This window comes from Platichthys flesus, chromosome 2, assembly GCF_949316205.1.
Source record: "Platichthys flesus chromosome 2, fPlaFle2.1, whole genome shotgun sequence".
NCBI classification, from domain to species: domain Eukaryota; kingdom Metazoa; phylum Chordata; class Actinopteri; order Pleuronectiformes; family Pleuronectidae; genus Platichthys; species Platichthys flesus.
Window position 1 is genome coordinate 14756471 of NC_084946.1, and position 51630 is coordinate 14808100.

At 41.4% G+C, this 51630-nt stretch overlaps 6 protein-coding genes across 7 annotated transcripts in view; 4 read left to right on the top strand and 2 right to left on the bottom strand.

The window, feature by feature from the left end:
- Positions 1–5221, top strand: part of c1ql4b (complement component 1, q subcomponent-like 4b) — a 17541-nt gene extending 12320 nt beyond the window's left edge. Inside the window, exon 2 of the mRNA XM_062400266.1 lies at positions 2282–5221. Coding sequence (XP_062256250.1) covers positions 2282–2461 — 180 coding nt within the window. The 3' untranslated portion in view covers positions 2462–5221. The remainder of the gene's footprint in view (positions 1–2281) is intronic.
- Positions 5222–9206: 3985 nt separating this feature from the next.
- On the top strand, positions 9207–21754 carry smarcc2 (SWI/SNF related, matrix associated, actin dependent regulator of chromatin, subfamily c, member 2). The gene is made up of 26 exons (XM_062400278.1): positions 9207–9323; positions 9995–10114; positions 10496–10581; positions 10722–10803; positions 12832–12924; positions 13072–13141; positions 13242–13311; positions 13562–13637; positions 14754–15001; positions 15100–15224; positions 15341–15394; positions 15744–15781; positions 15871–16001; positions 16085–16156; positions 16291–16404; positions 16501–16654; positions 16750–16869; positions 16955–17017; positions 17134–17392; positions 17745–17906; positions 17987–18048; positions 18243–18363; positions 18441–18604; positions 18687–18821; positions 18916–19279; positions 19676–21754. The coding sequence occupies exons 1-26, from the start codon at positions 9213–9215 to the stop codon at positions 19738–19740; spliced, it is 3159 nt and encodes a 1052-aa protein (XP_062256262.1). The 5' UTR covers positions 9207–9212; the 3' UTR covers positions 19741–21754.
- A 670-nt stretch (positions 21755–22424) lies between these two features.
- myl6 (myosin, light chain 6, alkali, smooth muscle and non-muscle) lies at positions 22425–27053 on the bottom strand. Its single transcript, XM_062400286.1, has 6 exons — positions 26924–27053; positions 26638–26665; positions 24737–24880; positions 24018–24191; positions 23774–23851; positions 22425–22813 (listed from the first exon to the last, which is right to left on the bottom strand). Exons 1-6 carry the CDS (start codon positions 26924–26926, stop codon positions 22785–22787), a joined length of 456 nt encoding a protein of 151 aa, XP_062256270.1. The 5' UTR covers positions 26927–27053; the 3' UTR covers positions 22425–22784.
- A 3913-nt stretch (positions 27054–30966) lies between these two features.
- On the bottom strand, positions 30967–34599 carry tsfm (Ts translation elongation factor, mitochondrial). Its single transcript, XM_062400299.1, has 6 exons — positions 34450–34599; positions 33994–34146; positions 33733–33861; positions 33512–33634; positions 32632–32713; positions 30967–31904 (listed from the first exon to the last, which is right to left on the bottom strand). The coding sequence occupies exons 1-6, from the start codon at positions 34498–34500 to the stop codon at positions 31501–31503; spliced, it is 942 nt and encodes a 313-aa protein (XP_062256283.1). The 5' UTR covers positions 34501–34599; the 3' UTR covers positions 30967–31500.
- Positions 34600–35737: 1138 nt separating this feature from the next.
- endou (endonuclease, polyU-specific) lies at positions 35738–40153 on the top strand. The gene is made up of 9 exons (XM_062400311.1): positions 35738–35846; positions 35971–36093; positions 36219–36341; positions 37554–37725; positions 37838–38040; positions 39198–39311; positions 39399–39505; positions 39593–39735; positions 39816–40153. Exons 1-9 carry the CDS (start codon positions 35789–35791, stop codon positions 39928–39930), a joined length of 1158 nt encoding a protein of 385 aa, XP_062256295.1. The 5' UTR covers positions 35738–35788; the 3' UTR covers positions 39931–40153.
- A 5056-nt stretch (positions 40154–45209) lies between these two features.
- On the top strand, positions 45210–48346 carry LOC133973603 (neurogenic differentiation factor 4-like). Of its 2 annotated transcripts, XM_062411570.1 has the most exons (3): positions 45228–45299; positions 46310–46373; positions 46642–48346. In XM_062411570.1, exons 2-3 carry the CDS (start codon positions 46371–46373, stop codon positions 47644–47646), a joined length of 1008 nt encoding a protein of 335 aa, XP_062267554.1. In that variant the 5' UTR covers positions 45228–45299; positions 46310–46370; the 3' UTR covers positions 47647–48346. The 2 variants fall into 2 exon arrangements, with proteins under 2 accessions (XP_062267563.1, XP_062267554.1); XM_062411579.1 differs by lacking the exon at positions 46310–46373 and having other exon boundaries at positions 45210–45299.
- The last annotated feature ends 3284 nt before the right edge of the window (positions 48347–51630 follow it).

Genomic DNA, 51630 nt, shown 5'->3' on the forward strand with positions numbered 1-51630 from the left:
TAATCACTGTTGCATATTCAGTTGTGTAATATATTTGGATTAAGTTTAGTATATATGTATACATTGTTTCTTTATTAGCTATAACAGTTATATATACATTGAGGGAAAATGCATGGTGACTCTGATGGTTAACATGTGGGGTTGGGTGTTAACTGTCCTGCCGTGTCTGTGATAATTAATTAGACTGTGTTAGAGTAACTGCAACACGTGTGTTACCCACAGCCCCGATTACAAGATCAGACCAGAAAACCACTTATACCAGTTTGCAAAACTCAATATCAGTGAAATACTATCCCAAAACAATAAAAACTTATTACATTATTAACTTAAACTTAAAATATTTGTCGGAGACTATGAATACCCACCGATGACTATGACAAGGAGTAGCAGCTCAGTTGCACCAACAAATATCAGGAGCTAACTTTAACTTACATTGATCGTATTTCTTGTTACTGCTTGACAAATTAACTGATGTCCTCCCTGATAACACCCCTGTAATACCTAGACTATTTTTTTCCCCTTTACAACAGGTGGATCAGGTGTGAGGGCAATTGATAGTGACTCAGAAAGGTTGTGCTCTCTGATGGAGGCTTAAGGCCAAAGGTCACTGCACATCTCATATATCTGCCCAGTGGACAGGAAGGCATCTGCACTGATGACATTACACCAAGATCAAAGATCCAGACAGGAAGTGAAATAGCGCCGGTTACCTCCAGATAAAGTGGACCAACTGGTTGTGCGTTGAAGGTTGTGACTAGATGTAAAAAGATTAATCTTATTAAAAGCATCAGCCTATATGTATGAACATCAGTTATCCACTTTTATTAGGATTATTCTGATTGATTCAGTTTGAACATATTTGGGATTAAATAACATTGGATTACATTCTTCTTCTCATGGAACATGGATGTCTGCTGTATTTGCAGCTTTAACCCCAGGAGAACATTTCGTCTCCACTTGTGGGAAGAATGTTTTAAAGAGGCCCACATACATATGATTCTTCAACAAAGAGATCATAAAGCAGAAGGGAATAAAATTAAATCACACGGTAATATAAATTGAAATTATAGTGATGTAATAAAACCTCAAAACCTATTAGACATTCAAAGAGGCTTTGCCATGAAATAATGTTTTAAGAAGTGTTTTAGAAGATGCTGAAGATGTTGCCTGTCTGATGTCGATTGGGCTCAAACAGCATCGGTCACTACCCAGAGGAGCTTCATCCACAGACATATGAACATCCAGGCACGTCATTATAATGATAATAAAACTCTTTATTTGTATAAAACTTTTAAAAACAAAGTTACAATGTGCTTAACAAGTTTTAAACAGGATAAAAACAAATTAACTCAATAAAATAATGATGGTTAATGTTGGTCAAGCAGTGATTTGTTGAAGTCAGAGCTCAAACTGATGCATGAAGTGAATTTCATTCATCAAGACGACAATGATAATTGCATATATGACTTTGAATCAGAAGGAGAAATAAGTTAAAAGATGTTTGCGATCAAATGAACAAGAAGGTGCCATATTTGCCAAGACAAGCAGTGTGAGTGGCAGGTGCAAGTTTGAGTTGCAGCCATGTTGGAGGATAACTCACCACCACTGTCTCTTATTTCTCCTCTCACCAACCTCAACCTCCTTCTCGGCCTCTCATTATTGTTAAATAAGCAGAAGCTCTAACTTTGCTACAAAAGTTCAAAAACCTACAACGTGTAGACTCATAATTCAAGAGTTACATTTTCCAATCAAACTCTGCTCTGCCGAAAAAGAGTTTCTCTTGGTCTGTACGTCGGATCGATTGCTTGTCTTATGTGGTATGAAGTCGTCAGACCTTTGGCTTTGGTATCAAGATGCCTGTTTAATACTAAACGCCACAGTACCTCCTCAACTTCAACACAAGCCACAAACCTCTGGCAAAAAAACACAGGACAGCCATGATTTCCTTTTCCACTGCTGTGTCTCAGGCTCTGCTAACCAGAAGGTCAAAGGTTCAATCCCAGTCTTCCACGTTCCCAAATGTCCTTCGGGCAAGACACCAAACCGCAAATTGCCTCTGACAGCGGAGCCAGCAGTGTGTGCGATGTGCGATAGAGAAAGGGCTGCACATAGATGCACTGGATGAATTTGTGTGTGTGAATGGAGGAATCGCAAAAAATGTAGTGTAAAATGCTTTGAGTGGACTGGAAAATCGTTTTCTAAATACAGACCATTTTACCATGACTTAGATGTTTCTCTCCATCTTTGCTGCTCATAAACATCTCTCTTGTCTGTGTCCCAGGTGAGGGCCAGTGCGATCGCTCAAGACGCAGATCAGAACTACGACTACGCCTCCAACAGTGTCATCCTGCACCTGGATGTGGGGGACGAAGTGTGTGTGCAGCTGGACGGTGGCAAAGTTCACGGGGGAAACACCAACAAATACAGCACCTTCTCTGGCTTCCTCATCTACCCCGACTGACAGTGTACTCATGTTTATATACTCTCTCTCTCCTGTAATCAAGCAGAAAGTCTCCTCTCCATCCTACATCTAACGCACCAAGCTTCCATTACGTCATTCGTCGTTTCAACGCTCTTCACCACGCGAGACATGAAATAACATGATCACAGTTAATAACAAGAGTTTGAATATTATATTGTATATACTACCACTTAACATTTAGCTCTGATACACACGCTTGTGTAACCTGTGCCATGTACAGTATGTGTAAGCATGGCTAAAATACATTTAACTTTAACATCTGCTCCACATGCACAATTTTGTTCGTACACACACACACACACACACAGGCATGAAAACACACACCTACTGAACTTCTCAGTTTTTACACTGACCCAAGATGGCTGTTTCAGCCACCGGTCGGAAATCGACTGAGATGATCTCTGAATGGAGACTGTAAATCGAAGTGTGTGTATCTGGCTGCAGCCTCTCACCTTCACTGGGAGATGGATTTTCAATATGGCCGTTGTCACAGAACGAAAAGAGTCATGAATACATTGATCGCAGCCGATTACACAGCCGACACCACAATCATATCAGTGTGCTGTATGTCTGTGTTCATGCCCAGTGTGCGTGTATATGGGTGTGTGTGTGTGTGTGTGTGTGTGTGTGTGTGTGTTTGTGTGTGTGTTGGCTCTTAAAAGCATCACGTTTGCTCTCAGTTTGACTCGCACAGTCTCTGACTCCTGTTTAGGGAGTTGGTGTCGAGTTGTCGGTAACAGTCCCTTAACACACACAGTATATCAATATTGAGGTTTAAGCGTTGAGATTTTCCCTGAGCCGAAGCTTATGACAGCGCTTCATTACGTCCCGCTAATGAGCTGAGGCTTCTTCTCTTGCCTCACCTGTTCAGTCAATCCATACTGGCATCCATAGTGGGCAGTATGATAAGGACGTGTTGTCTGATCATGTTGACGGCCACAGTAGAGGGAGGATCAAAATCAGAGCATACACAAGTTGAATCTGTTTTTTTTTTCCCAGTGAGTCATTTTCAACACCACGAAAGCACTGGAAACTAAGAAGCTCTCTCAACTCGCCGGCCTGCCAGTGTTGCATAATTCTTCTTCACTAAATGAAGAAGAAAAAAATAAATCGCAGTTGCATGTTGATCCCAAAATTTCGCAATCGATAAGTGAAAAAACCTTGGTGCCCCAAAACTTCAATTTGAGTTAAAATGGCGTAAAAAAAAAAAACTGTGCCTAGACAAGATGTGCGTCTTCCCCCGGGTGTCATGTCTCCGTCACTGCTAATCTGAGCTGCAGCGGATTCAAACCTGTGTCATTTGACCTGGGAGTCAATGTTACTTGTATACATTCTCAATGCAGACATTACCCAGTGGGAAAGGGGCTATAGAGAGTGAGGATATCTATTTTTTAATGTTGGGTTAACAAAACACATTGTCAGACCGTCTCTAGATGGCATTCGTAGAGTTGTAGTGTGTGAATGCAAAAAAAAGAAAACGACAGAGAGAAGTTCAATCCTTGGATCTGAACAGTTCTAATCATGAGATAAAGTTAACGTGATTGTCGGATTGACAGTTTTGAGAAGTTATGGCCCAAGGGAAACCTGGCTCTGGTATAATCTGCCATACAGTACTCACTAGTCAGCATTTATACCTCATTTGCACAGCCTGGTTTCGCTGCCTACTGACTGAGCCAGGCTAGCCGTTTCCCCCTGTTTTTAGTCTTTATGCTAAGCTAACCTAGCCGGCTGCTGGTTCCAGCTTCATATTTACAGACATGAGAGTGATTTCAATCTTACCATCTGACTCTGCAAGAAAATGATGAATCATATTTCCCAAAATGTCAAACTACTTTATCTAATTTCATGGTGAATGTACCCACATGCAGATGTTAATGTTTTACTGCCATACATATAGATTTTCTGTGCCTTACACTTTCTACTTGATTTAGATTTGTTATGCATGAGACAGGATTCCAAGTGGACAAGGACATTCCATGTAATAATTGTTAACTCACACAATGACAATGCAGATACTAATTGTGGACACAGACTTTGATTGTTTCTGTGTAACTGGAGGTGAAAGTCGCTGCTATAAATAGAAAATAAAAAACCTAAATGGAGGTCAGGGTTCACTCTGTATGCATTTTACTTTGTAATTAAAAATTTGTATCAAGGGAAATTGTAAAAAAAATTAAAAGTATATTGATGTAGCCAAAATATTATATTTACAAATTCTATTCTTTTTTCTTTTATTACATTATATTTAAATGGGATGTATGTCAAACTAATTGGAACACACCTATTGTAGTTTTAGAAGAAGAGAGCTTTGTATCGGCCCAGTATCATACGTGCTCATCTGTGTGACAGTGACACAGATCCAGCCCTGAGGCCTGATAGCATGACATTACCCCGATGAGACTTGGATGTGAACTGTCTGATTGACTTGTGTTGTGATTTAAAAAACAAAAAACACCCTGACATCTTGTGTAGTATACACAGCCATTACTGCTGAGTGGCTTTACATAACCCCTTTGCCATGCTGCATCCCTACTGTGTGTGTTTTCTGGAGCTGTTACCTTTGTTCATGAGTGTGGATGTGGACTCATTGTTGTCACTGTACCAGCAGAGTTGTGTGTATTTGTTATGTATGAAATCAGCAAAGATTTTTCTCTGGCCACAAACCATAATAAAGAAGAAAAGCCAGGATTATTTTTGCTGTGAGAAAACTCCCCAGCAGTTTCTCTATTCTTCATTCATTTTGTCCTCTCTAATTGTACATTACAATAAAATCAAGGACTCAGAAGGTGTTTGCATCTGTTGTGAGAGAAGTTTTCACTGCTCAAGGTTTTTCTTGGTTGCAAAGATCTTTTTTTATCAGCAATTATGTAAAATTAAGATAATTTTACAATGAACTATATTACGTTTGTTTATTATACCACCCCTTGTAGACGTACCTTTAACAATGACCTCACTAAAAATTAAAAATGTATTCATTGACACATTTCTGACAATGTCACCAAAAGCTAAAAGTGAAAGCTGTCATCTTAAAACACAACAGACAGAAGAAAAAGAAAGGAGAAAAGCAACGCCAACCAATTCTCCTTAAATGTCTCCTCGATAAAATGATCCTGACAGATAAGAGAACACAAAGTGAAATTAGTCAGAAAGTCAGATTTCTGGTTTCTCTATGTGTATTAAAGACAAACTGAGAGCGACAGTAAAAATTAATCTAGTAAAATAAAAATAAACTGAATTCAAACATTTTCTAAAAATATTGAGTATTGATAATATATCAATCAGAGTTAATGTGCTCTGTGAAGCTACTGCGGTCACTGCCCAGGCTTACATTGAACCAAATGCTAAGCAGTTAAGCAGTAATGATGTTTACCATATTCATCTTTGTTTAGGGGAGAGCATGATAATATTGATTGGCACTAAATGTTTTGCAGGTATTTGTTCATAAACAGTTTGGATTATTAGAAGATGGGTTTATTAGCTGCAGTAGATTTGGGTTGAGAAGTAGAGCCCTGCACTGATGTGGACTCAAGGTACTTTCCAGAAATGTAAGTATGTTGGATACATTTAAAGATTATCTTTACAGAAATGGAGCATGTGCATAATCTAAATGACATCAAACAACAAATTGAGGTTTTGTGAACACAGTCACACAGGTTCATATTCAGTCTTATACTCCATAATTAAAGGATTTGTCTAAATTCAGCTTCAGGAGAGTTGAACACACACTTCTTTGGAGGAATAACAAACTGAAACATATTTGAGAAGGAAGCAGTGACAGAGACCTGCGTGAAGGTACTGTTCCAACAATAGGACTTGTTTCTGCGCCTGATGCTTTTCCTACCCTCTGCGAGGCGTCCATGTGAAAATGAAACACTGGCTGAAGGAATTAATCACCTCAACGGAATGTAACAAGGAGCTCGATCTTTAAATAGAGGTGAGAGGTGATGCTATTCTGGATGAGGAGGTCTTTGCTGAATGTGCTGCAAAAGAGTGTTTTTGGGGAAATGCTGGACCTGGGAGGAGGTAGGGTGTATCCCAGCACCCCCCCCCCCACACACACACACACTCCATGAATCCCAGTGCACCCTCCTCTCAGATTCCAGCGTTAAGTTAATTGGACAGGGAGAGAGGTCTGAGGAGGGAAGCGTTCAGCCCCATTAGCAATCTCCCTGTGGAAGGCCGAGCCGAGAGGATCACAGACTCACAAATAGGAGGATTAAAATAATCAATAGGCTTCTCTCCGTCAGCGCAGACGGATGCACCACACAAACAGGGGTACTCCGGTATGCACACACAGTCTCGTGAGCAAACACAAACCCACAGCATGAGGAATACCAGTTCAAGCAGTACGACTCTCTTCAATGTTGTCTCTGGACTTACACAAATTAGCCTGGGTCATGTAAGATTCAAACACACACGCACACATGCATCCACACGTCTGTCTCGCTCTCTCCCACACACTCACTCACACACACACACGCACACACATGCTCTATAAATGAAGTTTAATTTGAGCCCCAGACTAAATGAGGACCAGTAAAGGTCACTATCATGAAACAGTCTCATGTATCAGTTATTTCTGTTCTTTTATTTCATAATTTTTTACAAGCAAAGTCGTTTATCTTGATTGTCTTTGTCAAATGTATGATATGCTGAATCAGTGGGGGTGGGTTCAATACAACACATTTAACTGTTGTTATTGTTCAACAATTCATTAACTGGAACAATAATTGAATGATTTAGAAAATAATAAGAACTAAGCAGATTTTTCCATCTCAGATTGTATCATTAGGCCTTCAGAGAATACGTAATTCATAAAAATCATAGAAAATCACTATTTCTGTTGCAGTTCTATTATATGTAGCTTTATTGTTTCTTTTCCCATTACCCATTTCATGTTCCCAAAGACTTAGACAGTTCATTGATCATCGCCTTCTATAAATACACTTTCCTTTAGTAGGATAGTTTGCCCAGTGGAGGTTGCTTATAGGGGCTTTGTTGCAACATCCACCATCAGGTTGCTCAAAGAGCCGGGAATCCACAGACAAGCCCAGTGCCAGCCCATAAAAGAAACACCAGGGAATCCAGAACACTGCAGCCAATGGCTCTGGGTCTGTAGGAGAGACACCCACCGGGCCAAAAGATGTTCGGGACACATACATATTATCGGCCTGTGGTGGGTGTCCTGTGACTGACATCCTCTGGTGATCCCTGATGTCTGCTGTTGACAAGCGAGTTACTGTCAAACTAGTGCGGAAGACCTTCAAACCTGCACAGGATATTCACCATCTGGTTCTATATTTTAATATGATTTGAAAGGGCGAAATAACATTTAGCCAGAAATCCACAAACAACTTTAAGAGCTGATGTTGAATTCGGATTATTAAAGGCATGATTTTCTTAGTGTTCTCTCGCTGTAACAATCTGACTCTCCATACAGAGTAGCAGACATTTCATAATAAGGGATGAAATAATTAATTGGCAGTTAATTGATAGTCGGCACAATAGACACTGAGAAAATTCACAGGAACGCATCTCACCACTCCAAAAACACGGTTTAGAAGATAGATTTGACAAAATCTCAATGTCGTAAAATTACAACTTGCACAAAACATGCATCAATCATGTCAAATGTTATAAACATGAATTCAAAGAGAATAGAAAAAGAAACCAAAGCAATGTTTTATGATTCATTGCAAGTAACAGTTACAAATTTGTAAAAAAAAAAAGGCCTTGTTTCCATGAAATTTATAAATAATTTCACATCCCATGGTTATAAAGAAACAATTGTTGTCATTGTTGAAGATCAACATGTATAAGCACGTTATTTGTGGGACTGTTAGAGCGCCTGGGATCCAAGGTGATGTGAGCTTTTCTCTTCTCTTTACAACAAGCAGAGGATGCTGCTGTTTCTTCAGATGAGACAGAGGTTTAAAAGAGCATTGATATCATTACTGGAATAAATAAGTATATTCTAATATAAAAGGAGAAGAGATATCAATTTGTGATTTCAGGTCAAAGGGGTGCGCCACCGGCAGCTCATTCACAAATCTCCCTCCTCCTGTGTTGGTCTCCACCTTCTCACCTAATGGAGTCTCTTTACTACAACATGGCTCAACATCTGTAATCAGACGAAGCTAACATGGAATTTCAAATAAAGTAAACCGAGGACATTCACACTTATATGACAAATGTGTTGTTGTTATTTTGTTTTGCAACTAACAAACAATCAACCAATCAGACAAAACAAAAATGCAGAGGAAAACAACCTCTTATGTACAGGTTGCTCAAGTACTTTCACCTACTTAAGTAAAATTCTGAAGTTCTTGTACGTTTCTGCAATTTTGTTTTGCTGGTTTTAATGTTATAGACTTGCATTGCAATGGTTTTGTTCCATTAATACTTAAAGTACTGATTGATTATGATACGTTTAACACCACTAAAGGATGCAAGTACTTTTGTCCATGACCTGGTAGGAGTCAAGGAGTATTTTTACATTTGAGAGTCTAGTGTATAAAGTACATTTACTTTAAAACCTGGTATTTACAATAGCCTGTCACTTTGGTTTCAAAGTGCATAAACAGTCGCCGCCTGTTGCAGCATTATCGACACCACTCTGCCCCCTGCTGCTCAGTCAGAGTCATTGCAGCCCTGTGGTGACCGGTCGTTGTGGTACCACCTTGCGACCACTGGGTGGCAGGCAACGTCGACTGGTCGTCTGTGAGCAAAGATGGCGGTGCGAAAGAAAGACGGCGGCCCGAATGTAAAACATTTCGAAGCGTCTGACACCGTCTCTCAGTTTGATAATGTCCGCGTCTGGCTGGGGAAGAATTACAAAAAGGTACCGAGCGCATGTTTCATAACCGCACACACGCACGCAGACATCGCGAGTGTGTGCTCTCTCCCGCCGGGCACTGACAAAGAGGAGGGAGGGTGCTGCTGCTGAGTCCAGCTGTTTGATTCAGGCGAGCCGGGGATACAAAAGGATGCTGAGCAAACAGCTGCGCCAGACGCTGCAGAGGACGGCGGCGTCCCCGGGCGGTAGCGCGGCTAAAGCGAGCATGGGGCGGCGCACAGTCCGACCTGGGCGGGCGTCATTCTGCTCGACAAGTGGGTGACTTTAGCCGGGCAGCCTGCTAGCGAGCTAGTTAGCAATGTGGGCTAACGGCGCTGCAGCTCGGATCCAGATGTTGGCGGTGTGGCGCGCCGCGCTCACTGGAGCCGCGGAGCGTCTGCATCAGCCCCGAGCGCTGCCCCGCGGTTCAAACACACTGATGCTTCTCAATACAGCATTTATTCCAAAAACACACCACCATACTAATAATATAAAAATAATGCTGATGATAGAATGGACGATATCCCCCAAATCACATCAGATCACGTATTGCATTACAGCACTAGCTCGTCCTCTCAGTGGCAGATCTGAAAGCTGCTCAGATAACAACACACTGTAGTTTATGTCTGTGTAGGTGTGTGTGTTGACTGCTCCTCTGTGTTACCCCCCCCTCTCAGTACATCCAGGCAGAGCCCCCCACCAATAAGTCCCTGTCCAGCCTGGTGGTCCAGCTGCTCCAGTTCCAGGAGGAGGTGTTTGGGCGACATGTCAGCAACCCTCCACTCACCAAACTGCCTGTATGTACATGTTACCACTTCACACTCTCTCTCACACACAAATACAAAGACACACACACACCTATACAGCCACTCAGGTCACGCTAAGCTCTTACTTATAGTTGCATCATTACCAGGGTTTGAATAAACCAATAGTTTTCTTTGCACTGACAGTCAGTGCATTGCTGTCTGTAAAATGGTGTCTGCTACCGCGTGAGCGATTTAAACAGAGTTTGAATTCACTGCTGCAGGGGAATATCTGGCTGCTGAATTATCATCACATGAATCTATCCCCAGTGAGGAAGCATGAGTTACTATAAAGTGTAAAGCAGAGAGGGAGGGAGGCTCTGTGGCATTTCACTTCACTCCGGTGGGAAACTCTGTTGTGTTCCGTGTCTGCAGATGAAGTGTTTCCTGGACTTCAAGTCAGGGGGGGCTCTCTGCCACATTCTGGCAGCTGCCTACAAGTTCAAGAGTGACCAAGGATGGTAAGACTTTCTTTCCAGCTGGTTTTAGATGCTTGAGAAATAGACACAGATGAAAGTGATCATTTTGGTAGTCACCAAAGCGCTTCCGATTTTAGCTATGTGGGCGTTTCGTGTGTAACTCCAGTCTAATTTCCTGGTAGGCGCAGGTTTGACTTCCAGAATCCGTCAAGGATGGACCGAAATGTGGAGATGTTCATGACCATTGAGAAGTCGTTGGTGCAGGTGAGTTTTCCAGAGCTTTTATTTATATGTCAAATATTTGAACAACGAGCACATCCAGTATATCCTTCGATGGCGCTGGATCATCAAAACAATATAAACCTTTCAAAAAAATTAACGATCTGCACGTCTTAAGCTCATGTTACACATTTATTTATACAAAATGATTTATATTATATATATATATATATATATATAACACTCATATTAGAGAGAGTTCTCTCAACTCTGACTTTGAAAAATTAAACAGAAGTAATAATATTTGTATACATATTCCAATAAATGAACATACATTCAGACCGTGCTTCACTCCACAAAACAATATTTCAACATGTCCAAATATTTACTGGTATCTGTAATTTTTTTGTGCGATCTACTTTCAGTCAGCTACATGTTTCCATGTCTTCTCTCGTTATGTCAGAAAAACTGTTTCTTCCCCCTCGCTGTCTCACTTCTGAACAGACAACCCACTGTGGCACTGTGCAATAACTCTGGATCCTTATAATTACCACTGTACATTTAGTCCCGAAATTATATTATATTATATATAATATATATTATAATTATATTTAATTATGTTTAGTTATTTCACCCTCACTGGATAATTGTAATATGCACACATGCACTTCTTTTCTTAAGCCTGAAACATGCTTCTGCGTTTTCACGGGCCCGTAAGCGCAAGAGCCCTTCCGGGTCCCTTACGTGCTTATGTATCCCTCCTTACGTGCTGACGGGTGTCGACCCCCTTTTCTAAAATTTACGGCAAAGCTCCGCAAGCTCACTCAGCCCGCAAGGCTGTGATTGGTCTGCTCTACATCCCTTCTTGAGCTGCATTTCCGGTTTCAAGCCCCATAATACCGGCAGAAATCACGGAAGATTTAGAAGAACGAATATAGACCAAATAGAAGAGCACTTGGCAGAAGATATCCGATAGTATGATCACTTGAATAACCTGTCACTGACTGGCGGATTTGTCCGCCAGAAAAAGGCTACGAGGAGCCGCAGTGGATATGTAAATAAACAATCGACGAAGAAGAAAGAAGGCGTCTCTAAGGTCGTCTTGACAAAAAGCATTGCTCCGCCTAGTGTTCTGGCAGGGAATTGCTTTGTAAGACGCGCAACGGTTGGGGAAGCATGAATGAAAACGAGTCTTGCGCCACAGCGGCGTGAAAAGACGCAGACGCAGTCGCAGAAGCATGTTTCAGGCTTTAGACCGTAGCACTGTTTGGACTGTTGTATTGTTTTGTTTTGTTATGTTTGTTTTGTGATGTGTATTCTTTGTAAGCAACTGAGAGCCACTTTACCGAGTCAAATTCCCTTTTTGTGCAAACTTACTTGGCCAATAAACCTGATTCTGATTCTGAATAGTCTGAGAATCAGACTGCTTGAGCTTTTACAGATGGAAATAATGTAGGACCCCTAGTCATGTGACTTGACCAGTAATCCTACTTGATCAGTCCTGCTCTTACAGCACGAGATCCTCCAGCTCTCCTGATCTGAAGAGCTGAACAGCACTTAGCACTAACAAGATTTGTTGCAGAATATATGAGCATGTATTCATATTTTACTGCATATGGCAGACACAGGTCAGTTTTTTAAGGCATTTGTCTTCGAAAGTCCTTTGGAAATCATTTAAGTCAGTTAACAGGTTCTTTGAATTCTGTCAAACTTGTGGATGAATGGAGCTGAACGTGAACCACATGAACACTCTACTCGTCCCTTGTGCACCGCCTAAATAAGCTGGAGCGGCACCACAGGTGCAAAAGTTCCAGCCAAACATTGAACAACATTTTCAGTCACAATTGTTGTTTATGAAAAACAATTACCCTAATGTACAATTCGTTTAAATTACAAGTTTGCATTTTGATGTTTTTTTAATCAATTAAATTATTTATCTTCACATGAAGTTAAACTCAAATAGGAGGTAATCTATATTTAGAATGAGCATTTATGCAACGTCAGTTACATATGAGTTTAAGATTGTGAATATATTTAATTTATTCATACAAGTGCTGTGTTTCTTCATTTCAGAACAACTGCCTGACTCGACCTGTCATCTATCTGAGTGCGGACATAGAACCAAAACTGCTCGGGAAACTGAAAGACATTATCAAAAGACATCAGGTGGGGTTTCTGTTTTTTGACAAACGCATTGGAGTCTCTTAATTAGTTAAAAATATATCTTTGTGTTGTTAAACGCGACTTGATTTATCAAAGCTGTTAAGTTTTCTTCTTCAAAGATCATATCAGTCATATGAACATGTGTTGCAGGGCTCGGTGACTGAGGACAAGGCCTCTAGCTCCCATGTTGTTGTGCCTATTCCGACCAGTCTGGAGGAAGGTGAGCCTTCACATGTTGTCTTCAAGAACAGCTAATTTGTTGTTTGTTGTAATTCAGCTAATCCACGTTGTGCTTTGTAATTTTTGTCTTTGTGATCCAGAGGAGTGGGTGCGTCCCGTGATGAAGAGAGATAAACAAGTGCTGCTTCACTGGGGATATTTTCCTGACAGGTTTGTTCTGAGCAGCCATAAAACAATATGACCAACAAATGATATTATTCAACCAACTGACAACTGTGGCCCGATCTTAGTGTAGAAGCATTTAACAGTTCCCACTCAGTAGTGTGTTTGTGGTACTTTCGTTTTCTCCCTCCACCATCCTGGTGTTCTTCACATTGCTCTCCCTGTGGTGGTTTTACAAGCTCAAACATGTAGTCATTCCCCTGGTTTGACATTTGACCTGGACCCTCTCACATTATAGTTACGACACCTGGATCCCAGCCAGTGAGGTTGAGGCTGCGGTGGAGGATGCTCCGAGCCCGGAGAAACCCAGGAAGGTACTTGATTTCCTTTCACACAGTCCACATCTTTTATATTATTATGCACCTTATGTTCTCTCTTAAATGCAATAATCATTATCAATTCTACGATATTTTTCATCACAAAATCTGCCACGATTCAATTCAAATACGATTCAGCAGCGTGCAGTCGATATTAAATGATAATATGTTCCCATATTACACAATCAGGTACATTCATATCAACTCCCAAAAAGCAACAAAAATATGATTCAGCCAATTTATTTAAGTTCAGTCTTGACTTTCACTCTGTCTCTGCTCTACCTCTCCTTCTCTTTTCCTGCATGGCTTTTCCCATTTCAGGGTGTCACATCTAAAATGATTAGTACAGAGAAGCAGGAACAATCTTCTCGTTTGTTACAATTAAAGTTACAAGTCTTGTGTTTTTCTGGACAAAAGGAATCAATGAACTTAATTTCATGCAGTTCAGCTTTCTGAATGAAAAAAACCTGTGAGGGGATTGTGTACTTTCAGCGATTTGGTTAATTGTTAATCAAATTTTCTCTGTTTGCAAAACAACCAAGAATGAAGAGCTTATAGCATGTTGGCGCTTGAGGCATCAAAGAAAATTCAAAGCAGCATCAGAAGCTCTTATCGTGTATTCAGAGAGTCACTCGCTCGAGGCGCTCGGTGCTCACTAGGACATGATAGTGAAGGCAGTGAAGCATTGAAATAGTTAGAGCAGTATTTACACAACAATGAACACACTGGGTTAGTTCACTATCAATCTTCCTGTCACTAAGTTTGCTCACATTGAAAACGTCTCTTCCCTCAGACCAGAACTTTAGACACATCAAATCCTTAATCCACTGAACTCTTTTCTTCCTTCAATGACTTTTTCTCTGTGGGTTTTATTCAAACCAGAAATCTTTTCTTGTAAATAACTGTTAAATGGCTGTCGGCTATATAGTTTCATTTTGATTTTCGAGCAGGGCCTCTGAATCCACTTTTTTTTAAAGCATGTATGATCTAGTTTGTGTGATGTCTGTCAGTGAAGCTCTGCTAAACAGTGTTAGAAGTTGGTGACATTTCACTCAAGCAATTATAGCAATAGTTTAAATATTTTGGGCTGCAATATGTGGTCTTTGTTCACAGGTCCATGCCAAGTGGATTTTAGACCTGGACCAGTATAACGAGTGGATGACTGAAGAGGACTATGAAGTGGGCGAGGGCTGCCCCAAGAGGAAGAGGATCTCTGCCAAGACCCTGACGGATGAAGTGACCACACCCGACGAGCGGCGAGACAAGAAGCCCGGCAGTGCCAAGAAGAGGAAGCGTTCGCCGTCGCCCTCCCCCACCCCTCCACCCCAGGAGAGCAGCAAGAAGAAGAACACTAAGAAAGGGTTGGTGACCACACCCGTCTCAGCACACAGATGTTTAACAATGATGTGATGCCTCAGGTGTTTGTTTTGGAATCTTCTAATATATATTGTCCTGACAGACCAACGACCCCGTACACCAAGTCTAAACGTGGCCAGAGGGAGGAAGAACAGGAGGACCTGAGTAAGGACTTGGATGAAGCGTCGCCTGTTCCAGCATCTGAAGAGGCAAACGCAGCTAAGACAAGTACACAAGTCCACATATGTGCAAAATATAAACCAAGATCACATCGAATCACCATTTAATCCTATTCTGTAAACTAGTTGTCTGTCACTCGCTGATATTATACTTTACTTTTGCAGATAACACAAAAAAAGATTCAGATTCAACTCCAGTCAAGGGAGGAACGGATATGGGTGAGCAGAGTTTCTTTTGTGTCACCGACAATATGTTCACCAGTAACTGCTATTTAAAGGAAATGCTCCAATTTTTCGCAGCTAGCAAGAAAATCTATGACCTGTTCATAATATTAGGTTTTAAGGCCTCAGTTTCGTTGGTTTTTCCGTCCAAGAGCACTGTTTTTTTGACATGAAGATAGGAAGAGAGTGCATGATAGATACTAGGGCTAAATTATTTGTATGCACTAACATACTTGGCTATTAAAACTGAGTTTGGCCCTCAGAACTCAGAATAAATCCTCTGGCGTCAAGTTGACAGTTCATTTTCTGTTTTATTTCGGTTTTACTTCTTTTGTGGCTTTAACAGACGAGCAGGAGGATGAGTCCATGGAAACAACAGGGAAGGTAAGAGACTTTTTAAATGTACAAAAAAACATTACAGTGTGGACAGTCAATCTATATATTATCTCAACTATGTGTGTTGGTTTAAACAGGAAGAGGAGGAAGGCTCCCCGGGTGTCAAGGGAGAACCGGTAAAAGGCTCTGACCTTCATGAGGACAACGTGACTGAGCAAACCCACCACATCATCATCCCAAGCTACGCTGCCTGGTTTGACTACAACAGGTAGATCATCATTATTCGAACATGCTAAACAAGAAATGAGTCGTCAGCTGTGAGTCCTCACACTGTCATCGTTTTCCCTCCAGTGTTCACGCCATCGAGCGCAGAGCCCTCCCAGAGTTTTTCAATGGAAAGAACAAATCCAAGACCCCTGAGATGTAAGTATGTGGTATCTTTGATGTTTTTTAATCACAGCTATTTGTCTGAAAGTTTTTGTCTATCTTACAAAAGCAACCACAGAACCTACATGTTTTTATATCTAATTTTTGTATCTACCTCTATCCTGTGGCAGTTATCTGGCGTACAGGAACTTCATGATTGACACCTATCGACTGAATCCTCAGGAGTACCTCACCTCCACCGCCTGCCGCAGGAACTTGGCAGGAGATGTTTGTGCAATCATGAGGTAAGTGATGATAATCTGAATGTGACAAACCGGATATGTTAATGGAGTTTCATCAGTTCAGTTTCTGTGAGGAGCACTGTGTCCCTATTCCTGCAGAGTTCACGCCTTCCTGGAGCAATGGGGTCTGATCAACTACCAGGTGGACTCAGAGAGCCGGCCCACACCCATGGGTCCTCCGCCCACCTCTCACTTCCATGTCCTGGCAGACACTCCATCCAGTCTGGTTCCCCTGCAGCCTAAGACCACCCAGGTCAATATACAGTCATACACACACGCACAAATACACACATGCACACTGATGTCAGGATATTTTACATTTGTGGCTCTGTCGCTTTCTACCTTTAGACTCCTGCTACCCAGCCGCCAATGATGTCGTTCCCAGATAAAGTGAAAGAAAAACCAGCAGATCTGCAAAACTTTGGGCTACGGACTGACATGTACAGCAAGAAGAGTGGCTCAGTAAAGGTACAAGTCCAACATGATGGATGGCAGAATGATTCTAGTTTTTGTTTTCATATGAATAAAGCAGCGGTGATGATTTTGTGTGCAGATCAAGAGTACAGCAAGCTCCATGAGGGACTGGACAGAGCAAGAAACACTACTACTACTTGAGGTACAAACATTTCTTCCAATCAACAGTATTTCAATTAAACTACAGGGCATGAATACCTAAGTCAAAATTGAACAACATGAAAATGCAGAGTTAAATCTAGTATTTATTTCCCTCAGGGTTTGGAAATGTACAAGGACGACTGGAACAAAGTGTCAGAACACGTGGGCAGCCGTACACAGGATGAGTGTATCCTGCACTTCCTGCGGCTGCCCATCGAAGACCCCTACTTGGAGGACAGCTCCTCGACTCTGGGACCACTCGCCTTTCAGCCGGTACCTTTCAGCCAGGCAGGAAACCCCGTCATGAGCACAGTGGCCTTCCTCGCCTCGGTCGTTGACCCACGCGTGGCCTCGGCTGCAGCTAAATCTGCTCTGGGTGAGAAGCTGCCTTTGATGCTGTATAGATGGCTTCTGAAAAAATGTCTTCTACAGAACATCAAAAACGAACTCATGGCTTGTACTTTGTTTTGAATGAACATGTTTGAAGTTGCTTCAATAGTCAATCAGAGAGTGGTTATGAAACACGAAATGCATGTCTTTCCATTATGAAAGCTTTATTTAAACTTAAAACAATTTAGGGGTAATAATGGAAATTGTGTAGATTGCATTATTATGTAGTACACAAATAAACACTAAACATCTGAGGCACGTAACATTACTCAATACATGAGGTTGATTAATTAACGATTGTTATATTTAAACCGGAAAAATCTGTCTTTGCCTCTCAGAGGAGTTTTCTCGTATGAAAGAGGAAGTTCCTGCAGCGCTGGTCGAAGCTCACGTGCGACGAGTGGAGGAGGCAGCGAGAGTCAGTGGTCGCCAGGACCCCCTGTATGGTCTGGAAGGGAGTGGGATTGCAGGAACTGGCCTGGAGGAGGGCGAAAGACCTGGTATGATGGACACATACACACACATGCACACGTACAATTCATAGATACAACTTGTGACCCGTCTTCTCTCTCGACCCCAGACGAAAACACTGATGAAAACAAGAATGACACCCAATCAAGTGAAGAGAAGAGAGAGCCCAAGGTATGACACATGTTCTTAAAACACAGAATCTGTTTTCCCATGGCTCGTTCAAATCTGTGAAAGTTTGTGAATTTTGGTCATTGAAGTGCTTGAATTTATATATTGTTGTGCAAAAATAATGTTTTCTTAATGGTTTTAATTCAACTGAGGTATCACTACGAAGCTCATTGTGCTGTGTTCACTTCCCCACACAGGACAGCAAAGATGGAGCGATTGAAGAAGAGGAAAAACAGGCAGAAAATGGGAAGAAGGAAGAGGAGAGAGGAAGAGAACCTGAAGCAGAGAGGGAGGCAGACAAGACAGAATCAGATATGGGTATGAAAGTGCATATTGTGTCGCTCAGACACAGGAAATACTGTGTTCCTGTCAAATACCTTTTTTTCTTCTATTAGGAGATGGAGAGAAGGAGAAAGAGGGAAAAGAGGGAACAGAGGAAGGACAAAGAGAAGGAGAGAGTGAGATAGAGAGGAAGGCCAAGGTAGAGCGTGATGTTGGAGAGGGGAACCTTGCCACTGCTGCTGCATCGGCTCTCGCTGCAGCTGCTGTTAAAGCCAAGGTAAAGTCATTGATCACGAGATGCCTGCTGCCTGTGTCCTTCATCATCAACGTTGGTTTCAACTCATCCGCTCTCTCCACAGCACCTGGCTGCAGTGGAAGAGAGGAAGATCAAGTCTCTCGTGGCTTTGTTGGTGGAAACTCAGATGAAGAAGCTGGAGATAAAGCTGCGACACTTTGAAGAACTGGAAACCATCATGGACAGAGAGAGGGAGGCTGTGAGTGAACACTTCTGGGATATGAATCCTCAGTAGTCAGCTTTTTTAAAGTCAATAGCCTTTAACATATGTCTGTGTGTGTACGTGTGTGTAGCTGGAGTACCAGCGGCAGCAGCTCCTTGCCGACCGTCAGTCCTTCCACATGGAGCAGTTGAAATACGCTGAGATGAGAGCTCGCCAGCAGCACTTCCAGCAGATTCAGCACCAGCAGCAAAGCCAGGCCGGGGGCCCTCATTCCAGCCAGCCGGCCTCAGGTGTGCAGCCTCAGGCCCTGGCAGCCAGTCAGCAAGCTCCCAGCACACCAGCACCGCAGCCAGCCGCCAGCCCCGCACCTCCAACGTCTTCTGCCCCAGCTGCAGAGTCCCAACCGCCTCAGGGTGCTCACACCTCGCCCCCATGTCCCCCAAGCCAGGCCCCGGCTTCCCACTCCAGCTCCAGCACTACACCTGTACTTCATGGTGAGTAAAGCCTCACTGTCCTGACACGGTTCTACATATAATCACAGTGTTGCAGCGTTAATGGTAAAGACATACTTTCTTTAATTTATACATTCACAGCTACTCTCGTAACTGCAATATTCACTCTGCTATATTCATTCATATTCAATAGTCATTCGAAAACAATTTGTCTAAGGTTGCACTGATAATTGTGAAATGTGCACAATATCACAACTTCAATTGTTTATTGCATTTTAAACTAAGCAACTATCCATTATTTTCTCACTAAATAAATCTGCTGGTTTTCTTTTGTTAATTGTTAATTAACACAATATACTTTGAATCTTATCCTGAAGTTATAAAAAAACTATTTTAGAGCTATTGTTGAGATAGTGTCTCCTTGTCCCCTCCTCACAGAGCCTACCGCCCCCCTCTCCGGGGAAACACTCCAGCCTGCAGCTCCAGTCCCTCCACCACAGTGAGGGATCCACACAGGTCCTGAGAATCCGAATGACTCTGACCACATTGAATCCTGCCTGTATAATCCGAAATGAAGAAGTCGTAAAACCGAAGGAAGAGACACATTTTCCAGCCTTTGTTTCTTTGTTTGTTTTTCCAACAAGACAATTGAAACCACCTCTACTAAAAAAGACCTTTTTAAATTGAATGGCCCAATGAAGAGAATCCAATCATCAAACATGCAGAAGCTGTTCATCACGCGGTCGACAGGACAGCACCATCTCACTTCATCATGTTTTTGTCCGACACCAGAGATCCGGTGAGGGTCTCGCCAACATGCTGGCACTCAAGGAGAAGAAGAGAAAAGACTCATCTTGTGTTTTCAGTGTTTTGGAAGTTGTTGCATTTATTTCCCTGCAACGTTTTATCACAGCTTATGAAGTCTGACGCTTCATAACGTCTCCAGAGCCCCTCTCCCTTATATTCTCGGTATTAATTCAAATATATGTAATAAGAAAATGCACTTTTAATATGTTTCCCTAGGTCTCGCTGAAAGACTTGAAGCATCCATGAAATTGAACTTTAGCACTTACAACAACAAAATCCTTCTGTTGTCTTAAAATAGTTTTTCATACCGAAGGATTTGGAAAGTTGATTTGGAATGTTACTTTTTCCTTTTTATTTTCAATTTGTATTACATGGACAACGGTCACTCTTCAAGTTCCGGCCTGAAGGTCACATGTCTAAAAATATCAAATATGTAATGAATGGAAAATGTTGAAGTCACATAGCCAGTTTGAAATTATCTGTTTGGATGCAGTTAGAGAATATGTACTGTAAATTGGAGTCTCTGTTACAAACACATCTTTTGTTGCCCTGTAATGAAAAATGTGGAAACTATTTTAACAGTATTAGGTCTTGAAAAGACCTTATTTTAGTGAATAATGTCCCTTTTCCAGAGCACTTATCCATGTGTCAGTTGAGGTGTTGCAAACCTAGATGAACTTAAAGCATCCAGGTTGTAGTATTGTGAGGAATGTAGGGAACAAATGACTGAAGGGGACGGTCCGGGAATAATAAGGATTCTGTCTTCGACCACAAATATGTTATGAATAATTTGATTTTGTCTTAATTGCTAAACCAAAATGTTTTTTATAATCATGAGATTTTATTGTGGCTGCTCTGGAATTGAAGTCGTTTTTTTTCCCGCAGCAATTTTTTTTGTCGCTGGTGCATCTTTGAAGAAATGTCAATGCTGTCAAAGAAATATCAAGGGAGCTCGCACCTTAAACGGCTGACAATGGAGAACTGTGTCCTTAATATTTGCAACAATATCCTCACTTTTTATCCTATCGATTTTTATATTTCTTAACTGTCCATTTTCCATCTTCTTTCTTTGATACGTCAACAGTGTAACTTGTATTATTACCTTTGTAGCCGATATTTACCCTCTCCGCTGTTGTGTATGATTTAGACAGGTCAGTCTGAGATGTGACTGTGAGCATGTGTGTATGTGAACGCATGCCATCGAGACCTGTACCATGTTACCATTCAGTTTTATTTCTAGTGCCATCCATCGTTTGTACCGGGGTTTGAAGAATTAGAAAAAAGAAGAAAAGAAACATGCTTCATTGTAGACGTTGCACATCATGTCAGCGCCATGAGATATAATTCAGTCAGGTGGTGAAACTTTACAGTTAACGTCCATCCAGCCAGTATTGCAGTCCTCACCACAGTCGTGACCAGACATGCACTTCTTTTATCTGTGTTATTACTACATTGTGTGGATTTTGTGATATGAAATACGTGTCTGTTCAGTTTCTGTATGTTTTTCACTATGCTGAAGGTAGCAGCAATTGCATTGATTATTATATAGTAGAAATGGATTTTTTTTTTCCTCAGTAAATCATTACATTAGTGCTGACAGTTACTCTGACAGTTTGTATGGGAAGAAGAAAAAGAAAAAAAGACAGAACAAAAGCGGTTCAGGTTTTAATTACAAAATGTTGGGGGGAAAAAATAAAGATGTGAAGAGGAGTTGCTGTGCAGAGTGGTTTGTGCTTTGGGCCGCTGCTTCCATCACAAATAAAAATCACACAGTAGTTCCGCAGTTTGTCAGGATGTTTGTATATTTGTTAGTTCATTTTACAAGGATTTGCTTCTGAAATGTTTCCTGTAGCTGCATTAGATCAACCAGAAACATCCTGACATGAGAGCAGGAAAAGCAGTTATGTTAATAACATTAACGAAGGCAACATGTGCTTTTTCTACTCAGAGAATAATACATTGGTTTTAATCCTCAACTATGACGTCTGCAATTCAAAAATTGAAGACAATTTTCTAGCTGGTGAAGATCGTACATTTAAAATGAAAATTCTCAAAAGAAGAACTCAATTTACTCAATATACTAGCACAATTTGTTCATCTGTGATTTTTTTTCTCAGTAATCTCACTGTATTTACTGAGTCTTTTATTTACCTGCATATATATATAAATAAATTCTTGACCATTCCTCTTTCAGCAAAGTTGCTATTGGGGACCAGTCCCTCACAAACTCCTAAATGTTCCCTCTTGTCTCTCCAGTGGGAAGTTGGAAATAAGTTCTTCAGGAAACTAACAATGTATAATCTTAAGCCCGTAAGTCCACATAAGATGATATCTATAACCTATGAAAAGATATTTTAACACAGACTTTCAGACTCAGAGACACTTAGTAGACTTTTTATTTAACACTGTTAAATGTAAGATGTCACATTATAATATCCTTCCAAGAAAATATCGACAAGACTGACAGTGGCTGATTGACAAAGATGACAGAGGTGAACTCATCGAGGGATCATCTCTACCGATGGAGCCTGCAACACTGAATGATGTTTGGAAAATGGGATGAAAGGGTCTCGTCACACTGGACAAAAAAGGCACTTTTGAAATAAAATGTCATCTAAGAAATAAAAAAAAAATAGACACAGACTTTTGGAGGTAGGAATGACGTGGAATGGGGGTCAAGACCAACAATAGAAAAACATTTAGGAATAAAATTAAAGCTGGACTTGTGTTTCTGAAGTCCTCAACCGCTCATCACCATCCGCACAAGTTCTGTCAGGAGAGAGAAACACAGAATCTGAATTTAACCCCAAGGCAACACAAGCTCAACATAAATCATCTGTAAGAGAGGAGACCAGTTCTCTCCTCACCAGCCACAGTCAGCACATCTACTGAGTATTTGGCCCGATTCTGACTTTAAAATTGCAAAACTAGAGAAAAAAAATGAAGAGCGGGAGGTCAAGCTAAACACAACAAAATAGAATCAATATGAAGGTGTAGAAGGAAAGCTGGCAGCAGTAGAACTGCCAAACATGTTAAGATTCGATTTTTCACCGGTGATCGTCAGTAACATGCAGGGACTCGCAAGCTCCAGCTAGGGGAGGCCGAGGGGCGCTGCAGTTCTCTGTATCTGCTGCAGTGAGTTTTCTTTAAATGAACATTGCATTTGACTGTCACTGATGATTAGAATGTAGTAATGTTGGTAGTCATGAATATGTTGATGGAATGTTGATGGGTACCTTGCTGCTACGCTTTTCACTACTTCCCTCACCATGAGACCTGTATGATTTTTTGTTGTCTGTCCTGTACCATTCACTTTCCCTCTTGAGGGCTTAATAAAGCATGTTCTATTATTGTTTTCTTCTCTTCATTTGACTGTAGATTTTAGTATGACACGTTTGGTAAGTGACTGAAGCCGACTGCTGGAGCCAAACCTGACATTCTTGGGGTCAAAGAATGAAGTTACTGATCTGCTTCACTTCAACACCACTACGAGCTGAGACATGTGGTGAGTTCCTGAGCTGGTTCTACCTCAGATTCTGGAGATACACAGTGAGGAGAGCTCTCAGGGGTTTGTTCATACCCACTGTTCAGCCGACAGAGAGACTACTGCCATTGAGACAAAAACTTCCGTTGTTTGTTGTCAAGTATCTCTATCAACCCATAGCACAGTACTACACTTGATGCAGTCTAGAGCTGTTGTTAGCCGTTAGATATTTGCATTGATTTTACCTTCATAGTTAATGCAGCCATTGGCGTCTTCATGTCCTGCTAAAAGAGTCTCCACCTCCTCTTCTGTCATTTTTTCACCTGGTGCACAAACAAGAATTGAATTAAGGCAAAATAAAGACAAGAAGGAGTCTCTACCGGAGGAGACGGCAGGCTGGACTTTTGTTATGATCAGAAGCATGACATTAAAACAGACCTGGGTCAGCTTTATTCACTTCTACTGTCTTCCAGAGGTTTGAGGTCTTACCTAGTGTGGTGAGGACATGACGTAGCTCTGCTCCCATCACTGTTCCATTTCCCTCTTTGTCAAACACTCGCAGACCCTCCACAATGTCCTCGTACGAACCTTGGTCCTTGTTCTTAGAAATGGCCTGAAGCATGGGCAGGAACTGTTCGAAATCCAGCATCTTGTGGTTCATCTCTGCAGGTGAGTTAAGAACCAAGGGGGAAATGAGAGTGAGGTAAATTCTAGTAAGCTACAAAGCTGTAACAAATCACAGCAGATGTGTTTGATGCTTTTTTTCACAGAATTCAGACAGAAACTGTTCATTCTAAGGAAAAGCAGTGAATCCTCCCTTCATACACTTTTATGCTCCCAATAAAAAAAAAAACATAAATGCCATAACTTTTGGGGGTTGAAAGAATCTCCCACACATTGGCTCCAATCCTTATAGATTTTCACTTTAACTTTATTAATAGTAGCAATTATGCATCATATACACACCTGAGTTACAGTCAATATTAGAGCCACATCTCACTTGTCCCCTCAGTGTTTGTTAAGGATAGAATTAGGTTTTTTTGGGCAGTGGATATTCGCAGGGCTAATACTTATTTATATGGAAAAATAATACAGCTCAAAGCTGTACCTTTTAACTTGTATTATAACAAACCACTGCAAAAACCTAACTCTAAACCAAAGCCATGATAATATAATAGTGGTTTGAAAAGAATGTCCGAGATATTTACCTTCTAGTTTGGGGTTTCCCAGGATTTTGAGCACCTCTGCATTGACAGGGTTCTGTCCGAGGGCGCGCATGACATCACCACACTGGTTGTAGGTGATCTTCCCCTCACCAGTCCGGTCAAACAAGAGGAAGGCCTCCTTGAACTCTGACACGGGGACACAAAAGGTTGAGAATATTACAGGAGACACTTCCAACAGATGTTATGTGTCGTGGAGCAGCTGATCTCCCAGTTCATATATTGTTTTGACAGCACACACATGCAGGTAACAGTGCTGATGGTAGGCAGGTATAATAACAGCTCATACTGTTTTGGTAATAATGAACTGATTCATTCACCAACACAAAACTAGCTGTGTGTAATGATGTAAGTGACATTTCATTATCAGAACTATTTATATTTAGACCACATCCCACAGCCTGCAGTTGATTGAATTACCTCCAGATGTTTATACCCTGGAAGCAGGGAGGTGGATAGTGTCGTCATTACCCCCGTTTAATAATTTAATATTCATTATCACACTATATTATCAGAATGCTCCTCGGAAATTTGTCTTGTGTCCAGAGACGTACACTAACTAAAAGATAACCAAACAACAAATCAAATACATGTACACACTTATTGTATGAAGAGTTATGAATAAGTGGCTGCCTTGAAATTTATATTATCACTCCCTGTAACATGCAGTGCTCGGGCCACACAGGGACAAGGAGGAGTACTTTGATTTAACAGTTTAAAAGACTTAAGGTCGAGTTCCACTGTTCAGCCTGAATCTTCTGCTCGATAGCAAAACAATGATATTCCTAATATATAGAATATGCACCTTGGAAACTTTACTCATGCACTTGACCCACAATCTTTGAACACAGCAATATATCCTTGTCCTGACGCATGAGATATGTTTATCGAAATGCTAGCGCCAGATACAGATATTCTTTTTGCCAGATTATGTTTACTTTACATTGGAATGATGGCAAATGTAGTGACTGACTACAGTGTGCTTGTTACGGACGAAAGAGGCACGAAGACAAGACTTTAAGTCATTTTTGTACACCTCAGTTTGTCTAACTATGGGTGAAACCAAACTGAAGTGAATAAATACATAAATGCATTTTACCTTAGTCTTTAGGGGCATTCAGTAATCTTCTTCCTCAGTTAGACAGATATCATGATTTCGTTGTAAGATCAAAATATGATAACATGATATTTTCGTGTATATATTATCGCCATGTATCGCAGAATTTTGAGTTACCCACACTTTAAGCTGAACAGAGAGACGACTGTGCAACACCTAGTGCTATGGATTGGAAAAAGCCTCCACCTCATCACCTGAGTCTTGTCTTGTCCATCAGCGGGACGGGGGTGGGGGTGGGAATGTGGAAGGAAATACCTTCCTCAAAAACAAAAAAACTGTTCCCACTCCTACAACAAGAATTATTTTACGTTAATGAAAGACACTGGACGAGTTGCTCTCCATCATCTTTGCCCTCTCCTCTCATCCACTGTGGTTCCAGAGAGCGTCACAAAATTAAAAGTTTCAGTGTTTCCTCTGCCACGCCTCGACATATCGACATAGGGCTGCTGACATGTCAGTGTGGAGATGCAACAACACAAAACCTTCACTAAACTGTCTTGTGTGCAGGTTAGTACCACATGGTGACGTTTCCACGTTTCCACGTACTTGTAAAGTGTGAGTCATGGCAAGCACAAGAACACTGATAAGACGTCCCCCCCACACACACACACACACGTGTAGCTCAGTCCGCTGGTGTGATGCCTGCTGGAATTGTGTTCAGCTACAAGGTCACAAGTGATCGAGCCATGTCATAGGATGATATCACATCATTACTATGACGTAAATAAACAATGAGACGAATCTCAGCATCGTGAAGAAGACAACTCACCCACGATCTGGTCCTCTGAGAATTCAGACTGGTTGGTGCAGAGGTAGATGGAGGAGATGGGAGGAGTAATGGTGAGACACACACATAAGAAGAAGAAGAAGACGTTAGTTAATCCTGATTTAACTGAAGGATTAACGTTAGCACAGGCTAGCACACACACACAGCTAGTTTAACGGTATCTGGGTCACACGGTGGTCAAATCCACGAATGAAGAGCGATGTTACTGTGGATACCGAAAAAACACACACGCACACCACACACGAGTCTGGAACCTGTCTGTACTCACCATGTCTGTTGTCGGTGTTGTGAAGGACAGACACACACACACGCACGCATACAGACACGCACAGGAGAGTTTATCGTGGGTTCGGATGAAGACACCAGCAGCTCCTATACATCCCCGATGACGTCACTGCAGCCTGGAAGACACAGCCAATCACAGGCCCCCATTCCACAGCCGCGACCCTCACCTTGTTTTCTGGAGGAAACCATCTGTAGCCTCTGATTCCAGCACGTGTATTTATATCAATGTTAGTGATAAACATAATGCATCAGAACACTTTAGATATATACTCAGTAGCGCGCTTAGCCCAGGTATGAAGCCAAAACTCAAATCCACTGGATATTTATTTGGAGCCGCACCAAATTGTGCAAATTCACAAGTGCCCAGAATGTGCATGATTTCTTTCATTAAGATCCATGTTTGAGTCTCTGAAAAATCAAGGTAAATGTTACAAAACTCACTTTCTCTCAATGTACCAATCTTCTTTCAGTCATGCCCCACACATCCACATAATTTAATAGAAATTGGTTGATGGGTTTTTGCGTGATCCTGTTAAAAGACAAACAGTTAAATACAAGAATTAACTATTTTTTTCATCTGTTTGGACAAATCATGTGCAATTCATTAACAAGTCTGGGAAACACCCCGGCCAAATGACAAAAGCAGCCCCTGCAGCAAACCCATTAAAAACAAGTTTTTCTATTAATGTTACCACACAGTTACTTTTTTTTCACGTATGGTCTCTACAACAGGACGATGATCAAACTCTAAATTCCGTCATGTACTTCCTCTACAAACACATGAAGATTTTATTAATTATATTCGGAAAGCACTTAGTTGGATTTGAGGTGACCTGCAGGAAGAAAGGGTGGGATTCATAATGCACATGAACAATTGCTGTTAAACATTGTTTTTATCAGTGTTGTGCAAGTTCACACCTCTCATGAACTAGTTCAAATTGCAGGTCATACAAGTAAACATGAATAGTTCACGTTCATAGTTCACCATTTAAATTCTGAACTAGTTCAGTTCATGTCATAGTTTTAAAGAGGAAAGTGAGAATGAAAGACTTAACTTGTTAAAGAAAACCTTATCCATCACTACCCCTTGCCTTTACTGTCGGAATCTTTATCAGACAGTGTGTAAAAATCCCTCTCTGCTTTCTCTTGCCATCTGTATATGAGACCGAGAGCTGTTGTGTTGCAGGTATGGGCTGCCCCTTTAAGGAAAGTTTGTAGTGTGTGACGTAGTGCATCTGGGTATTGTGGGTAAAGACGCTAAAAGTGTGTGTATAAACGAGAAGTGACGGACCAACTGGAGGTGATGCCAGTGTTGCTCCTGCTGTATATCCGAGAAATAGAGTGGCCGCATTCCAAGTAAAGAAACATCTCCTCCTCCTTATTCACGGAGCGGTCCGGACGGCTGGTTACCGGCCAGACAGCGAGCCAAGATAACCAGTGACAGGGGCGGCTCCTGGTACAGGCGACTTGGGAGACTGATTTACTATGACGTGAAACATGCAATTTAAAACAATACATTAAGTCACACCATCATTCTCTAACCCCGGGGACGCACCGGAGGTAGAAGCGCTGCGAAAAGCGGTCCGCTTCCTTTCCTCGCCCATGTTAAATACTTGGGCTGTTCCCACCGGGAAGAACCGGGAGGCTCCGCGGCCACACACACACACATAATCTCCTGTGAAGACCAGCATCATTTACCCCTGAACCAGCGCGGAGAAATGATGATGATGATGAAAAATTAAATATAGAAAAATATATATAAAATTAAATATAAACAAATATATACAAACTAAAAAAAAATTAAAAAATTAAATAAAATTAAATATAAAAAAAAATTAAATTAAATTTAAAAATCCTGCGCAGAAGCCCATTGCGCATATCTGCGCAGAAGTTTACTGCGCACATCTGCGCAGAAGCCCATTGCGCACATGCTGCGCAGAACCCTAGTGCACACATTCTGGCAGAAGCTTATTGCGCAGAAATTGCGCGCGCAGTTTTTTTTTTTTTCAATTAAATTGTTTCCCTTTTTTTATATTCATTTAGGTTAAATTTACACAGTGTATTATATTTTGCAATTAATAAGCAATATCCTACCGAGATATTTCCTAAAGATAGGAAGGAGTGGGATGCGAACTTGGGTCCTTCATGTTGAAGAACAGACACTTTACCAACTAGGCCACACAGCCTAATGAATGTTGTTAGGATCTTGTTAGCTTTTGATAAACACTTCAGAGAAAATATTTTGTACTTTACTACATATATTTGACAGCCTTACTTTAAAAGTTACTTTAGATTTTTGCCTTTTAGAAACTAGATGATTGTTAGAGAATAACCCAGTACGTTTTCCAACCTTGTCTTTGAACGCCTTACAAGAATCACAGTCTGCTGTGATGTCCTGAGGCTGCCCCCTGCTGGCTGCTGGGTTCCTCTGCTGCTCTAACTTGGTTTGTGCAGCTTGTGATTAACTAAAGTTGTCCATGAAAGAAAATCTTTAATATCCTTCAAGGGCAATTTAATGTACAACCAGCAATCAGTGCACGACAAAAATAAACAAATATAAAACACAATATAAAAACCCTATAGACTAAATAGCAGGGGAAAATGAGCTTTTAATAAATTAATTGATAAGTTGACCAACAGAAAATTACCCGTCAACTTTTTAGATATTCTCGAAACATTTCATTCTACTTTTAATTTCCTGTTGTGATTCTAATAATTATTAATGTTGGTGACATTTCCTTGTAAATTGGGTGGAGGTTTTATTACCTCTGCTAAGGTGGTTATGTTTTCATCTCTGATTTGTCAGTTAACAGGTTTATGTAATAAACTACTGGACCAATAACCACACAACTTGTTAAAAGGAAGCTGCATGGATCAGAGATGAACCTATATGGCTCTGTTTGAGCTCTACTGAGTGCCAGTCTAGTAAATGAATCTGGAATCTTCTCTCAAAAAACATTTCCCCAGCCCCATAGCGTTTGTAGTGTGAAGCTAGTGAGGTGTTTTATAAAGATGTGATCGAAAACGTCAGAACAAGTGAATCCACTTTATTTCAGCATGAACAGAAAAAAAAGGAGTTTCATTTCACTTCACAACAGTTCCTCATAGAAGCATGCTGCATACAAAGAGATGTATGAAAACCTACTCATTTTGGCAGCATAGTAGGAACATTATAGACTGCGGTTAGAGTCAAAGATGAATCAAAAAAGATTAAATTAACAGGTGCACAATTCAGAAAGCACCGCAAAGTAGAGGAGGAGAAGAAAGAACAATATAGAGGTAAGAATCACCCCGATTGTGGACATCATTAATGTTTATTTGTATCGAAATGACATGTTATGCTATCAGTACAGGACTCTTTTGATATATTTTATTATATATTTTTATTGTTTTTTATAGCTTACAAATTTGTCTGCCTGTGTGTGCATCTGTATACAGTTCAAAGTTCTTGGGGATGCATGACAGTTTGCGTGTGTATGTTGGCGCCAATTTGAAATCTCGCCTAGGGCGCCAACATTACCAGGGCTGGCCCTGACCAGTGAGCTGAGCTCCCAACTACGGTTCGGAGCCGAGACACTGGCCAGAGAAGAAAACACTTGGAAAACGTTGCTTGATTGGTCTGCATATGTGTGCCATGAGTGATGGGTAATGTAGTGCGAAGTCGAGTTAGTTGGTTTAGATTAAGCTACATCACGGACATTTTACGGGCACTGAGCAACGACATGGTGAAAGCATTCCATTTAGACAGCGTCTCAAAGTATGGAAATGTCCAAAGCGTTAGCGAACAGGTAGGGGTGGGGCACGTGACAATTCTAGGCCAATGGCTGTAGGGTTTTGTGGGATGGCAGGCTCTCATTAGCTGATGAGTTGGCATATCAATGATGAATGAGGAAGGGGAGTGAAGAATACAGGGGTGGATGATAGGAGAGTTGGAGTTACGAACAAGAAGTGTGATGTGTTCGCTGGACTTTAAGAAAGTCACACATAAAGAGAGAAGTTTCCTGTCGTCTATACGCGAGGACGCTACAATATGAACTTGTTCACCGTTTAAAATCATTATTTGTCATCGAGTTGCGTTAAGTTCATCTTTTGCGTTCGTTCATGCACAACACTTTTTTTATGCACAGTGCATTAACAAGTGTTTACCTTAGGTACTTCTGTCACCTTGGCTCAAAATAACTAATTTTGTAATTTGTATGAAGAGTATCAAACAAGCTGGACCCATAAACTCATCACAACCTTACATCTTAGCGACATCTCTTTCAAATTTATCTGCAAATACAAGTACGGAGAAATCAACCTCAGATACAAAATATGAAGAGGACATCCCAGAGAGTTGTTTGATTTAGAAGTTCATATGGACAAAATAATGAAAGCAGAGTTCACTGATTTAAAAAGATAATAAACATTTTCATTAAAAACATTTTATTGATGAACATGTTACAATGGTTGTAGTTCTTTTAAATGCATAATCTGTGACTGTCTGAATGTTTCATGGTAAATTGACATATGAAAAAAAGACACAGGACAAATCCTATTGGATAAATAATTTCTTTCCTCTCATTCTGTTTTCTCACTGGCGGCCTCTCCTGCCTCTCCACACTGAAATCTGACAAAGTCTAACACCCGAGCCTGTTGACCCCTGAGGAACTGTGCTACTGTCCTGCTAGGGTCTCCCTGGAAGGTCTGAGGCAGCAGACGTGTCTCGCTTTCCCCGCAGGACAGGTCATCCATGTTGCCCAGGGACACAGGGGCCTCTCCCACTATGTGCTGTCCCAGCTTCCGACCTAAAGTTTCACGCTCCGCCTCCTTTCCACCCTGGAACACGATCAGGGCGCCATACCTCCCCATGGCCACCTCAGTCTGGCTGCTCACACCGCCGTGCACATACGACCCGATGTGCCACTCAGCAGGGACACCAACCGTCACCGCCCGTTTCACCGACATGTTCTCACCAAGGCGACCTGAGACGGAAGGAAGGGAAACATGTTTTAACCATGAATGTCCCAATAACATAACATGGAAATCATTTTTATCAACAACCAAGTTGGCTGCCACTGATGTGGAGAAGTCTAATGAATCCAAGGTGGAGAGAGTATTAAACAAAATGGAAAAAGTGGACACCAATTGATTAACTTGCGTATTCTTCTTCTTCTTCTTCTTCTTGTGTGTCTCACCATTACTCCTCCCACCCCTGACCTCCTCCATTTACCTCTGCCCCAACCAGTCTGACTTCTCAGAGGACCAGATCATGGGTGAGTGTCTACTTCCAATCCTGAGATTTGTCTCATTGTTTCGTAGTGGCGTAGTAATAATGAAATGGCTTGATCACTCTTCACCTTGTAGCTCAACACGTGACTGTTTACATCTCCCTGTCAGTCAGTGATCGGGACATTCCATTGCTCTTATTGGTTAAACATCTGTTTTGATCACTGATCATAACCCTTTAAAATCTAGAAATGTTATGCTGTCAAGCAATTGTTTTTATTTAAAAAACACAAGCTTGGATTTAAACAAGTGCTTGGTTTCTGGACCAAATCTACTGGATTTCGAAATGTGTTAATTTACATCAGTGTTGAAAACCCAGTTTTAAAAAATGCTGTAAATGGAGCATGAGGGATTCAGGTTTTAAAACAAATAGAGTGTGAAACTGAGATGCTTCACTTTGGAGAAACCCTTTTTCTTATTTACCTATGGTTAGAGCCACCTGGTCCCCAAGTGAAGCTCCTTCATTTGCACTGAGTTTACTCAACTCTTCTCCTGGCAGGACACTCTGAAAACAGATGCATACATTAGCATTCACGGCATAGGAAAAGTTACTCTCTTGGATCTGGACTCGATAGAGATATCACACTGATATCTGGTGCATATAAATCACATCACACACTTTGAGCTGTGATCAGCTCTACTCTTTTATATCTAGGGTATTTCAGTATTGACATGAATATTCAGACACTTTGCTACTATTCTTTTAAACAAATGCCTACATTGAAGGTTCCTTAGAGCCACAGTGCCCCCTGTCATCCATTACTTATTTGAAGGTAAGCAAATAAGCATTTCTTTCAAGATGTCAAAGTTGCGTAACTGTATTGACTCTGATTGTATAGACTGTATTGTAATCTGAACCTTCCCCATTCCACTAAAGCCTATCACTTTGTGATGAAGTATATTGTATTAGTCTTAGTTAAATCACCAGTGTGTAAGATTGAGGTGTAAGGGATCTGTTGGCATAAATGAAAGTTGAGAGGGAGAATATCACTAGTGTGTTTCATTTAAATTGTACAAATTGTTGTTTTCTTTACCGCAGAATGGGCTTTTTATATTTAAATACTTTGTATTTGAATTGGGAGCCGGTCTTCTCTACGGAGCACACCATGTTTGTAAGAGTTCTCTTAACTTGACAAATGAAATATCATCAGAGTTTTTATAAAACTGAAGGTGACCAAAGGATCTCTTTCTGGTTTTGAGGGGGAGGGGGAGGTGAGGGGTGTTCAGCTGCAACATGGCTTTAACCACTAGATGTCACCAAATTCTACACACTGAACCTTTAAAGACCTTTGTGTGACCGTACTTTGATAAATCCTGTCTGGCTTTTGGTTTTATTCAGATGGTGAGCCAAGGCGGCAAATGCCACATCTTTAACCAGCTGCTGGAACTTCTCATTTCGAGCAACGAAGTCTGTCTCGCAGTTCACCTGCGTGAGACACACAAGAAGAAAAACCAGAGAATTCACAGTCTGCCAAAGCCATCCCTGATCAGCTGAAATGACAATGTTAGTAACAGCCGCCTTACCTCAACCATAACTGCAGCTTTATCTCTTATAAACAGACCGATCAGACCCTCTTTGGCTCTGCGGCCCTCCAGTTTGTTTGCTTTGCTCCAGCCCTCCTTCTGAGCCTGCTCGTGCAGCCAGGTCTCTGCCTGAAAGTCAGAGATATCAGTCACACTCTCAGGAAAGCTGGTTGTTTCCACCTCTCCAGCCACAGTTATATTGTCTTGTTGTCCGACACCTGAATTGTGAAAGCGGAGGGGGATAAAGAGGAGAGCCGTTACCTGTGCTGTGTCATTGTCAAACTTCTCCAGTGCTTTCTTGCAGTTAATGAAAGTGTAGCCGGTGTTTTTCCTCAATTTCATCAGGAGGGCTTTGTCCACAGCCAGGAGCTGACAGCTGCTGTGTAGGGACTGGACATGTTGGCCCAGACTGACCTGAGGAAAACAAGATGTTACCCACAGCGTCACAAGCCCAGGGACAGAGGGTAACTGTCTGTAGAAGACACTGAGATGAACACACCTCGTGCACAACTGTTAACACTTGAAGACAAATATCGAGATGTCCAGCCCCAGTAACATCACATCAAATGAATGAATTAGCAGGACACCTCATTGAAAGTGTCCCAGTGACGTTGGCTGGTAAATCCTGAAGTACAGCAGCTAACATGCAGAGCAGCTACTGGCAGATCAAACTGGAGACACGACACGAACACTATGACACAGTTTGAGCCTGCTCACCTTTGTAACATCACGAGCTGCTGTTCTGAATAGAAAGGTTAACGACATCATCACACCCTGTGTAAGTGAACGGGCTCATGTAAGATCAGTGTCATTGAAATCCACGCTGTGTCAGGATGCCGGGAAGGGACAAACAAGACGATGTGCGGGGGGTCGTTATCGCTGCTTAGCGCCCCCCACAGCACCGGAGGACGTATAACTCTCCAGTAACTGTCTTGTCCTTAAAAATAAAATATGATTAAAATTTTTTATTAAAAATTAATATTAATATTTATATTATGTTAAAGGCATTTTTGTTACTTTGTTACTCTGTTATTCTTTCTTCAAATTAAACGATCATTTGAAAGTGTTGCAAGTCAATCTATGATAAATGATTGTGAACGACTCTATATGATATCAACCTTGGATTTAAATTTCAATTAACAGTATTTAACAGTAAAATTTCAATTAACAGTATTTAACAGTAAAATTTCAATTAACAGTATCTTTTAACAGTGACACAGTGGTTTAACCTGAAACTATCCATATGATCAGTTAAAATGTGTTAAAAAAATGTTTTCTCCATCTTTTCCTACTTGGTTCAAAGTGAATGTGCGATTTCGAGATAGAAAAAAACCACAACCCTGACAAACTGCACAGTTGGCTAATTCCAAGAAAAATGTGTAGTTTTTCTTATGTGGGTTAGAGAGAGAAAGGCACCGATAATTTCAACATTATACTTTTTTCTTACGTCTAAAGTCCTCTGAAAATATTGTCTCTTTGCATTTTGCCGCGTGGTATTTGTCGTTCTACAAGAAACATGTGATCTCAATGTGCTGGGACATTGAGCTATTCTGGGTTATCTGAGCTATCATGTACAAACCCTGTGAAATACAACATCTGGTCAATGGGAGCAGAGAGACTTTCATTTTACCTTAAAAAACTTTCATTCTATGTTGGTTGTCATTGCTCTACCATAGAACGCAATACACTGTTAATACTTATTTATTAAATATTATACATATTTATTTTGAACATAAATCTAAAAAAAATCTATATCTGATATCACAGTTCATACTCTTTGATCTTTTATCAATATGTTTAATCACCATCTGTCGCTGCAGAGCAACTGTACAGTGTACTTTCCCATGCACTTTTTAAAAAAAAGGGTTTTATTTCATGGATAAACAGCAGCTTATATCTCACTTTATAGAATGTATTTTGTAACACTGAAGTTACTCAGCCCTGTGGGCTGGGTTAAAGAGTCTTGTGTTTGGATTGGTCAGGTGAAAGTTGCTTTAAAAGGGAGAACACGCGTTAACCATCAGTCTGCTTTGTTTTCAGGAGCTGCTGAGTCAGGATGAAGGTCATTGTTCTCCTCACACTTTGCGTGACCCTGATCTGTCAGGGATATGGCAGTAAGATATTTATTCTGTTTTATTATCACCAAAACCCTCATTACAGGTTTATCAATAGCTATTTAACATATGTAGGATATCACTGCATCACTAACCTATTCAAATCTTCCCTCGCTGTTACCAGACTCCCTGGACTCGTGTCAGGGTCGGTGTGGTTATGGAACAGACAATAACTTCTTCTGTCAGTGTAACACATCCTGTGAGCGCTTCGGAGATTGTTGTTCAGACTACGTAGAACAATGCAAAGGTGAGAGCCAGGAGCAAATTCTCGCTTTGTAATTAATCATAAACAAATTTTAGAATCCTGTGGAAAACATTTTATTTACCATTTTGCATCTTGCCTCTCATCATGTCTGCTTCTTTTCTCTCCAGGTGGAGCCACATCTTGTAAAGGCAGATGTGACGAGAAATACAACTCTCAGAACAAGTGCCACTGCAACTCCAAGTGCGACCAGCACAACAACTGCTGCAACGACTACACAGACCTCTGTGGAGGTAAGACCCACCATGTTAAACCTGTTGCCCACTTCATCCCACGTGCAGTACTGTTTCCTATCACTGTCACCTGGACTCATATGACACCTGGTGACTTTCACATGGTGGAAATCTGAGCAGTCAGCAGTTTAACAATGAGACCAGTGTCTGTTGTTTGTGAAAATAACTTAAATCTTTGGTTTGTTTGTTTGTTCATTCAGTTTATCTGGGAATATCACACTCTAATTAATGACTATGTATACTATGTTGTCTAAGTTTGCAGCGGAAAATACATTTACAATTATAAATTATAAATTTATGTTCTTAGTACAAATTTGGAAATGTCCTTGAATATTTCTATTTCTTACCATATAATTGTACACCACTAGATTTCAAAGGGAAATAAAGTTCAGCAATACACACATTTGTTATTTGTAGTTACTAGTTATTTAAAGATGTTATCACATAAGAGATATGAAATACATTTCTGAAATATCCAGGATTATTAAGGATTAAACTAGTGGTCAAGTATCGGGGTCAAATGTCATATTTCAGATGTCCATGACTTGTTAGCAGCAAAGGGATATTCTCCCTCTCAACTTCTGAAATGGTTTCATAAGGTAAACAATAGTTTTAAGCTCAATGAAGTCAAATTCACCAGTAGTTTACAAAAAAAATCAAAAAAATAACAAGACTTAACTCAAATATTACCGTGACTTTTTTTTCTCGTCGCGCATCGTTTTTATCTTGAGTATCTGTCTCTTTACTTTAAGTGGACTATTTTTCATTGTGGTATCTGAAAATGTTATTACGTCTCCACCACTGGTGATTATGCAACCAGCCTTCACCGGTCAAAAATTCAATCACTATATGACCAGCAGGTGCCACTGTCGTGCTATATAACATGTTGGACATATTTCTTGTTCCTCAGCTTCACCTGCTCCCTCTGTTTTAATAGTAGTTGTAGAAGCAATGAGATCATTTTCTACAGTACAAAACGTAGCAATAATGCACAGTAGATAAGCTGGAGTGTTAGAAACAAAAAAATACTTAATTTAAGTGGATTGTTTAAAAAGCACAAGTACTCAATATAGAGTAGCCCCTTTTAGTGTGTATTATAACTACCATATTACTGTTTTAGTGTTACCTTCCAACACTGGTTAATTCCACTTTGGGTACAGAAAAGCATACATCACCATCACATTTAACCATTTCTATCTTTATTTTCCACAGGTGATGCAGGAGGTGGCAGCGGTGTGATCACTGATGCTGATATCAAGGCCATCTCTGAGGTGCTTTATGCACTTGACTCAAACAAGGCCACGGCCTCAGAGCTGATCATTGACCCTCAGGCTTTGGTGCCCAACTCTCAGACAAGCTCGCAGAAAGATCTCTCCTCTCGGCCGTGAGCAGACAATCTTATTAGCGCAGCATCCTCTCATTGGTCCTCTTGTTCTTGATCTAGATGTATTTAGCTCCGTGTCTGTGTCATCTGGGGTTTGTGCTTGCACTTCCAGCTTGTTCCGCTACGTGGACGGGGCGCTCCTCTCCAGACCCACGTATGCTGCTTTCCTGGCTGTCCTAGACAACTACTTCAGGATGACGGGACAGGCCGAGGACTTCAGCCCGCAGCAGGTCGCTGAGCAGGAGACTTTCATCAAGGAGGCCATGTCCAACACTGAGCTGGGCAGGGAGCTGTTTGCCTTCCTTTACACAAAGGGTAATAGGTCCATGTATAATGCTGATTCAGCACTGCTCATATGGTGCAGGGTGACGTGTTTGCTGGAGTATTGTGAAGTCCAACACTATGTGGCCACCTTCAGACAAAACTGAGACAAATGCACCCCACAGGCCAGTACCTCACATCACCCATTCTACTGATAAACTAGAAAAGCAAATAGAAGAGTCAATGTCCATTTTATTTATTTGGAAACACTTAAAACCACTTGATTTGTACAACAAGAAGACAGTGACACGTAATACATCAGAGTACAAGTACAACAAATAAAATAAGGTATACGATAATAAAATATCAGCCGAGACATAAACATTTTCAACTCGAGGAAAAGGCCAAGAAGAACAAATGTTTATTTAGTAACGATTTGAAGTAGAGAGGGGGCAGATCTCATTTGGAGTGATAAGCTGTTTGGGACGACTACTGCAATGGCAGTAGTCGTCCCTCTGGGTATGAGCCTTGTTGTAGGAACATCCAGGAGCAGCTGAGTGGCTGATCCCAGCTCTCCCAAAATGGAGTGTGAGTATGGAGAATTCAGCCAGGCGGTGCAAGGCCACAGAAACATTTTAAATCGGAAAAAAAAGTGTGCAACAGTCCCCTTCAATTCAATGAAGCGGAACCACATTGTACACGATCATAGATATCAGTCCTCTTGATTTAATCAAGATCCATGAATTATTTTATCTGGGAAATTAATGAAGAAATCAAAAAATGTCCTCTGTGCCAATGCTTAAGAAGGGTCAATTCAATTCCTGGATCCGCCCTCTGATCTGGATCCTCAAGAAAATGTCATATCGCATCCTTCCACCAACCTTCACGGCTGAGGTTAAAACTCCAATAGTGCAAGAAGTTATTATCAGTTTGGTTACACCTGTTATTATCCTTTGTCATACTACTACTTGAGGGATGTGAGTCAGTGAGTAACTGAGAAATGAAATTGAATACTCATGTTTTTATCACTTATTTGTTCCCAATTTGCCCCATTTAAATAAAATGCTGGCCACGATTTGAAACGAACCCATGACTGTAGGCTTCAGACAACTTCGGTACTGAACAGTATTCAAACAGTATGTTGTTTGTATTGATGAGCTATGTCTCCACAGCCTGGTGTAGGGCTCTAGAGTAACATTCAACTTTTTCAGGTGTCTATGCATCGGAGGAAGAGTTCCTCCATGATCTGAAGATGATGTGGTTCGGTCTGTACTCACGCAACAACGGCCAGATGGACTCCAGTGGCTTTGAACACATCTTTGCAGGTCTGTCTTGGAAATATAACAGATGTCTTGAAATTTTTTTTTTTTTCATGTGTGGATCGAAATATAATAATACTTTCTACATGACAGGAGAGATCAAGGGAGGAAAAGTGTCTGGTTTCCACAACTGGATCCAGTTTTATATTCTTGAAAAAAGGGGGAAGCTGAACTACTACAGCCACAGCTTCAATGGGCCTGTAAGCATCCTCAATAAAGACCTGAATATGGTGTTTAAGTTGTGATCTGTACAGCATCCCCTTTACTTTCTTTACTTCTGCTCTCAGTGGACGACATTCCCTGATGTCATGGGGATGCAGTTTAAGTGGGATGGCTACTTCAAGCAGGTCGGATCGGCCGTCATCGGCTGCAGCCCTGAATTCGACTTTGCTCTTTACAGCCTCTGCTACATCACACGTCCCGGAAAACAGTGAGTACATCTACGCATCCTCTAACGTCCTACAGCCTCTGATTGGATATCAGATTTTGATCAATGTCTGTCATCCTCAGGTGTCGTCTGAGCCTGGGAGGAAAGCAACTTATCATCCAAACCTACACCTGGGACAAAACTACCTATGGGAATGGGAAGAAGTTCATCGCCTCTGGCTTTCCTTCATCCCCCTGAGGCTTCCATCGGCTGAACACTGAAAGTCTTTCTGTCAATCATTAGACTCATTATATAAGACACTTTGAAATAATATTCCCAAAAGAAGCAAGTATGTCAGTGAAGTATGAGGCATATTTCATTTGCAAAGTTAAGAGCTATGGGGTGATATGAATATATAACACATGCTGATATTCATTCCCAACAAGATGTAATAAAGCAAATTACCTAATAATTCAACAAACGTTTGTCTTTCTGTCTGTTTTGCAACATATAGCTCACGAAGCATTCAACTCATTGGTTTCCCGCTTAGCATGCATATTTTTTGTGGCCCTGGGAAGTTCAGCGTAAAATTTGGTGCAAGGTGGACTTGCCATTTTTCTTCAATATTAATGAAAATTTAATAAAACAGGTGACCAGCGTTCTATAGCAGTCATTGGGGCGGGGGGGTGTGCCTTAGTTCGGAAAGCAAGTTGGAAATTACTTCTTTTAAATCCTTGGATAAACCCCATCAGTGGTCGGCAGCTGGATCTCCGGCAGTTTTTTTATAGTTTGAATATTAGTTCACCGTATGAGACACAGGCATAAAGCACAGGTGCTGATCCCCGTCATGGCAACAACATTCATAGAATCACTTCCTGTTTGGCAATTTGTCCTCAAAGTAAAAGCGTCTGAAGATTGGGTAAATTGCTTAACAATTAAATAAGAAATCAAAATCAATTTCATTTTATTAAAAATCATTATAAAAACTTCTTAGCAGATAAACAGGGTAGATTTGAACACAGAGTTGTTTCTAACTTCGCTGACCGAAACCATATTGCAACATGTTCGTAAATCCTCTGTACACAACTTCCTGCAGGCCAACAATAACAAAATGATATATTGTAAGGCTGTTTTAGGAGGACTCACTTATGACAAGGAACAATTCTGAAGTAGCTACAGATGATCATCACAGGACAAGAGAGCAGAACATTCCAAACAAAGAGGTTTAAAACAGACTGTTGCACTGGTAGAAATGAATATGTATATTCTGTATATCCTCAAATATTCTTTTGACACCTGCCTTGACTGTTGCATAAATACAACAGTAAACAAGACATTTCTGAGCAGTCTTACAGAGCATGAGAATGTGGCGCTCTCCCAGGGGCATGATCGACCGGTGCCTAATGGGGCAAAAGATGGGCGTTTACACGCTCTGAGCAGGCACAATACTGACACCAACCCTTCAGTGGTAAGAGCATGTGTGCATTTGACACAATCGCTTATTGTCTTACTTAACAGTAAAACAAAACAAAACACCACACAAAAAAATCGGTCGTATGTGGTATGAACCATAGAAACAAAAAGACATAAACAGATCCTGTTCTGCTTGACCTGCTCTGAACAGTAGCCACCAGCTAAACCTGCTCTTATCAGCTGTCCATAAAGCTGTGTGTCTAACTCCCCAGCGTGTGTGTGTGTGTGTGTGTGTCCAGCTGGGATGGGGGTTGATTTTACTCTTTCATTCATCTAGGGTGACTAACAGGATAAATTCGAGTCTGCCGACAGAACAGGGGGACACACTCGCTGCCTTGTTTAAAGAAAGTATTACAGGAGATGGATCTGCCACTGATCCCATTGTCCACCGATCTGTGTTCATTCACGCAAAACGAGAGCACAAGACCAGTCAGCTTGCAGGAGAACTCCGGCGCCTTCAGCAATTCATCTGAATCCGGCCTCGAGTGTTACGGCAACGTGACAATAAAGTTAGCCCAGGGAGGAATTTCTCTGGCAGTTTTTGTTCAACAAGCATTGATTTTCTGAGCTGGTGACTCCAGAAATTAGAAGAGTAAATCTTCTCTCTTTTCAGTCTGCCCTCGTTTTTAAAGCCCCAATGGAATCAAATTAAATCACAGTGGGGCAAATAAAAGAAAAAAAGATCCAATTGTTTCTTTTGTCACTCACACAACTTCATAATCGAATTATAGCTGGCCACCCGCCAGCATGTCCTCGCATCTCCCCCAAATGGGCTTCTCCCGGCAGATCCCGTGAGCCACCTGACTTTTGTTTTGTAATTATATTATCCCGCTCTCCCTTTGGCGTGTTGCGGCTAATGGCTGCGCGGGGCTAGCCCAGCTGCACATGCAGAAACAAAGCTGCTTATGGGGCCAGACAATGGACCCGTGGAAAAGAGACGCCTGAAGGCGGTCAGCCAATGAGCACGCACAACAGGGGGCCAGCAGAGGGTTTAGGGCAGGGTTAAGGGGGTTTAGGGGTTCAGGCAGAGTGGGGGGTATCTTTTTTACCCACTAGTGAGGTTCATCAATGAGATGGTTAGCAGGAGGACACATGGTCAACATCAACCCTGTTTCCCCAGGGTCGGTGCTCGGCTGGAGGGAGGTTCAAGTTTGGCTTATAGGTGCCGGCCATTTGTAAAGTTGATGGGGGACCATGAAACACAGAGCAACGTTCATTCTCTGGAGGTTTTTGTTTGCTTTCCAAACAATTTGACAACGGCTTTGTCACTGGTGTTACAATAGAATAAAGTTTGAAGTGGATCCAGACATGTGCAGGCTTGGTCTGTTGCAGTGACCTTGTTGGACTTTTGCAGCAGTCACAGTATAACCAAGGTTCCTGACATTGAAGGAAGTAAATGTTATCTATCCTCATCCCCACACGTGAACACACACCCACACACAAATACACTGACAAACATGCCCCTCATGCTCCAGTGTCGGTATCTCTCTGAGGACTTCCAGTATGACAGATGGAAAAAGCCATCTTTTCCCCACTACCACACATGGAAACACTGGGGATTCAGAGGAAGGTCATGTTTGTGTGTGAACTGGAGTGAAGTTTTATCTGTCCTTCGTTTTTCTTTTTCTTTTTTTTATAAACTACATCCCCACCTCCCAAACATACCTAGATAGGGCGAGGGAGGGACTGTTGCTCCTCTGTGCAACGCGACCATGCTGAGTGAGCCGAGCAGCCAGTGGAGAATAGATGAGCATCTGAGCCTCGGACCGCTAAAATAAGAGACGTGTTAAAAAGAAGACCATCTGCAGGACGGACTCATCACGTGTGGCCTTCACTGGGGGACCTGGGGACACACGTACACTTCTGCTCAGCACCACTTGTAGAACATGAAGAATGGACGACATGCAGTAAGTGGGTCAAACTGGAAGTAGGAACAATGAAGGGGCAAAAAGGGGACATTTTATATTGTTATTTATCCAATTCGGATCCAACTCGTACATCCAAAACAAAAAGAGCACATTATATTGTAATTAAGAATCACAAACTTTGTTGTGTGTGCGTATATATGCAATGGGGACAAAAGGCCTCAGCAATCATATTCCCCTGCTAGATCCACTCTGGGGATGGAAGAGGCCAGGCTCTGTATTCCCATTTCAGGCTGCAGGTGTGGAATAGGAATGGCAGGGACCCATGGGGCAAGGGGTGGGGGAGCAGTGGGAAAGGTGGTCGGCCTGGGAATGAACTGGGAATGAGACACACATACTTTGGGAGCACAGGCAGATTACCTCGTAATGTACCTCAAGCCTCTCTGTTAGAGCTCTAGTGTAAATACTAATTCATTGAATTAAATTTATTTTAGATAGTGCATGGTCCTAAAATGAACAAAATAATAATTGTGACTACTATTTAAAACTCATGTGGTGTGTGACAAAGTTTGAATGACACATTGCACAGTTGATACTTTACAGCAACTAGAAGCTTCCACTCAGCTGATGCTCAAACAAGCTGCTTAAATCACCTGAATCAGCCCATTAACTTGAGGCTTTTTCCACCGATTACGTCTCCATCGTTGCTGCACTTTGGTTAAGTTTCACATCTTTTAGTGCATGCTACTGTTAGAACACGTTTTGCATTGTAATTTATCAATGCACATTATTTAATGTTGTATTAATGTTACTGTCACGTTATAAATGGTAAAGAGTTATTGTCATTTCCCCCCAACACATTTCATAACAGCCTGCAGCTGAAATATACTGAAAAAACTTAAAAATACACAAAATAGGCAACTCGTAATATACTAATCATGTAAAGGTCTGCTCCTATATGATATATATATACATATATATCAAGGGAAATATGATTTGAATATCACAGCATTATTTTAAGAGGACATTTCTTATAATGCTTAACTTATAATAAGAAAATAAAAAATAAATCCATTTGTTTGAGATTCACTGGGTAAGCAAAAATGTATGGAGTCAGTTCTTGTGGCCTATTTCTATTTCTAAGGTCCAACAAACACTTTCAGTGACATTCCAGTGTTGTGTTTGTGAAAACACAACCTCATTGACAAACAGTGAGATTTGTGTTACAACATGGAATTTCCAGCTTAAGTACTTGCTTGAACCAAGTTATCATCTGAAATAAGCAATACATTTTACAACTTTTAAAACTGAAAGACAAGTGAACACATTAATTCAATGTGTCTCCTTGGCCAACATTGAAAAGGGGCATGAGGCTTTAAGCTCCAGAGAGGTGGGGGTGAATGAGTCCCAAAGTTATATTACCCATGTCTCTGCACACCTCCTGTGACCAAACTCGAACCGTGGGGTCAGTGCTTCCTCCTGGGTGACATGAACTTGCTCAGCAGCCTGTGTATCTCGCGGTGCAGAGGGATGGATGGCTGGAAGAGGGGATAGAGCAAACACCTGCTCACACGCAACTTCAAGCTGTCACATACAGTTAGGCTCAGCCGACTGAGCGCGTCTCGCCTCTTCTCCATGCACACGTACTGAGGATTTGGCGGCCTCCCCCGCAAAGCAACAAAGACCCAGCACGCTCGCACGCACACACGCACACACACACACATGCACAAACACACTCCAACACACCTTAACCATAGTTACTACTTGGCAAAACCTTAATCTGAACCTAACCTTAACTTAAACCTAACGTAAAAAAAAAACTAACCTTAATTTACCCTTAATTTAATCCTTAACTTAATCCTTAATTTAAACCTTACCTAAACCTCCCAACCACTTTTCTTAACTTTAACCTTAAACATGCTTTCAAGCATCCCCATGATTTGTATCATGGGGATTGCCCCCCCCCCCCCCACCGAGGAGGACATGTCCCAATTGCGTTTAAACCGATTTAGGTCCCCACAACATGAGTAATACATCGAACACACACACACACACACACACACACACACACACACACACACAGCGGAGCCTCGAGCGCCACGGGCCGGCCACGCGCGCGAGCTCAGGCGCGTCATCCTCGCAGCTGAGGGGGGAGGAGCTTATTTAACGCGGAGTTTAAATCCTCCCGCAGCGTGACCCGCACTGACACAGTGACAGCAGCAAAGTGCGGCGCCACTTCAGGGACACAGAGAAAACTTCTTTAATAAGTTCCGGAACTCATCAGCTCAGGTAAGGTGGACCTATTATTCATTTAGTTCCTCATATGAAAAAGAGGATGGAATTTATGGCAATACATGTCTTTAATATTTCAGTTTTATTAGTTTTTACATTCTTCTTTACTTTTGAAAAAGCCTTTAGAGCGTTGGTTTCCTAAAGTCAACAGGCCATGAGTGAATTCATCTCATGAAAACACACAAATGGATTATCTTAATATAGAAGACGCCATTTAGCAATTAGCTGCTAAAGCACGCAATCTGTGGCGAGACGTCATTTTGTCAGGCTCTTGGAAAAAGTCTATTTCAATTCAATCTGAGTCCTGTGTCACTGATCTGGGGGATGTCGATCTTTCCTTTAATCCCATGGTCGCCGCTTCATCCGCGTAGCAAATCCTGCGATGGCCCAGATTGGAGTCCTGTCAGTGACTTTATCCCGCAGGGGCATTACCATTTCACAAGGTGACCGGGATTACCCCCAGAGAGAGGGTGGGGTGGGGGGAGGAGAGGGGACCGCAGATAATATCCATATATAAAGAAAAACACTAAAACCAAATAGATAAAAAGGTGAAAGGTTTCGACCAATCAGAAGTGCCTATGGCTGAGGTGGGAACTGTCCGGTGCTGAAACAGAGAACGTAATTAGACTCCATCAAGTCAGACTCTATTAACATATTATTATTTAGTTTAACACTTTACAATATTATATTTTCTGTAACTTTCCTGTATCATGAAGGTCCAACTCCTTGTGTTATCCATGCGGCCCGCAGATAAATACTGAATCATGTCCTTTTCTATTGCTCTAAAAATATTATACTCAATTTAAACACATTGGGTCTTAACATACTTTATTCTATAAAATACTCAACTAGAGTACGTTTTCAGTTACAGAGAGAAAACCTTCTGCACTTTAATAAACTATATGTAACAACCCTTCAAATGAAAACCACTGAATACTGAGTATTTATTGTTGTTTGTTGAAAAGTATTTATTGTTGCTTGATTTATCCTTAACTGAAAACCACTAGTGCTTCAACGTGACGAAGATCGAGACGTTAGGACTCGCCCGCAAAATCCTGCATAATTCTCATGGTATAATATAGAAGTATAATAATACAATGCTAAATTTACATCGTACCACTCTGAACGGCACATATCCTGTAACACCATACAACTAAATATGTTTATAGTGGGATATGCATTTTTCATATTGTCCCCAGCAACTTAATTCACAGATTAAGTAAGTGCAGAGAATACAAAAACACAACAGGTTTACTGTGCTGATAGAAACCTCAAATTACTTTTATGTCTCTAGATTTTCTAAAGTATTAATCTGGATGTTTTCTCTTTTATTTTTTAGATTACTATGATGATTAAACCGTATACGAGACAAGGTGAGGGAGAGGAGGCCGTCAGCCCTCTGCAGTGGACAGATGAAGACATGAGCTCACCTGATGGGGACGCGTCAGTCTCATCACATCACTACAGAGAATGTGAAACAAACCAACAGGACAGGGAGATGGGGAGCGAAGATGTGGAGGAAGACGATGATGATGAAGAGGAGGGCCAGGAGGATGAAAACAAGTCCAAACGACGAGGGCCCAAGAAAAAGCGCATAACCAAAGCTCGGCAGGAACGTTTCCGTGCTAGGCGTGTAAAGGCTAACGCCAGGGAGCGCTCACGCATGCATGGTCTGAATGATGCTCTGGAGAGCCTGCGCACCATCATGCCCTGTCACTCCAAAACCCAGAAACTGTCCAAGATCGAGACGTTACGACTCGCCCGCAACTACATCTGCGCTCTGTCCGAGGCCCTGGAGGGGGGCCTGTCCACGGAGAGCAGGGCTTTCATGGAGACGCTGTGTAAGGGCCTCTCGCAGCCCACCTCCAACCTGGTAGCGGGCTGCTTGCAGCTGGGACCTGGTACTGGCGGCGGGATGAGGCCTGAGGACAGACATGGTGTCCGGGCACAACCTGCTCCTCTTGGTGGCGTGGCGAGCTACTCCTCTCCGGGTCTGCCCAGTCCGCCGTATGGCACTTTTGACTCTGCTCACCTGCTTCACCTGAGGGCGATTAAAGGAGGTGCCTACGAGAATCACTCGCCACACGAGTATAACGGCGGTGGCGTGGGGACCCCTCCGTATGATGGCCCTCCTACACCCCCTCTGAGCATCAGCAGTAACCTGGTGCCTAAACAGGAGCCTTCACCTCATTACCCACCCACACACCACTACTCCCCGACCCCTTTGGACCAGGGCCTGTATCAGCCTCAGAGCAGCTATGACGTACACTTAGAGGGGGCATATGATGCCTACCATCCACAGCACATGCCCCCCCGACATATGACCTCCATCTACAGAGACTGAGGAGGGTCAACAGAGTCAACTAGTCAGTACACCCTGACTGATCGAGTCCAGAACACTGACGTCTCCTGGACGTTAACACAGAGGGATCCATCTTGTCTGCTTGTTGGTTTCAAATGTGTGGAGAACTTGTTGTAATGAACCTGACCCAAACCAATAATGTTTTTTAAAAACTGATGGCCGAAAGAAAAAAAAGACTCCACAAGTCCCAACAGGAAATCTCGCTTCGGCCATTTTGTCTAGATGTTCTGTTACTGTAATATCAGCACTTCTTCTGTAGCTTTGGTACCATCAGATATTCTACATAAATTAAAGTATTTTTTATTTATTCTCTAATTTAATAATGTGTATATGGAATTTTGTTCTGATTTGTCTGATTTTCCTTTTGTATATGTTCGTGGTCAGAGCTTCTTTTTACTTTGTTTCTTAGACAATGTGTCTCTTGCATTATCTTTCGTTTGTGTTTACTCTTCTTTGTTAGGTATTTTTATTTTGCACTCTACAGGTAGATGCCCTAGCATGACGTAACAGATTTTTGGAAGGTGTCTGCAGGATGAATGAGAGAAGTCAAACCACAGCATTCTCAGGATAACACTGTGAAAATCGAATTTCCAATAGAGTTTGTATTGGATACCATGTCTTTGTCTTTTTCATTTTGTTTCTTTTGGAAAAGTTGATGTTTATTAAAATATTAAAAGTTCAATTAGTCCATGAATTACTTTGTAGATCAATAGATGGAGAGATAGAGAGAAAGATAGAGTTTTATCAACCATCAACACTGAGGTCCTGTTTACTCGCTTCATTCTTCCTCAATTCTCGCCACAGATCTCGGGGGTTTAACTGCACTAATCCTTCACCCGTCTTTTAATGACAGGGCGGATGTGCGAGGCAGGATTGTAAGATAAAGATTTATGATTAACATGGCCGCTCGGTCAGACAGACTTCCTTCCTTACGGACACTGGGGGTAGTATATTAATCCTGATCTGGCCACCACTCAGACCACAGTTTAATTGTCACACATGTAATAAACTTGACTGTACATTTATGTGCATAACCTTTGAAGCACATGCAAAGACAAATCAGGGACATGCAAATATATTACATCTAGATTAAATTGCATAGGAGATGCCAGACTTTCCCCTTTATTTGATTTCAAAGCAGGAGAGAATCTAATGATTAAAAAGTAATGGGGAAATATTCGATAGAAACAGGTGGAAAAATGAGCAAATGATCAAGCTTGAAAATGTACTGTAAAAGTAGACTAAATCGAAAAGTGGGTAAGACTATTAGAAAAAGTTGCAAAGATCTCACCCAGTTGAGAAGAGCCACTTGTTGTGATTGATGGTGGACGTTGGTCAGTGTGAAGGCCACCCACTGAGAGGTCAGTCCGAAGGGGTCACTAGGTCACACTGGGTCAGGGATCTCTGGTGGGAATGGTCTGAAAGGGTCATGCTCATCAGTTGCATCATCATTTAGTTGGTATAAATTTACTTTTCTGTACAATCTGTCCATGTGAAACAGTGGATGTTGGGTGAGCATGATGTTAGACGTTGTATTCTGGATAAAGTGCTCATAATCCTGATAAACATGCTGATGAACATCCCGCGCTTGACCTGCAAAGGGAGAAATATACAGCTTTGTTTTCACAAGGATTAGTATAAGCCTGTGTGTGTGTGCGTGTGTTTGCAGTGCATTTGCACTACTAACTTGAAGCCGCAGGATGAATAACAAAAACAGCTCTTTGGAGACCCTTTATTATTCCCCAGATATTGTCTAGAATAGTCTTTTTTCAGCCACATGAAAGATAGCGGAGACAATTTTTTAGGGTGAAAAAAAACCCATTTGTCTTTTGAAAGAGGGACTTTTTCACCCAATACAATGCATTTGGCCTTTTTGACCCTTGACCCCTGGGATTGTGACTCTTATCTGAATGAGCCCACGACGGCAGCAGAGCTATATATCTTATGTGCTACTAGTATATAGGCCAGGACACTTATGTAAAAGAGACAGTTAATCTCAGTGCGGCAGCTCCTCGACTAAATACGAGACATTTGGATCGTCTTGTCTTATGGATCTGTAAAATTTCAAAGGGCAATCCTTATTTTGGATTGATACATTTCCAAATATCTGCATCTAATAGCTTTTTTCTTTCAGTTAGAGTAAAGCAGGTTAATTAAACAAGCAAAAACATAAAACGCGTCCACAGGCAGGGATATAATTCAACATATAAGGAGAAAAAAGTTTCCCAAAATAAATAAACAAAGAAAAACTGTTTACTTTAGTTTCAATGGAGCAGATCTCTCAGGGGAAATGTATGTTTACGCATGTGCAGTCTATATGTGTCTGTTAGCTTTCATGCATCATGCGCACATGGTCATGTAATTTGGGATAAAACATTATTAAGCAGCTGATCGGGGCTCAGTGTCTGAATGGATGCATTAAGTCACTAATCCTGAGGGGAGAGGGGCAGCACTTCTTCAGCTCTAATACTCAAAATCCTGCAGTTATTGTGCTCTTAAAACAAAACAGAGCATCACGCAGTGCTCAACACTCAGGTAACAATACAAGTCAATAAGAAAAATGTTACATCAAGTTCAGGAAATTGGGCCATTCAAAGGCAAAAACTACAAAGAGTGACTTGACTGTCCGAGAAAGCGTTCGTTAGAAATAAACCTGTAGATCAGGTGGAATGGAAAAGTGAAGTGGAATCACACTGCCACCAGGCGGTAAAAGCAAAACCACTGGTTGGACGAAAGATGAGCATTTAGCCACTAGAGGTCCCCATAACACAACCACACCGATGTTGAACGGTCACACTGAGGCCTTCTGTATTAAAAGTACAGTGAAACGTTCCTTTATCGTTCTTGTCGTCTGCAGTTGATTAAGATTCAGTTTGTTAAACATATTTCACTGGAAAACCCCACAGGCCTCACAAGAAAATCACATGTCTGTCATGAATGTTGCATTGTTGTGATGGTGCCGGTAGAGAGTGAATGAAACACCGTTTTCTGAGCGCTCATCTGTAAAAGCAGTGTGAAGAATTAACCTATTTACGTGTAAACTGGTTGATGGAGTGTGTTTGGATGTGAATAATCAGGCTAATGAATGTACCTGGGGACTCGGCTCCATCAGAAATCTGCATGCTGTCCTCTCCATCCAGCCCGCGATTGTATCAAACTCTAATTATTTACCGTGAAAGGACATGAAAAGGGATTAATCAAGGAAATCTGACTGATTAAATCTTCTAAAGAAGCACTGAAATGCAAAGACTAATAGGGAAGAGGGATGGAGGGAAGATGGTGCTCTTATCGTCGAGATGGAAAATGGAAGAACAAAAACAGACAAGCCTCATCAGGACTGCTGGCACAAAGGGAAGAACAGGAGCCAAACAACACAACTGGCACCATATGGAGTAAAACTCATGTTGGAGTAAAACGTTATTGTTTGATAAATTTCTCTCTGAGTCTGTGAGACTCTACTCTCTTTCATAGATTAGGAGACAAATGATGTCGATGTAAAACGTGGAATACAACACTCAATTGTTTTAGTTCTACTAGAAAAAGAAAGAGCTGAATTGCTGTTGCCATCTGTCAACACAAAGTTCATTGTCATTGCGACTTCTCCAGGGATCAGATATTAAACAGAAGCAGCTTTAAATTGAAGCCACACACTGTAACGACTAATTGAAAAAGGAGTCACTGATTTAAACATTCACAAAATGAGAAAGACAACATATCAGTGGAAAACTAGAAGAGTACTCTCAGAGGGTGACTGGCTGTTTTATCACCAAATTGTATGTATGTATGTATACATGCACACATATATATATAATACATAATATAATATATATGAAATATCAATATATATTATATTATGTATTATAATTTTCAATACGGAATATTTGCTTCATATTGATTGTAAAGCAAACAGGCTGTCAACTAAAGAAAGACTGGAGACCATAAATGTCAGATTATTGACCTTGTATG

Bases quoted from the DNA above. Each gene is read 5' to 3' on its own strand.
- myl6 (XM_062400286.1), bottom strand. The intron at 24,192-24,736 runs GTAAATATCTCG...ACTCACCTGCAG, and splicing joins GGGAAACCCCAAACTAGAAG to AGATGAACCACAAGATGCTG. The intron at 23,852-24,017 runs GTAAGACCTCAA...TTTGTGCACCAG, and splicing joins TCATGTCCTCACCACACTAG to GTGAAAAAATGACAGAAGAG.
- smarcc2 (XM_062400278.1), top strand. From the start codon at position 9,213: ATGGCGGTGCGAAAGAAAGACGGCGGCCCGAATGTAAAACATTTCGAA. The intron at 15,002-15,099 runs GTTGGTGACCAC...TTGTCCTGACAG, and splicing joins AAGAAGAACACTAAGAAAGG to ACCAACGACCCCGTACACCA. The intron at 16,405-16,500 runs GTAAGTGATGAT...CTATTCCTGCAG, and splicing joins GATGTTTGTGCAATCATGAG to AGTTCACGCCTTCCTGGAGC.
- endou (XM_062400311.1), top strand. From the start codon at position 35,789: ATGAAGGTCATTGTTCTCCTCACACTTTGCGTGACCCTGATCTGTCAG. The intron at 37,726-37,837 runs GTGAGCAGACAA...TTGCACTTCCAG, and splicing joins AAAGATCTCTCCTCTCGGCC to CTTGTTCCGCTACGTGGACG. The intron at 39,736-39,815 runs GTGAGTACATCT...TGTCATCCTCAG, and splicing joins ATCACACGTCCCGGAAAACA to GTGTCGTCTGAGCCTGGGAG.
- tsfm (XM_062400299.1), bottom strand. From the start codon at position 34,500: ATGATGTCGTTAACCTTTCTATTCAGAACAGCAGCTCGTGATGTTACA. The intron at 33,862-33,993 runs GTAACGGCTCTC...TCTGACTTTCAG, and splicing joins TTGACAATGACACAGCACAG to GCAGAGACCTGGCTGCACGA. The intron at 33,635-33,732 runs GTAAGGCGGCTG...TGTCTCACGCAG, and splicing joins AAGCTGCAGTTATGGTTGAG to GTGAACTGCGAGACAGACTT.